Source organism: Macaca thibetana, chromosome 14, assembly GCF_024542745.1.
Source record: "Macaca thibetana thibetana isolate TM-01 chromosome 14, ASM2454274v1, whole genome shotgun sequence".
In the NCBI taxonomy this organism is placed as follows: Eukaryota; Metazoa; Chordata; class Mammalia; order Primates; family Cercopithecidae; genus Macaca; species Macaca thibetana.
In genome coordinates this window covers 43,577,591-43,649,679 of record NC_065591.1, presented here as the reverse complement: position 1 = coordinate 43,649,679, position 72,089 = coordinate 43,577,591, and the positions used below count along the sequence as shown (strand labels likewise).

Here is a 72,089-nt window from a genome sequence, read left to right as displayed (position 1 = left end):
TTTGATTAGGGAATTGGCTGAGGTGCCCAGCTTGGTGGGACATTGGATGACCAGAGGCCACATATGAAATTGGCAATCCACTGGTCCCCTACCAAGGTACAGTGGGTGCTGGCACTGGCAGATACTGGTGCAGATTATAGCCTTGTCTATGGGAACTGGGATAAGTTTCCAGGCAAGGCTACATATATACATGGCTATGAAGGCTGGTCATTGAGTGTAACCTGTATCTTCGCACGCTGGCATCAACTGCTTGGCTCCCCACTTATACACTGTGTTTGTCTCCCCTATACCTGAATTACATTTTGGGAGTGGATATTTTACATGGCTTGGCAGCTATGCCATCTATCATGGATTTGATGGATTACTTGACAATGTAATAGGGACAGTACCACTATGTGGTGGACTTGACTCATGCATTCTTCTCAACTGACATTGCTCTAGAGAGCAAGGAACAGTTTGCATTCACATGAGAAGGGCGACAATGGACTTTTACAATGTTGCTGCAGGGCTATGTGCATAGCCCCACCATGTGTCACGGTCTCGTTGTCACAGATTTAGCCACCTGGTAATGTCCAAAGGGGGTCCACCTGTTCCATTATGTTGATGATATTATGTTAATGTTTGATTCTCTTGCAGAGTTACAAGCAGCGACACCCCTCTTGTGACAAGATTTTAACACATGTGGTTGGACAACCCATAAATCCAGGGTCCAAGGACCAGGATTGCCTGCCAAATTTTTAAGAGTCATATCCCTGGCCCACCACAGTTGTGCAACTGCAGACCTTTGTGGGCCTCCTGGGGTATTGCTGGGTGTTTGTGCCCCATTTGGCTCAAATGATAAAACCATTGTATCGGTTGACAGAAAAGGGGGCTACTTGGGTTTCAGACAATGAAGCTGAGACAACATTTTTGGTATCCAAGTGGGCTATTAAGCAAGCACAGACCCTACAAATCATTGACCAGGAGCACCCATTTGAGCTTGATGTGCATGTGACAACAGATGGGTTTGGATGGGGCCCACAGCAGCACATGGAGCACTTTAGAACAGAACGTAGGCTTTTAATCTCAACTTTGAAAGGGAGCTGAGCTCCAGTACGCATTAACAGAAAAGCAGTTAGCAGCTTCATATGCTGCCCTTCAGGCTCATGAGAGTGTAATGGGACAGACTATGGTCATTATGTAGACAACTTACCCAATAGGGAGGTGGATATGTTCATGGGTAACAACCCCCAGGAATGGGATGGCACAGTCATCCACTTTAGCAAAGTGGGGTGCCTACTTAGAACGGAGGAATACTCTGAGTATGAGCCCCTTAATAGAATTATGAGAAGTCTTGGGACCTGTAGTCCTGATTCAAGATAAGGCCATGGGTCAGCCTGAGGCACCCTTAGACCCTGAGTCATAACTGTTTAAACAGGGCCTCCCCCCCACCCGCATCCATGATGGGGCATGATATATGGATGGGTCCATCCAGGGTGCTACTTCTACCTTGACCACTGTTGTGGTCCAGCTTTATACTGATAGCATATGGTTTGATACTGGGTGTGGACGAAGTAGCCAATGGGCTGAACTCAGAGCAGTGTGGATGGTGATCACCAAGGAGGTGACACCTATGGTAATCTGCACCAATAGTTGGGCAGTTTATTGAGGCTTAACCTGTGGTTAACTACCTGGAAGATACAGAATTGACTAGTTGGTCACTGGCCCGTTTGGGGCCAAGACATGTGGCAAGACCTAAGGGAGGAAGGATGACCTCCTCCAACCAGTTATGGGGATGAATGGAATCTGTTGTGGTCTGCCTCAACACCCCTAAAGGAAGGGGAACAAAAACCTGGCTTTGGCCATGGACCTTCCAAGCCCCCCACTGCAGATGGCTGGCTATTGTAGTCCCCTGATGGGAGAGTCTACAGTATGATTTACAAGTCACTCCTTGGGTATTTAATACATGGCCTCCATGATTGACCATTCCTTGGGGGACTGGCCTGGGGGTTCTGCCCTGTGGGTATGTCTCCCTACTAGAAGAACTCCCTTGGCCTAGTGGGTGGAGTGTAAGGAAAATACCTGTACTTCAGTCAAGAATAGGTTGAGGTAAATATCTGGTGCAAGATGACACAGCAGGATTGGAGTGCAGGCACACACACAATCTCATGCATTATATAATCACAGTTATATAACCATGTTATGGGTGGGCTCATCACCTGGCTCTAAGTCACTATTGTCTGTAAGTAACATAACTGAACTGCACTGCTGATTCTGAGAGACAGAGCTCCTGACCGCCTTGCAAGTGGACAATGGGGAGCCAGGAAGTGGCGAGCACACCAGGGACTGCAGCTGCAGGTGTGGGGGTGGCAGGAGCTGTGGAGCCAGCACTGAGCGGGGATGTGGCTAGAGATGGTGGCTGAGACAAAAGCTGATAGAGAGAGAGAGAGAGTTAAGCCATACTTCATCTACCTATGGGTCCCTCAAGTGTTCTTTCAGCTACCTGCCACCTGTCCACCTCCTCCCCTTGGACCCCGGCTTGGGTTGGAACCTGACAGCAGGGGTTAACAGTTTGGTCCAAAATTGAAAAGCATTAAACATTAACATATATTTTTAGCCTTTAACTTACATAGAGTTTTATGAAAATGTGCACAAAGAAGGGGGAATTATGACTCTGGGCCAAATTTCTAATTGATACAGCAGCTGAATTTCAAGCCTTCCAAGCCCTGGCTTCTCATGCGCATGTATTTGTTTCACCTGCAATTTTCCCTAAGACTCTTCATTCATATTAACATCACAAGGAAAATTAAAGGTTTAAAGCTGGTTCTCTAGAGGACATCTACCCTTTGATCTCCCAGGGAGATCAGAGCTTTAATCTGAAAAGGAATGATTATGATTGGACATTTGACTACTGTGCAGAGGAAGCCCTCCAGGGAAACACACCAGAAATAACTATTGCTTTATGGGTAAGTATGAGGAGTGTCATGGCTAAACTGGAGGTGACAGGCAGGGAATCAAGAGTTAGGAGACAGGCTTTGCTTATTCCTATAGACATTCAACCATGTCACAACTTTATGCTCAAATTCTTTATCTATGAATTTCAGACTTTACAAGGCCATTACCGGTATTATATGAGACAATGTGGGTGAAGTATTTTAAAATTTCTAAAAATACAAATGAATGTAAATTTCAATAGATTTTTATATTGATTTTCTTCAAATACAGAGATGCAAGATGAAAGCAATTAAAATATGAGGCAGCAGCAGCCAAGTTGTTATGTGATCTCAGGTTATTGCAGAGTCCTTCCTACCACAGGAAGTAGGAAACTAACAAAAGATTAGCAATAGTGCATGAAAAATCTTTCAGGAATTTCCAAGTGCTCAATGCATGAGACTGCAGCAATGGACAGCACTAAGCAGGAAAAAATGTCCTCTTGATACCTTTTTCTCATATTCTGCACAATGTTTAAACACAAACTTGAAAATTTATTTTTATTTTTATTTTTTTTTGAGGCGGATTCTTCACTTTGTCGCCCAGGCTGGAGTGCAGTGGCACCATCTCGGCTCACTGCAAGCTCCGCCTCCTGGGTTCGCGCCATTCTCCTGCCTCAGCCTCCCGAGTAGCTGGGACTACAGGCGCCAGCAAACGCGCCCGGCTAATTTTTTGTATTTTAGTAGAGACGGGGTTTCACCGTGTTAGCCAGGATGGTCTCGATCTCCTGACCTCGTGATCCGCCCGCCTCAGCCTCCCAAAGTGCAGGGATTACAGGCGTGAGCCACGGCCGAAAATTTATTCTTAATCCTGCATTCTTTAGAAAGATATTCTACTCTATTATTGAACAAGTCTTCACTGAGCACCTACTGTATGCCAGGATGTTGATTTCCACGTAAGGAGAGCCATTTATGTACCAGGGATCATTTTAAACACTAAATAATTATCTCATTCAATTTTTATAACAATTTATAAGGTTCATATTGATATGCCCTTTTTAATATATCAAGAAATAGACTCAGAAAGATAACGTAACTAACGTAATGTAGATACGAGGTAGGTTTTGGCAGAATTGAGGTTTAAATCCAGTTCTGCACCATTCCAGAGGCTGTGCACTCAAACACAATGCTGTATTGACAGTTGAGTCTTTGGAAGTCTTTACTTTTCTTCAACTGATTTAATTAAATTTCACAAATGTCTTTAAAAGAGACACAAAATGAAATATGTATCAATTTTTAGAATAAACTGGCTTCATCCAGCAATGTATGGGCCAGAATAAGAATGAAAATACTATGAATAAACATTTGAATGTTCTAATGCAAGAGGTTTTTAAGCAATTTTATTTCATATTTAGTCCTAAACAATAGAAATTTAAACTTTGCTTTACATTCCCAACTTTTGGATTCAGATGTCAGATGTTCACAGTGTTTTATTTGTCTTTCAAGACAGGAAAACAGAGATTCTTTATCTTATAGTATAGATGTATTTGTTGTAATCCAGCTTATTCCATTGAAATACTATAAAATATGTCTCTAATTTTTTAATTTTTTCTTTCTAATTTTTATTATAGGTTTAAGGGGTACATGTGCAGATTGGTTACATGGGTAAATTGAGTGTCATGGGAATTTGGTGTCACCCATGTAATCAGCATAATACCTAATAAGTAGTCTTTTCAATTCTCACCCTCACCAAATCCTCCACCTTCAAATAGATCTCAGTGTCTTATTGTTCCCTTCTTTGTGTCCATGTGTATTCAATGTTTTGAGAGAACACAAGGTATTTGGTTCTCTGTTATTGCATTAATTCATTTAGGATTATGGCCTCCAGCTCCATCCATGTTGTTGAAAAAGCCATTGTCTCATTTTTTTTTTTTATAGCACATAGTATTGTATGGTAAACATGTACCAACTTTTCTTTCTCCAGTCTGACATCAATGGGCAGCTATGTTAATTCCATGTCTTTGCTAGTGTGAATGGTACTGTGATGTACATACACATGCATGTGTCTTTATGGCAAAATGATTTATATTCTTTTGGGTATATACCCAATAATAGAATTGTTCAGTTGAATGGTGAGTCTTTTTTAAGTTCTTTGAGGAATAGCCACACTGCCTTTTACAGTTGCTGAACTAACTTACATTCCCACCAGCAGTGTAATGGATAGGGGTATAACTTTTATCCACAATCTCACCAGAATCTGTTATTTTTTGACTTTTTAACAATAGCCATTCTGACTGGTATGGGATGGTATCTTGTTATGATTTTGATTCACATGTCTCTGATGATCAATGATATTGAGCATTTTTTCATACGTTTGTTGGCTACATATATGTCTTCTTTCGAGAAGTGTCTGTTCATGTCCTTTGCCCATTTTTTAAATTATTTTTCTTGTTGATTTGTTTGAATTCCTTATAGATTCTGGATATTAGACCTTTGTTGAATTCATAGTTTACAAACATTGTCTTCAATTCTACAGGTTGTCTGTTTACTCTGTTGATAGTTTCTTTTATTAGACAGAACTCTTTAGTTTAACTAGGTCCCATTTGTCGATTTTTGTTTTTGTTGCAATTGCTTTCAGAGTTTGGTAATGAAGCCTTTGCCTGGGCCAGTGTTCAGAGTGGTATTTGCTACAATTTTTTTTCTAGTCTTTATAGTTTTAGGTTTTACAGTTAAGTCTTTAATTCATTTTGAGTTGATTTTTGTGTAAGTGAAAGGGGTCTATTTTGAATCTTCTGCATATGTCTAGCCAGTTATCCAAGTAGCATTTATTGAATGGGGATATCATTCAGCGTTACCAAAAAAATGCCATTTCTGTTATTCCAAGTCACATAAGATGGAATGCCTGAGAATGCCAGAAAGTAGTTGGAAGTGTGAGAGTAAAAGAGAAAGAGATAAAAAGAAGTAAAATCTATTTTGAAAACTTTCTCAACAATAATACCGATGCACTCAAATGCAGAAATGAAAACCCATAAACTGAAAATATTCAAGTCCAGAAACTGCAATGTGCAGTGTCATCGGAAGGCTTCATTTTGTGTCCAGCTCCACACAGAAAGAAAACCACAAATCACTTCAAATATGAATAACTATAAATCATAAACTTGGTTCCTTACAGTTCTTCAAGATGAGTATTGCATGGGAAAAGATTTTGTATCTTGGACCAAGAAAAAAAAAAAACAGTTTTGGAGGCTTACAAATGTTTCCCATTGATATCAACATATCACACAGGCAGGTAGCCAAATCCCAATCTGGACTTTCGATTTATCTGACAACGTTTCTGTCACAGCAGAGGATCTGAGACGGTATAGAAGTGTTTGTATCCCAGCAGCAGGTAGAAGCCAGGGGATGTCTACCAAAGTTGTAAATGCATGTATTTTGTAGTGTAGCTGAGAGATGACTGCCTCACGAGGTATGTCATGGAAAATTCTAAGGATGATGAAGCCAGACCACTCTGCATGGATCCACAGCAGGTAAGCAATGGAATGAGTGTGGCTGGCTGCCATTATTAAGAGGCTTTTTTTTTTTTTTTTTTTTTTTTTTTTTTGCAACTGGAGCTCGGCTTTTTACTAGTACTAAAGGTGCAGAAGTGCAACTACAGAAGTTTATGCATCATATATCTATCATATATCTGTAGTAAGAGAGAAACATAACTCAATATGTTTAATTATTATGGCCAGTTTTCTTCACTAGTTTATGACCACAGACACCGTAGACCATTTTTAGTCTATAAAATTAGCTAATTTATAGGATTTTCTGGTAACAGAGCTAATACACCCATTCTAGAGGATAATTTAGCAATACATGCCAAAAGCCTTAAAATGTGCATATGCTTTCTGTAGGCAATTTCAATCATAGAAATTAGTTTTAAGAAGGATTCGTTCAAATACCTAGCTAAAAAATGGTTACTCATGACAATATTAGTCATAAGAGTAAAAATTAGAATCAATCTAGCTCCTGTATACAGAAACGGTTAAATAAATTGCCACATATCAATAACTGAAATGCTATTCAGTTATTTTAATGGTCACTGTCACTGTACATTATGATTCTTAGAAATTTGAGAGTCACAGACCATTGTAAAAATAGGATAAACATTATAGGCATTCTCCTCTTCTAAAATGTACATGGACTTACCTAAAATCATATCCAGAGTTCAGAACAAAATGCCAAAATGTTCATGATTTCTCAATTGCATTTAGGAAACTGAAGTTAAAAATTTAACATTAGTGACTATTGAATTATAAAACATTCACAATATATTAGCTGAAAAAAGTCAGAATATGTATCATATATACAGAATTATTCCATCTTATATTTATATGACATCTGCATCAATGGAAAGAAACTATATCTTGAAGTTCACTTTTGTCTTTTTAAAAGTTTGCTGAACCGGGCCAGGCATAGTGGTTCATGCCTATAATCCCAGCACTTTGGGAGGGTGAGGCAGGTGGATCACCTGAGGTTAGGAGTTCAAGACAAGCCTGGTCAACATGGTGAAACCCCGTTTCTACTAAACATACAAAAAAAATTAGCCAGGCATGGCAGTGGGCACCTATAATCCCAGCAACTTGGGAGGCTGAGGCAGGAGAATAGCTTGAACATGGGAGGTAGAGCTTGCAGTGAGCCAAGATCACACCACTGCACTCCAGCCTGGGCAACAGAGCGAGACTCTATCTCAAAAAATAATAAAATAAAATAAAATAAGTTTGCTGAAACAAAAAATACTCAATTGCCTACTATTAAAGATAATTTATAACTTTTAAGCAAAGGTCACATATTTCAACAAAAATACTTTGTACATAAAGTAATGATAGGTCTCAATTTGGCAGTTTTCTGTGTTTCTGTGTAAGTGTTTGGTGCAGGTGGTAGAGGAGCATAACTGAAAGTATTATAGTTAGCTGCAATTATTATAATAGAAACCAGTTCTAGCTAATTTAAGCAAAATGACCATTTATCAAAAGGACACGAGCTAGATGACAACTTCTAGAATGGTGAAGACTCATATGAATTTCTCTGCAGTGAACCAACTATAATGTAAAACATCCAGCTAGTTAATCTTTGGAAATTTTCATAAGGACATAAAGCAAATGGATAAACATTTATTCAAGAAAATCTGTTGAATTTCATCAGACTTCTGTGGCACTTGAATTATGACTCACTCTTCCTATCTCAATTCACCCTGGTGTAAATTTCACTCCATGTAGGTGAGGCCAAAAAACAGGGCTCCTTCTGTCCCCAACACCTGCATTTCATTTAAGGACTACAGCATTTCCCTGGGAGGGGCGATTTGCCATATTTCCTTATCTTTCCAAGCTTCATGTTGGAGAGGCTAAAAGCAAGCTTTCTGAGAGGTCAAGAACATTCTTTTTCCACACAGTCCTGAAAAAATTAGAGCAATAAGCCAGTAATTAGTTAGCCTAATAGCTGAGTGTTATACCAACAGAAGCACACAGATGAAAAGAGAGATAAAAAATAGAGGTAACAGGAGCCCCGTTAACACCACTGTAATCTCAAAAACACTAGACACGTGTCCTACACTCTACTTTTTGAGGAGGGAAGATAGAGTCTATGCACTGTGAGAGAGATAGGCTTTATCCAAATAGCCTCACCAAAGAACTAAACAAAGAGATAAGCAAATAACAATAAGCCCTGGGTGTGCTCAGTAGGAAGTTAGCAAAATACATTATCTAAAATGTATGTATAAAATAAAAATTATGATAAATGAACAGGCAATAGAAACTGCCTGTCAGAGGGGCCAGATGTCAAACTTAGCAGATAGAAACTTCCAAGAAGCCATTATAAACATGCTCAAAGAAATAAAGGTATAAAGGTAAACCATAATGACATATGAAAAGATAAAAATTTCCAAACATAGAATGTAAAGTGATAAATGTCATAGAAGGTCTGAATAAAAAGTCTATATTTGAAAAGTAAAATCATAAAAGAGAAATTCACTGGAGGGTCCCAACAACAGATTTGAATATAGTTTAATAGAGATTATGTTATCCACAGAAAAGAGGGAGAAAAAAATATTTGAGAAAAATGAATATAATCCCAAAGAACTATAGCCAAATATTAAGCAGAAAAAACATATGTATAATTGAAATACTAGAGAGAGGGAGAAAAGATTAAAATAAATATTCAAAGAAATAATACCTTAAAATGTCCCAAATTTGATGAAATTATAAAGCTATCATCAAAGAAGTTCAAGAAACTTCACCTAAAATAAGTCAAAAAGATTGGTTCAGGCGTGGTGACTCATTTCTGTAATCCCACCACTTTGGGTGGCAGGGGCAGGAGGATTGCTTAAGGCCAGGAGTTAGAGACCAGCTTGAGCAACATAACAAAAATCAACCTGTATAAAAATAAAAAATTAAAAAATTTAGCCGGGCACAGGTATGTATCTGTGGTCCTAGCTACTCTGGAGGCTGACGAGGTAGGGTCACTTGAGCCCAGGGGTTCAAGGTTACAGTCACCTATGATTATACCACTGTATGCCAGCCTGAGCAGGGTGAAAGAGCAAGATCCCATCTCAAAAAGAGATTCACATCCAGACACTTTGCAGTAAAAATATTGAGAGGAATACAGAAAAAAAATCTTGAGAGTACCAAGAGAAAAAATAACATATCAGATAAAAAGAAACCCCAATAATATTAATAGTTAATTTCTCATCAGAAATAATAGATACCAGAAGGCACTAGGGTGATATATTCAAAGTACTGAAAAATACACTTTTAAGCAAGAATGTTATATTAAGCAAAGCAAAACAAGGTTTTAAAATTAAGGCAAATAAAGACATCCCCAGATAAACACTGAAAGAAGCTGTTTCTCACAAATCCACCTTACAAAAAACACTAAAGAGGCCAGGCACGGTGGCTCACGCTTGTAATCCCAGCACTTTGGGAGGCTGAGGCAGGTGGATCACAAGGTCAGAAGTTTCAGACCAGCCTGACCAACATGGTGAAACCCTGTCTCTACTGAAAATACAAAAGTTAGCTGGGCGTGGTGGCGCTCACCTGTAATCCCAGCTACTCAGGAGGTTGAGGTAGGAGAATCCCTTGAACCCGGGAGGCGGATGTTGCAGTGAGCTGAGATCATGCCACTGCACTCCAGCCTGGGCAACAGAGTGAGACTCTGTCTCAAAAAAAAAAAAAAAAAAAAAAAAGAAAAGGAAAGAAATTTTAAAGAAAGTTCTTCAGAAAGCAAATGATCCTAAAAAGAAATGTTCAAATCCATGCGTGTGCACACATATGCAATGAAGAGTACTGGTAAAGGTAATTATGTAGACAATTAGACTGTATAATTACATTTCATCTCCTTTCATCTCTTATTTTATTTATCAATTATATAAAATAATGTGTATATAATTGTATTGTTGAGCCTGCGACATATAGAAATGTAAAATATTTGGCAATAAAAGCAAAAAGAGGTGGGTGAGAGCAAAGCTATACTGGAAAAAGGAAATGACACCAGATAGTAACTAGAATTCACAGGAACAAGTAAAGAAAACCAGACATGGTAAATAAGAAAGTTATTATTACAATCTCTACAATTATATGCTTGATGTTATTTCTTCTCTTAGCTTTATAACAAATTAAAAATAAATAAAATAATAATTGTTACAACAGAGTGTTGGAGGTGTAACACATAACTGATGTAGCATGTATACCAATAATATTACATAAAGGAGGAAGAAGAAATAGACCTATATAGTAACAATGTTCTGTATCTCATTGGAATTAAATTAGTAAAAATTTGTAGAGGATTAGGGTAAGATAATATATATGGTAACCCCCAAAGAAAACATCAAATTTTTTTAATAAATAAAAAATTATAAAAGGAATAAAAATATTGTACAAGAAAATATTCACTTATGCTAAAAGAAAGCCATGAAGAAGGAAGAGAAGTACAAAGAAGACATGAACAAAATAGAAAATGAAACCAAAAGAGAAGATCATGTTCTAACTTATGAGAAACTATCCTAAATGCAAATGAATTAAACACTTCAATCAAAAGGCAATGGAATGCAGTGAACATAGCCATGCTTGCAGGGAAATGTATAACTATACTGGATGCATTTAATAAGTAGAAAGATATCACATAGAAAACTTAACCTTTAATGTTAAGACACCGAACACCAAAAAAAAAAAAAAAGAAAAAGAAAAAAGAAAAAAAAGAGCACATTAATGCTAGAGCAAGCAAGTGGGAAGAAATAATAAGGATTAAAGAAGAAATTAGTGAAATATGGAATAGTAAAACAAAAGAGAAAATTGATAAAAACTGAACATCAGTTCTTTGACTATATCAATGAAATTGATGAAATGTAAGCTAAACTAAGAAAACAAAGGTAGAAGACTAAGGCAGAAAGGAAAGAGGGCACTACTGACTTTTCATAAGTAAAAGGGATTGTGAGGGAATGTGACAAACCATTATACCCACAAACTAGATAACTTAGAAGAAATGAACAAGTTCCTAAGAAGACAAAACAACCATAACTTATTTAAGAAGAAATGGAAAATGTGAATAGACCTAACCAATAAATCAAGAGATTAAATTGGTACTTTAAACATCTCCCAGAAAAAAAAAAGCATAGGCTTGTTGTATAAGGCCAGTATTACCATAAACCAGATAAAGATATCATAAGAAAAATCGCAAAACAAATCCAGGGAACACGTAAATTGAATGATGTACCAAGATCAAGTGAGATTTACCAAAAGAACACAAGTTTGTTTTAACATCTGAAAATCAATGTAATACACTGTATCAAAAGATAAAACTACATGAGTATCTCAATAAATACAGAAAAACATTTGACAAAATCCAACACATTTTTAATAAAAAATATTTAGTGATCTAGGAATTGAAGGAAACTTCCTCAACCTCATAAAAGGCATCTACAAAAATCTAGGACTAAGATCATACGTAATGGGGAATGACTGAGTGATCATAAAAAATACGAGGATGTTGACTCTTGCTATTTCTTTTTACTATTGTAATGGAAGTTCTAGGCAAAATAATTAAGCAAGAAAAGGAAATAAAAGGAGTCATCTTACCAAGAAAGAAATAAAACCATCTATTTTCAGATGACATGATCTTATATTTAGAAATTTCAAAGGAAACTAGTAAAAAATAGAATAAATGAGTTTAACAAGGTTGCAGAACAAAATAATGATATATAAAAATCAATTATGTGTGTATATATATTTGCAGTGAACAATCTGCAACAATTCAGTGTATAATAGTATTAAAAATAATACAACACTTAAAAATATATTTAACAAAGCCAGTGAAAAAATTATATGCTGTGAACTATAAAACCTTCTTGAAAGAAATTAAGGAAAAACTAGATCAGTTGAACAAACCTTGTTTCCGCATCGGAAGACAGTTATTATTAAGATAACAACACTCCCCAGGTTAATCTACAGATTTAAAACTAACATTATCAAAATTTCAGCTGAATGTTTTTTGAATAATTTGACAAGCTAATACTAAAATTTATGTGAAAATGGAAGGGATTAAGAACAGCCAAAACAATCTTGAGAAAGGAAAATAAGGTTGAGGGACTTACACATCCTCATTTTAAAACACTGCAGCCTGAATTGCCACCATTTTAATCAGTAGAAAAGAGAAGGACCTGCTGCCTTTTTTTATTATTGCAAGAAAAAATTTCCTCTTATTTCAGTAACTGTAGGATGAACTATGATGATTAGCCAAGCTTAGGAACTCCCTTCTAAACATGTTGGTCAAAAATCTGGAAAAGTGAGGAGAGTGTCTCCAGCCAAATAATCACAGGCAAGATCAACCTTTAATTAGTATTTACAAGGTAAGGAATCCCTCAAATATACAAGAAAATGTGCTGACACTGGGCAGTCAAAACAAGAAAAATGTCTACGAAAAAATAAAAATAAAAAAAAAGAGCACATTAATGCTAGAGCAAGCAGGTGGAAAGAAATAATAAGGATTAAAGGAGAAATTAGTGAAATACGGAATAGTAAAACAAAAGAGAATATTGACAAAACTGAACATCAGTTCTTTGACTATATCAATGAAATTGATGAACTGGAAGCTAAGCTAACTAAGAAAACAAAAGTAGAAGACTAAGGCAGAAAGGAAAGAATATGGATGTGGGTACTCTAATTTAAAACAAACTATGAAGGCCCCTACATATATATTCATTAAAAGGTTCTACAAGTTTTTAATACTAAAATCTTAAACAGCTGAGATGTTTTCCTCTTTTTCTGCCAATAAGTACTTTGTAAATATTTTAAACAATGAAATAATATTGACTTTTAATAGTAAAATTATTTTATTTTAATTATTTTTAAAAATGATAACCCAAATATTTTTCAGTCACTGCTTTATTTTTTATAACTTTTAATTCCTCTAAGTATTCACAGGAACACCCAACTTGAATACTATAGCAATTCCTTCACAAGCATTTTTTTTATTTTAATTAAATTGATAATATCATGCATGACACGTTGAAAATAAAAATAATGCTTTTCACTTACGCATTTTGGAAAGCTGCACATATTATCATCGTATCTGTCATTAATGATTCAATCATATACTCATAAATGTTCCATGGACAGTGTAGTTTATTTCTAATGAAAGCTTTCAGTTTAGAATAAGAAGCATTCGACTGAGGCATTTTCAAAGTCTTCTTTCATTCAAATTGCTGAGGAAGCTTTAACTACCCTGCTGTCCAAATGACTCAGTGAAATTAATGATCCAAATTCAAAGTTAAAACCTCCATATTCTTTCTGGAAACTAAATCAGAACACTAGAAACTGGGAGAAAGCACTAATAAGCCTGTGATACCAATGCTTTCCTAAGGTGCCAATAAATCAACATTATTTCAAATTCCCTTGGTTCCCTAAAAAGAGCAATTATGTTAGTCAATACAGTGGGGTTGCCCCTGGAATCTGAATCGTATTCCAAGTATGGTAGAAATGTATATATTGAAGATCTCGGGCAATGGTTTAAGTAGTTTTTCAAATGTGATATGATTTTGGGATAAAGTTAAAAACACAGAAAGTGCAGTTTAATAAGCTGGACTGTTCATAGCCAGACAGTTACATGGTGTTTGACCTTAGAAACCATTAGAGACAGAAAATGTTACATGAAAACAGGATGCATTAAAACCATTAGACTATCTTCCACCAAACCAGAAAGATAAACACATTGTATTTATCTATAACTTTACTCCACAGGCAATTGGAGGGATGAATTCACATAATTTAACAAATATAATTAACTTTTAACAGGGTCCTTCCTCTGGGTTATTTATGTATTTATTAATTAATATAGCAAATATTTGCTGACCACCTACCATGTGTCTGGTATTCTAGTGATGTTTGTATGCATGTGGCAGCAGAATGAGGAATAATGAGGTGGAGGTTGCACATAAAGCCAAGTAGCTCATATTATTGAGGGGTGTGTGTGTGTGTGTGTGTATGTGCATGTGTGTGTAGAGTAGCTCAAAAGATGCATATGAAAATATCACACACACACACAGACATAGAAACACATACAGACACACACACAGACACACACACACACTCTTACCAAAACATAAGGGGTTCTATCATCCTTATTTAGAATTTTGGGAGTCTAAAAGAGAGTGTGATTCAGTTTCTGCACTTATTTTAATGTAACATATTAAAACTTCTAGTAGATCTTTTAGCTATATGATCACTAAGGTATTTTTTAACTTGAAAATTTTAAAATAATGCTATATATCAGTTATATCAATAAATATGAATAGGCTGAAGTTATCTATTATAAAGAAAATTATTTTCAAATTTATCTAGCAAAGAAATACCCAAATATAATCTGTATACCAGAGACATGTCTAAAGAATAATACAAAAAGGCTAACAAATAAAATCATTCAAAATATCTATACTAGGCAAATAGAAACAATAAAATAGACATTGTTTTGCTGATTTCAAAGTGTAATTTGCATTAAGAAGTATCAAATTCAGGCCGGGCGCGGTGGCTCAAGCCTGTAATCCCAGCACTTTGGGAGGCCGAGACGGGTGGATCACGAGGTCAGGAGATCGAGACTATCCTGGCTAACACGGTGAAACCCCGTCTCTACTAAAAAAAATACAAAAAACTAGCCGGGCGAGGTGGTGGCGCCTGTAGTCCCAGCTACTCGGGAGGCTGAGGCAGGTGAATGGCGTGAACCCGGGAGGCGGAGCTTGCAGTGAGCTGAGATCCGGCCACTGCACTCCAGCCTGGGCGACAGAGCGAGACTCCGTCTCAAAAAAAAAAAAAAAAAAAAAAAAAAAGAAGTATCAAATTCAACAAAGTACACTTTTATGAATGCTAAAGCCAATAATTTAGGATAATTATATAACAGCTATGAATATGTACACAAAATGATAGTAACTATCTTCATAAAGAAAAAAATACAGGAAATCCATGAATACATAGATAAAAATACAGTAATATGAAAACAATTTTAAATTCCACTTTCTGTACAAGACAGATCAGTGGCCAAAAAAGCAGGTAAGAATACAGAGGACCTGATCAACATAATCAATAAGGACAATCTTATGATGACATATTGAAGTGTACATCCTGATAATAGCAAGCATTCATCTTAAGAATATTGGAACTGTCACAAAATATAATCACATGTGGGGAATTTAAGAAAAGTAGTAAGTTCTATAAAGTAGAAATATTATAACAGCACACACTGATCACAATAGAATAAAACTAGCAACTGTTAAAGTAAATTAAAATGAAGACCAAGCCCGAAAAATTCCTGGCAAACAAAACCAAATAGATCTTAAAAATAGCCTGAACCTTGCTTAAACTGCAAGCATAAGTGAAACTTCACTTGGGGCATTTCTGGTAAATGCTTATGTTAGACAGAAACAAAATCCAGCTAATGATGAGCAGCCAGCTAACATGTGGTTATGTGCCTAGAGACTTTTCAATAAGGGAAACCCAAAAAGAGCAATTTTGTAACTACAACCAATGATTCACCCTATAAATACTTGTCTATGACACCTTGTCATTGGAACACTAAACCACTTTCAGTTTGGTGTTTCCTGATTCAAGAATTGCTTCTTAAATAAACCTTTAAAATTGTATTATACCTAAGAGTTTTCTTTTACAGTTTGGTGGCAGAAGTGAGATACCAAGGCAATCCCCAGTGACCCCTGGTAGTATCATGGAGCCAGGTGAAAGGTTCACATGGAGCTAATTGTGCCCACCGCTTTCTTGCTGCAACTGGAGTTCCTGAATAAGTGTCTTTCTTATTCTGTGCTGCACATTTTACAACCTGAGCTTTCTGAGTTTGAGTAAATTTATTCCAATTTGGTGTGGAGATTGAACTGGGTATTCAACAGGAACTAAACTGGTTCCAGTTGGAGGCATTGGGTAGGTAAAAACTTAGAAGGAGTGAGTGTGATGGGTTTATAAGCATAAAGGAGTCAGGGACTTCTCTATCTGGAATACCAGCTAATTTTATTTTCAAATATTATGGACTCAAAACCTGTGCCTTTCTAGAGACATGGTTGTACCTACCTTGCCAGAGACGATTTAGAGTTGCAGTGGACTATCTTGCCAGAGATGATTTAGAGTTGCACTGCAGAAGTTTTATTTGAGATAAAAGTATTCATTTATTGAATCCATTGGCAAGGAAGCGATCTTGAACACCCCAGTATCAATGGGATGCATTTTGTGATGGATATAGTCTTCTAAAAGACTTACTGATTATAAAATTGAATCTCTAAAGGACCCTTTACTAAAGACGAATAAGACATCTAAAGCTTAAACAACAAATTGAGGGTGAAAATAAATAAAATTATATGGTAATTGATGTAACTATGACAATTTTTCTCCCTTTATCCTCCTCTACCTTCTCTAAAGGTGATTTTGAACCTTTAACCCATTTATTCAACTATCTTCTTGCCCTGAACTTACTAACTCTTTTGCTCAACTACCCTTCTACCCTGAGAATAATGAGAAAAGGACAGTTAGCTTAATGTCTTATAAAGCTAGATCTTCAGAACAGCCATATCTGGCTCTTGTAACTACTTTTACTCTTTGGTCAAAAACTAAACTCAGCTATAACAAAAGATTTTTCAAATATTAGAGAAAATCCGTTAAAGAATTACTGAGAAATTTATAATCTTCATAGGGGCCTATGACCTGGTGATCCCTGATTTGAATCAGTTTATGCACATGATATTATAACCTGGGGAAGAAAATAAATAGGTAACTACAGGGAGATGGGATAAGCTTCAGGAAAGTGTTGATGACCTTTCAAGAGACACTTCCAGAAAGAGCTCATAAGATGCCTGAAAAATTTATAGAAGATATTCCCATTGTCTTCCCAGAAAAGACTGACTGGTACATTATTAAATCATATAAATAGCAAAAAGAGATAAATTTCTTTCTGATTTCAGGACTAAACTGGAAATCTTAGTTAAACACTCTGGTCTCAAAATATAGCCGCATGTATTTCCTGCTGGAACCAGAAGAAATGGTTCTTACTGCCCTATTCGTTAATTGGCTTTGACCAGAGCTGCATGACCTGATAAAAATACAACAAAACAAGCCATAAGATTGAATGGGAAGTCACTGATATGGCTGAAGTAGTCCCCATAGCTGAATATTTTGAAAGCACTTTAGAAAAAGAAAAGAATCAAATGCTGAAATCAAAGAATGAAAAGATTGTTTCTGCATTAGATGAAATTCCCGAGAGTTTGACTCTTGAAGTAATAATCAACAATGATGGGGCTACAAGAGATTTTCCAGTAAGTTATTCTCATATTCTCATAATATCCTTAAATAAACATAGGGAAACTAAGATCTCAATGAACAGGGAACTATATATAGTGTTGGCGGATGCCAGAGCCACCTTATCCACTTTAAACCCCACCCTACTAAATCAACAAATCTCAAATAAAATATTTCTGTGGTAGCGCTTTCAAATTAAGTTCAGAGAATCCCTGTGTCTAAATTAGTCCAAATGACTCTTAGACCGTTCTCAGAAAGGCATGCCTTCCTGCTATGTAATACCATTCCAGTAAATTTACTGGGATGAGCTATGCTTTCCCAATTGAGAGGATGCATAACATTCTCTTCAGAAGCATAATTATTCCTAGAGTTTCCTGGCCCTCCTGAACCTGAATTGTTCTGTTCCCTACAAACAGGAGTTTATAATGTTGAAACCAAAACTTACAGAAAACCAGATCTCTCTGAAGTACCAAATATGTGTGGGCTTCTTCTTCAGCCAACACAGAAAAAATTAAAAGTGCTAAACATATGAAAATCCAAATAGACTATTCTAAGATATTGCCTAAATTGCCCCAATACCTACTAAAGTCAGAGGCAATTTAAGGACTTTCACCAATTGTAGAAGATTTAATAAAATAAGGACTTACAATTCCTTTTGTTATTCCCTGTAACACTTCAATTTTACCAGTTAAAAAATTGAATGGATGGGGTTTGAGATCTGTTCAAGACATATATACAATAAATAAAATTAGAGTATTGATATTTTCTGTGGTTACAAATCCTAACACTTTGTTATCTAATGTGCCTACGCATCCTAAGTGGTTCACGGTGATACAACTCTGCTCTTCTTCAGTATTCCAGTTGATGGAGAGAGCCAATACTTGTTAGCCTTTACCTGGAAAAGTCAGCAATGTACCTGTACTGTAGAGGTTCACCAAAACCCCATCTTATTTCTTTCAGGCATTACACTAAGACCTGTCAATTGTAAAATTTTCTAGAAATTCCACTCTAATTCAATATGCTCATGACCTACTGTTATCTTCTTCTATCAAGATTCAGTTTATCTTTTACAGCAGTTAGCTTACAAGGGTCGTATGACCTTTATGGAAAAACTTCAGTTCTCTTCATAAAAGGTCCACTACTGAAGACACAGTCTGACTACAGAGTGAATTTCCCTCTCACCTGAAAAAGTGGAGACAATTGAAGGGTTCCTTAGTCTGAAAACTCAAAGATAATTAAAAGGTTTTGAGCTCTGCAACAACCTCCAACATTAGGGCTCCCAAATAATAAATAAATTTTTCCTTGTTTGTTCACAAATGTGCTCATCAAGCCTTGGAAGTCCTTACTCAGGAACAATGACATTGACCCATTGGTTATTATGTCCTACAGATAGATGCAGTAGTCAAAGCATATCCAATTTGTCTAAAACCAGTGGCCACAGCAACTAGATTGTTAGAAACCTAATGTCACTTACTATTAGAGAATGAGCTTTACTTACAAGTTCCACATGCAGTCAAAAACTTATTAAATTGAAATTACATCTAACATTTTTGCACAAGTAGCACAACAATATATGAAATCTATCTCTTTTCATCCTCTAATCTCCATCTCAAATATTATATTCTGTTTAACCCTACCACTGTGCTGCCTTCGATTGAAATAGAGAAGACTCTAAGTGTGACATCATAACTATTGACTTCTCACATTGACTTACAGGAAACTCTACTAGGTAATCCTGAATTAATACTATATGTTGATGGATCTTATGCAAAAATTATAGAAGGGAAATACAAAGAAGGATATGCTGTAACTAATTAATATGAACTAATAGAAAAGGAAACACTCTCACAATTTTATTTAGCACAACTTGCAGAATTATATGCTCTTACTAGGCTTGTTGTAGATAAATGGATTAATATTTATGCAGCTGTTACATATACCTTTGGAGTTGTCTGTGATTTTGGAATATTACAGAAACAAAGAGAAATTCTCTCTTCCAGTGGAACCCCACCAAAAATGGGGTTCAATAGGATGAACTTCTTTCAGCTATTCTGCTACATTCATAGGTTGCTATTATTGACATTGAAGCTCATACTTGTAAGACAACCTGAGTATGAAAGAAATGCATTAGTAGACTTTCATGTCAGGTCAGAGAGCACTAAAATTGTTAAAATATGCAGTTTTCATGAACTTCATAAAATTTATCCAAATCAAATTACTTATAATTTATTCAATAAAAAATGATGTGCACCTGAATTGGAACAACAAAAATAGCATATAAAATGATGCAAATGTAAATGCTAAATGAGGACTCACTGAAGCCCTAGACAACCATTTCATGTTTCCTGCATTCTTAAAATTGCTACTGTTAAAGGTTCTTTACTCCATAACCCATCATGAAGTAGACAAAATGGTTCAAATGACAAAAAAAGAACTTATGGGGTGATTGTTCTAAAGCAATCAAAATGGTTTATAACCAATGCCTGACTGGTTAAACTCATAATACTAAAAAAAAACCTGAAGGTTTCCAGTGGCATATTTTTACCATGTGTTGTACAATTTGAACATCTGCAGATGGATTTCATTCAATTGCCACCTTCAATTGGATATCAATATATTCTTGTGATTGAGTTCCTTTTTAAAGAGGGATTGAGGCTTTTCCTTGCAGAAAGAATGATGTCACAACGTAGCAAAACTATTAAAATATTTGTTTCCTTTGTGGGGCATCCCTAGAGAAATTTCTGGCAATAGGACATGCCACTTTACTGGACAGATTATCAAAAAATGAAATAAGATTTTACAAACCCAATGACACTAACATTGCCTTCATCAGCCTTAATTTTCTGGAAAGGTTGAAAGAGCAAATAATATCTTAAAACTAAAATTAGCTAAACTAACAGAGTTGACTGAATTACCCGGGCCAAAAGTTTTGCCACTGACCTTGGTGGCAATTAGATCAATTCCTATGGTACAACAAACTGACCCCTTATAAAATAATTAATGAAATACCTATGCCATTTATAGTAGAATACCATGTTCTTCCTGCCCTTGTTAAATCTGACTCAATACTGCAAGACCTTGATGCATTATTCCAAAGTATATTTTCATCAAATGAAGGAAGGTTTCTGTGACCCATTTACAGGTGATCAGGCCTTTCATTATCTAGAATCTGGAGATTGGGTCTTTTTGGATATAACACCATGGAAAAATTGCCCAATTGCCTTTGAGTATCACTGGAAGAGACTATATTTTGTTATTTTTACCACACACACTGCAGCAACACCTCAGGGTCTTGAGCCTTGGGTCAATGTCTCTCAACTAAAGAGAATTCCCTTAGACTTTTGTACTTGTTAAATACAGATGTCTTAAAATTAAGGCTACACAAAGGAAAGCCTTCCCTAGAAGCAAATTACATTATGAAGTAGACAGCTTTACCAATATGGAGAACAAGAGTCCATTTGACTCCACTCCATTGACTAAAACTTTTTTCTGTTTTACATTAACAAAAAATGTTCAAACTCTTATTTTTTAGGAAATTTTACTATTTATACTGCATATCCTCTATAGTCTACTGTTGAAAATACAGCTACTTTCATTACTCAAAGCAATTGCTGGCTATGTAGTCATCTAGTTGAATGGGCACAATCACAATGAATACTAGAACCTGTACCAATACACACTTGCATGAGCAATTTAGGAAGCTGAATTTATAAAAAGTTTGGTATCCTTGCTTGGGCAGGCATATTTATGCTCAAGTGACTTGGGAACTGGGAAAAAGCAATAGAAACAAGGGATACCCTATAGCTCTTGATTTTATTACTGGTAATTTATCTTTATGCATAGAAAACCTTAATGGAACTGGACTATTGTACGCAATATTACACAATCCTTCTGTAAGGAAATACTTTGATTTTAATAGATAATGAAGACTGGATTTACTGTATATAATGACACAGATATAAAATCAGAACATGACCATGATACCTTCAACCATATTATCAGACAACTCCTCAAAACCAGACATGGGTTTAATGGAAACTCTAAAGGCAAATGGAATGCTTCTTTAGTTCCACTATATAAAATAAATGATAGTCTTATTTATTGGATATATCAATATCTAAAGCATATTTGAAGAGGAAGTCAATAATTCTTAGTTGGTTATGGCATACATGGGTTATTTTATCAAATTCATAAAATGTTTTTTGTTTCTACTCCCATCTAAACCGTCAGTGTTCAGCCTGTGAGTAGCTTGATGTAGATATGACAAAGAATAACCATGACATATCACCTCCAACTGGTGGGTAATAGGATCCACTTTGATCCTTTTCTTTTAATAGTACTGGATTATTCACTGTGTATGGCAACAACGTATATAAAGGTTTTCTACATAAATAATCTGAATGCGGTGGTTTGGGCTATGTTCTACTTAAAATGACCAGATACGACTTTTTAAAGGCAAGTCAATTAATTTAGTGTCATTCATATGTAAAGAGACCCCTCACAAATGAGCCTCTTATGATCTTCCAAATCCAATTATACAAAGGGGTTCCATATTTCATTATTTTGTAAGAATTGTTTTTTTCTCAGTTGGTAGTCTCTGAATTGGAAACATGCTTATTAATATTCCAGCAAGTATCATTTGAAAAAAGTTCAAATGATACTTTGAATTATCTTAAAATAGTACAATCTGGCATAAATAATTTGGCCTCAATAGTACTCCAAAATAGTAGTTGTATTGATATTTTAATCGCTTGAGAGGAATTTTTGCCCTAATTGTGAAAAGCGTTATTTCTATTTTAACAAATCAGATACTGTTGTCTAAAGTTTAAAAGATCTTAAATACAAGTACAAATCTTTTTATCGGATAAGCATTGCCTCCCACAATTATTTATTCAGTTGGTTAAATCTTGGCTCCTAGGAATCTTTGCTCAGAGGAATTTTTCAATCCTTGGCTATTATTCTCTTTATAGTTACTGTGTTTACCTCCTACTCCATGTGTTGTATTCTTTCGAGGGGTTTAAATGCTTTCCAGCGCCTTTCATGTCAAATGATTTCCATCATGGTCAGACAACACAAGGAAACCAATACTGACTGTGTAATTGCTGTTGGTGGTTATATGACTCTAAACCCTAGTGAAGCTATTGACGATAACAACATCTACTTGACTCTGTTCCAACAATTACATCAGTAGTCGTAACTGAGATTAATGTTATGCTATTTGGTCACATTCTTAGCTTGCTGAGAGAATGACCAAAAGAGGGGAATTGTTAATGCAAAGTCAAAACAGGTACTAGGACTGTAAATTCCTGAGCCTGGGCTTTAAAAATAGCCTTAACCAGTTGATGCAGTGGCTCTCATCTGTAATTTCAGCACTTTAGGAGGCCAACTCAGGAGGATTGCTTGAGTCCAGGAACTTGACACCAGTCTTGGCAACATAATGAGATTCCATCTCTCCCTCAAAACTGGAAATATTAGCTGGGCATGGTGATGTGCATGATCATAGATCACTGCTGTCTCAAACACCTGGGCTCAAGGGATCCTCCCACCTTGACACCTACCTTGGGCCCAGATTTCTTGGGCCCAGGTGTTTCAGGCTGCAGTGATCTATGATCATACCACTGTACTCCAGCCTGGGTGACAAAACCAGACCCTGTCTCAGAAACAATAAAAACAATGAAAATAGCCCTAACCCTGCTTAAATTGCAAACATATGGAAAACTTAACTAGGGTCATTTCTGGCAAATGCTTATGTTATACAACCTCAGCCATTGATAAGCAGTCACTTAACATATGGTTATTTAACTAGGCACTTTCCAACCATGCTATGGGTTGAATGCTCTCTCTAAAACTCATGTTTAAATTTAATGTTAGAGGTGGAGCCTTTGGGAGGTGATTGGATACTGAGGACTTTGCCCTCAAGAATGTGTTAATGCCATTATTGTGGGAGTGGGTTAGTTATTGAGACAGTGAGTTCCTGATGAAAGAATAAAGCTTGGTCTTCATTTTCTCTCTGTCTTGCACACTCCCAATGTGATGCCTTCCTCCATGGAATGAAATCCTTACCAGATGCCAACATCATGCTCTTGGACTTTCCAGCCTCCAGAACCATGAGCCAGCCAATGTATCTATTTTCTTGATAAATTACTCAGTTTATTATATTCTGCTATAGCAGCAGAAAGTGGACTAAAAAGATAAACCAAAAAAGGGAATTTTGTAACTGCAACCAATCAAATAATTTCTTTATTTTGCTTCTATATTCACCTTCTAATTCATAACTACTTGCTTCTGAAAATTTGCCATTGGAACACTAAACATCTTTCAGTTTGATGTTTCACAATTCATGAATTGCTTCTTACTCAAATATACTCTTTAAAATATTATTGTGCTCAGATTTTTATTTTGTAGAACTAATAACAATATAAAGAAACTCAGGCCCTTTAACCTGAAAATGAAAAAAATTCATATAATAAACAACTTGTGAGTTGTTTATAACTCACAATTAATTATAATTTATATAATTATAATTAAATTTAATTATAATTAAATTTAAAAGTTAATTATAATTAAATTAATTATAATTAAAAATACAGAGTTTCTAAAAATTAATAAGAAAATATCATAAATCAGAATCAATGGTACATATTTAAATAAGAATCAATGGAAAATTAAAATGTACACAAATAAATAAATTCATAACCATAAAAGAAGGTAAACAATGGAATTAAGTTTCTAACTAAAATGCTAAAAAAATGGTGCATTCAAAGCAAGTGTAAGAAATAAAATGATTAAATTAAATGCAAATGTATTGAAGGCCATAGAAATGTATGTAGAGCACAGAAAAAAAATAGATGGACTACTAGTCAACTTAATCAAGGGAAAAAGGAAACATAAATATAGAATAAGATATGACAAAGGGAAAATAACCATTGAAACAGAATACATTCAAAAATTTTTAAGAGACTACTTTATAGATTGCTGTGACCACAGTAGAGATGGAAAGCTTGACTATGTCAATTTCCATTGAAGAAAACAAAGAATGGTATTTTAAAAAAACATATAAATACAAATCCTAGATCACAGAGTTCTACCAAATGTCCAAAGACCAAAGACTGGATAGCCCCAGTGATATATATAACTTTCTCCAGAGCCTAGAAAATGAAGGAAATTTTGAAATTTCTTTTAAACATTAATACCTAAACCTGATAAAGATTGCAGACAGGAAGGAAATTACAGACTGATATCACTTATGCAAAACTATAATAAAACCTTTTTAACAGAAGCCAACATCACAAGAAGAAAATAATACCCAATGATCCAGTGAGATTTATGAGAAGAATGCAGTATTTGTTCACTATTAGGAAATTTAATAATATGATATAACATATTAATAGACCTAAGCAAAAAGCAATACATGATTATCTTCATAGATGCTAAAAAAAAATCCTTTGACAAACACAATATCCACTTGTAATTGAAAAATACCCGAATATTGGAATTGGCTATTTTATGGACATTGGATGTTATTCTGAATACAATGGGAGGTTAACTAAGAATGTTTAAGCAAAAGCAGTAACATGAGCTAATTTGTTTTCAAACATATCACTCTGGTGTCTGTGCAGCAAATAAAAGACAAGAGGGCCAAGAACAGAAACAGGGAGTCCAGGAGTAGCTACTTCAGTAAATTTCTGGTCTTGACCTGAGAGAATCCACATTGCAAGGAAAGAAGAAACAAAAACCCTTCAAGAAACAGCCTTAGAAGAGGCCTAACCTATTTTCAGGCCATGGGTTGCAATGAAAAGCCACCACGAATTCTGGGGAAGTTAGTTACACTTTGTGACCTATTTTATACACAGTTTCTTTCATACAAAAGTAATTATTGTGTGAGTTTTTTAAATCATAGATTTATCAGACATTTCAACTCATCTTTTCTAGGAGAAAATTCTAACAGTTGTGTTTGTTAAATTTAAACAAATCTTTTTATTCAATTGCTATTATTTTTAAGTGTTAATGTATCCAACCATAATAGCATTTTATTGATCTACATTTTTAATTACACATTCCATCACTGAAAGTTAATCTGATAATGATTATCCATTGAGTAAACACTGAGGGGTAATTAGAAGGCTAGAGATGCTCTTGGGTAGTGACAGGGAAAAGTGATCATTCTCTCCATTAGAAATAGTATAATTACCACATAAGACTAAGGAAAATGCATAGAATTCATTAATGAGTGTACATATCACGACTTATTTGTGTTTCTATGAGAAACCCTAAGCTTATGCCTAGAACTTGACATTCAAGTGAATCTGGAAGAAAATGTTTGACCAACTGGGCGTAGGTGCTGGGCTAGGTAAACCTAGAAAAAAATGGCTCCTACTTACTGTTAAGTCAGAAATTTTTTTATTAGACATTATTTTCCTTGCCCCCTTTTTTACTAGTAATTATTATATCATCTGGATTTGTTATTTGCCTCATGTTTTTAAGCTCATTGTGTGTACGTTTCACACACACACACACACGTGCACACACACTAATGCAAATGGCTCTGTGCCCTGCTTCAAGGGAACATTTCCCCCCATGATTGAAATTCTACTTCTTCTTCTTCAGAAGAAACAGCGAAACCCATTATTTTGTTTTCTTCGCTGTTACACAAGTGATATCTATTTTACCAAAAGATCTAACTCATGTTGCTTTTTCAGTTAAAATTCTTCAAAAATCCTCAGCAGTTACAGAATAAAGTCCACATATTTTAGCATTGCTTTCATAATCCTGAAGCTACTTTACCTTCTGAACTTGTTCCCTATGATCTTTCCCAACGCAGTATTTTGGGACACATTTTCCCTTTTACTGGCATATTCTTCTCTTATTTCCTTGTTTGATGTTCTTCTATCCATTCATCAAAATACAGCTCAAATGTGATTGCCTTTGCCTAGAATTCCCTAGCATAGACATGTCTTATTTTGTTTATGTGTAGCACACATCTTCATTAAAGTACTTAAAATATTATTATTGTGTGTAGCTTTGTCTCTAACCAATTAGTGAGCTCTTGGTGTTAGGAATTGAGTCTTCATTTTTTAATTTTTAAATGTTTTTATTTATTAAACAAATATTTATTAAATGTCTACTGTGTGGCAAGTCATGAAGTGATATAAAGTGGAGAAGATGGAAAGAAGCAACTTTAAATGGAGACAGCAGGGAAATTTCCTCTAAGAAGACGATACTTGAAACAAAATGTGAAAAATGGGGAGGTGCCAACTAGTGAGGCTCTGCCAGAGATAAAAGCAAGTGGAGACAGGTTTAATACAGAAATAAGATTGGTATGTCTGGGAACAGAAAGAGACCCTTAAGACTGGAGAGGGAGGGATGGAGAAATGGTAGGATGAACCAAACACCTCTCTGTTTTCACAGATGGCATACTGAGCCTGGAAAACAGAAAGATTTCTCCAAAGTAACTTCCTGAATAAATGTTGTGTTTAAAAGAAATGTTAATTAACCAAGTTGTTTAGAATGATATAATAACTGAGGAGATGCTTAGAATCCATCAAATCTTACCTTTTATCACAGATGGGAAAAATAATAATAGCCAGGCCCTGAGACCAATTTTCTAAGATAAATTTATCACATGAAATCATTTCAGAGAAAATAAGCAAGAAATGAACAAGGTTTTTAATGGCAATTCTACTGAATGTTAAAAAATGAAAATGTTTTTCATAGTTGTTTCTTGTGCTGATTTTTGATTAAAAATCAGGGCATATTGAACTATTATTCAGTGGGTACATTAAGAACCCAGACTTCACCACTGTGCAATATATGCATGCACTTGTACCCCATAAATATATAAAGGTAAATACATTTTTAAAAACAATAAATGAATAAGTTATTAATAAGTGATAGACAGCCAATTTAATAAAGTCTAAATATATAAGTTTCTGATTATGTGACTTGATATAAGGACATGTCTTCAAAGATTTAGAAGAGTAGTTTTCAAACCCTACAGGCTCAAATATTCAGGAAAGCTACTGAGAGGATCCCGAAGGGCTGAGGGCCCAGCTGGCTGACTGGTGAATTAACCTTGGATTCTACCTGCACCTAAATAAGATAAATTCTTTTTTTATCCATGTATATATCAAAATTCTGCACAAGAATTATTTTAAAGGCAGTTATGCTACTAAGAATAATAGAAATCTGTTGATCTAAAGAAATACTTAGTTGTTACCTGAAGCACAATGTTTCTTTAAGTCACTTTTATATCTACTACATGCATTTCCTGAACATAGTATAAAAGGCCAGGGCAAGCACATACTCACCTCACAAGCCTTATATCTGCACTTTTCCCATCAGTCTTCTTCACATGTGATTCCAACCTGTTACTGACTTTCTTGATATGACCTTAATATTCAGTGTCTCATTTCTCTCTTGCCTTGCTCTTTGGACTTTATATTCTTTGCTGTTTTTCCAGCTCTGACTGCAGACCTTGACTCCTCTCCACAGTCCTTCTTCTTTTCTATAAAGCAAATATATTGCTTTGGGTCACCTCTTCTAAACACTTATATTGTTTCAATTTAGTAGTGCAACCCTCCTAACCCTGGCGGACTCCTTGAGATAGTGCTTCCACCAAGCCCAGCTCACATCCTCAGTGAGAAAGGCCATTAAGAGATACTGTGCAGCAAGCAGCATGTTCTAAAATGCCAGTTTCCTGTTTAACCCTACCGACAACCTACTTTTCTCCTTTCTACTTGATTCCCCCCTTTCTCTTTCTTTCCTCATTTCTTATATGACACAACTGACGAGTATCTGTGGTAGTGGAAATGACACAATAAATTAGTGATAGAAATAATGAGTTCTCTAGTTGTAGGATAGTAAAAATATACCAAATATATCACAGAGGCTCTGTACACATCTCTATTTTATGCTTCCAGAAAAATGACATCACATAGGTGAAAACAACTTAGAAAGTACAAATCGCCACACAGATGTTGATTATTAATATGATTGTGTTTTCAGCTATAGACTTTTATTTCAAATGATTTCCCTTTATAGGTGCATTTTATAGCTGTTTACAGCCCTTTCTCCCTGTCAAGACACAGGTTGAATGTCTATATTCCTTTTGAATTATGGAACAATCCCCGTATGTCCGTATCTCATTCTTCAATTACCACCTCGACCTATCCCGCTGCAGAATTAGGTAAAAGGTTCACCAAGGCAATTTCTGTATTTGTCTAACAGTACAAGTGTTTTAACAGTATTAATGAGATAAATGGAATCACATGCCAAAACTCAGCATGTATATAGTACTACCTAATAGGTTAGCCACTTCAGGAAAAAATACTGGATAGGCTCTACTGTAATCTTTGTTTAGAGTCATATCATTGTTATCATTTTCCTTTATCTGCAAGTATGACTCATTCAGAAAATGCTTCTTTAATTTTGCCTTTGTTTGCTAGCCCATGTTTTGAACGAATGTATTTTGCTAAACTACTTCAATTATAGGTAAAAGCCTTTATTTAGAATGCCACTACATGTAAGAATAATAGCGATAATAGCAATAGTGACACAAAACAATGAAAGTTACATTTATTTGGGGACCGCTATGTGAAACATTCAATTGGATGCCAATTTTACAAACAGGGAAACTGAAACTCAAAGAAGTTAAGCCACAGCAAAGTTTAGAGAGCTGGTTAGTGTTAATTGTATATGAAAACTAACTTTCCATGTCAATATAAAATAAATACTGGGCTGGGAGCAGTGGCTCATACCTGTAATCCCAGCAATTTGGGAAGCCGAGGCGGACGGATCACGAGGTCATGAAATCGAGACCCCCCTATCCTGGCCAACATGGTGAAACCCTGTCTCTATTAAAAATTTAAAAAGTTAGCTGGGCATGGTGGCATGCACCTGTAATCCCAGCTACTTGGGAGGCTGAGGGAGGAGAATCGCTTGAACCCAGGAGGAGGAAGTTGCAGTGAGCCAACATCATGCCACTGCACTCCAGCCTGGCAACAGAGTGAGATTCCACCTCAAAATAAGTAAATAAATAAATAAAAATAAATAATAAATAAATACTCAACATAAAATAGCACACAATATTAGAGAGTGGTTATAACCTACCACAAAAGGTAGTCTTTGAGATAATAAAGTGGAAGAGCTTGGGGGTAAATCCAGCTCTAGGCTTATAAGAATCTAGATGGTTCTGTTTAAGAAAAATAATACAAAATTAAAAATAAAAGTATAAATTTATTTAAAATAAGAAAATAAACATTATTAAGAAATCAGACAACACAAAGATCATAGAAACATAAAAAAAGAGTATTTTATGTTATTTAGCTGCTTCACATACCTCTATAATACTTTTTTTCATTTATTATTTGACTCTATACTCATTGAATGAATCTTGATATAACAGATTTATAATATTATTATCTACAGAGAGACTACAAAGATAGTTTAGGCTTTCTTTAAGTATTGTTAACAAAAAAAATTCTCTGATAGTAGTTTACATTTGTTTTTGTTTCATGACTTTTCATAAAGTAAATCTTTGGAAATTTTGCTTTTGAAATGATCAATCAGGTTTTCTTTTTACACATGAGATGACTTATTTTAAAACATGTCAAGTTTTCTCTTACTATGCTGGGTTTTAAATATTCTTGTAGTTGTTGACCTTCATTAACACGATTTTCTTAATATCTTTATGTCATATTCCTAGTGAGTTAGCAGAGGAGGTGGCAAAAATATACCTGGAAACTGTTGCTACACTGGGTGGATTTATAATAACTAAACCTAGTGATAACTATGCCAGGAACTGACTGTGAACCACATAATACATCACCCTGAAACTCAAGTAAATGGATCCCTAAGTCAACTTCTACTTCACTGTATCCCAAAATTGCTCATAGCTGTTCCAATGCCACCTACCTCCAGGGAAAGGATAGTAAAGGGAAAGTTAAAATGGAAAGAGACAGCAGTGTTAACCTGTTACATTAAAATATTTTATTTTGAATAGTCTATGAAAACATATACTCTGCCTTATATCATAAAAGCCACTAGGGCCTTGGAATGGGCAAGTGAGAGGCCTAATGTTTCAGTTTCTTTCATGTCATAGGAAATCCACTTCTGAGGAGAAGAGTGAAAGCCAAGGCAGATATGAAAGAGCCATGGACTGCTGACCTTTGAACTCTGAGAGGAGTGCAGAGCTCACTCATATTCTAATTAAGTATTTTTCTACGCTTATTATGATTCTGACTCACTGTACTTCTTATCAAAATTACATGATGAGGAATTGTATGTTTGAATAGCAGTCAAATGAGGGGAGACTTTATCATTTAGCAAATCCATCTGCCCAATTTCATAGCTTGAGACAATGCAAAAATGTCAACCCATGATCTCTATCCCATTTTCTTATGATTATCTCTACAGCTTGTAAATATCTCTGTACTTTTTTTTCCAGTTTAATTCTATCTAGATTATATTACACACTGATTTAGTCAAATAAAATCTATTACATAATAATGCTCAATGATTATTACTTTTATAAACCCAATTTTAGTCAGTTCAGTGTCATCCCAAAGGCACTGTTACATGAAATGGATTAAATTTTCTCCCCTTTCTTTCATCTTGTCCCAGTTAAAGCAGAAATAAGATGATATTGAAAAAATAATTGACTCTGTGTAGTAGGAAGAATTCTAACATGACTCCCATGATTCCTGCACCCTTGTATACATGCAATGAATAATCCCCTAACCCTTGATTATAGGCAGAACCTGTGAATATGAAGGGATATTACTCCCAAGATTAGGCTACATTATGTGGCAAATTGGAAGGGATTTGATGGATACCTTTTAAGATTCCCATTCTGTTAACTTAAAACTAATGAAAATAGGGATTAGCTGAGTGGGCACGACCTAATCAGGTGAGTTCTTTAAAGGATGATTTAGAGGTCAGAGAAAGAAGCAGTCAGCGTGATTGAAACCATCAAAGACTGTCTCTCTTGCTGGCCTTGAAAGAAGCAATCTGCTTTGTGGTGGAGAAAGTCACATTGTCATTGAATGGTGAGCAATCCTAGAAGCCAAAGACTTCAGTTCTACAAACACAAGAAATTAAGTTCCACCACAAACAAATGAATATATGAAACAATCCTGCAATCCAGGTGATATCACAGCCTCTGTTGACACCTTGATTTCAGCCTGATGAGACTCTGAACAGAGGATCTCTGCCCTGACACCTGATCCATAGAAACTGTGAGGTATATAAACTTTGTCATAATTTGCTGCACAGCAATAGGAAACTGATACGGTCTCATTTAACCTAAAGGACAACGAGGTAAGCCTTTTACTAGAAAATTTAACTCAACAAAACTAATGAATACATATTCCTCAAAATTTATTAATAAAGTTTATGTCTGGGCCTCAGTATCTTTCTATCTGTGAAATGGGAATTTAGGAGAAGAATATTATGCTTCAGCAGTCTTCTAGACTTTTGGCTTTCATAGAGAAGAAAAATTTCAGAAAATTATTTTGAGTTGAAAATTTTCAACTTTTATTTCACTAAGTATGTAACTATTCATTATTAGTAAAGTAGTGTGGAAAATAAATAATGTTGTAACATAAATTGTGATAGTTAATTGTGTGTGTCAATTTGGCTAGGCAACTCTACCCAGTTATTTAGTCAAATACTAGTTGATATGGTTTGGCTGTGTCACCACCCAGTTCTCATCTTGAATTCTCATGTGTTATGGGAGCGACCTGGTGGGAGGTTGGGAGCGACCTGGTGGGAGGTAACTGGATCATGGGAACAGGTCTTTCCCACGGTGTTCTCATGGTGGGTGGATCTCATGAGATCTGATGGCATTATACAGGGGAGTTTCCCTGCACAATCTCTTTTTGTTTGCCTGCTGCCATCCATGTAACATGTGACTTGCTCCTCCTTGCCTTCCACCATGATTGTGAGGCTTCCCCAGCCATGTGGAACTGTAAGTCCATACTAAACTTATTTTTTTCTTTTTGTAAATTGCCCAGTCTTGAGTCTGTCTTTATAAGCAGTGTATGAACAGACTAATACATTAGCCTAGGTGTTGCTGTCGAGGTTTTATTGTAAATGCAATTAATGTTCATAACCAGTTGCCTCTAAGAAAAGATTATCCTAGATAATCTGAATGGGCCTGAATTAATCAGAAGAAAGGCCTTGAGACCAAGTTGAGGTTTGCCTGAGCAAGAATAAATTCCACCTGTGGATAGCAACTTCAGTCCATCCCAGAGCATTCCAGCCTGCCCTACAGATTTCAGACTTGCCTTGACAGTCTCCACAAACTTGTAAATCAATACTTTATCTTTTAATATATACCCCCTCCCACTGGTTCCATGTGTTTGTTTGAACCCTGACTGATACACAAATATAAAACAGTAAACCAGTAATAAATTTAATAGGATGAATCACTACCCCACAATTATTTTTATTCAATACTTCATGAGTTAACATTGGGATGAGACTAGACTCAGCATTAAATTTCATAATGTTACTTTGTACTTTATTCTTTTTTATTCAAAAATCCATAAGCATCAGAAAAAATAAACAAGCAACTAATATCCTCTGCTTTCTTTAGCAAGCAAATAGGTTAACCGTTTATAAAAACTTTTATGATTACTTCAGGGTTCTATATTACAAAGAATAGAAAGTAACGCATACAGGTGGGAAGAAAGGAAGGAAGTAAGGCAAAATCCAGATGCCTGATTCCTCTACCTTCTGAATTGACCTTAACAACACTTAAGAAGGCTGCATCAAGTATGTATTTTATCTTGTCAGTCATAGTTACATCAAACACTATTCTTGGTTTAAACATAAAAGAGCAAGATTCAGGATGATTGGAATAAGTTTTCCTTGGCAAAGTTCTACAGAATTGCTATTAGAATTGCAATAAGCAATACTATTCTCCACTTTTGGGAAGTATCTGTTCTGCTGATTGCCCAAATTGCACACATTACATACACAAGCTGGGGTTGAATTTTGCCAAATCTGCATTACAAAAATAGCCTTATTCAAAGGAAATTCAGTATTTTCTTAATGATTACATTAGTTCTTAATAAGTACTTTATGGAGTAATCAAGAAGGGACTATTTTGTTTAAAAGCATAACATTTTATAGACACATTTGGATTGCCAGAACACTTTTGTTGAAGACTTGGTAAGCTAGATTTCCTGGTCAGTACCTTGGCAATGGTTTTAGAGCTACATGAGAGTTCTTAAACTGCACTAAAATCCTTCAGGTCATGCAAGCTCATTTCTGTTCAAATAACATTTATGGGACATCTTACAAGTTCAGAGAGGCAACTTGTAACAAATAATTGCACTGAAAGTGCAATTATATAGGACCTGGAATTTACGAACTCTTGAGAATCCTGGGGTAACAATAACAAGTCAATGTTCATTCACTGAAATTTGAAAATTGTTTTTATACATCTGAAGTCAAGAGAAATTATAGTTTATTAGTTTGTTCTCATGCTGCTGATAAATACATACCCAAAACTAGGAACAAAAAGATATAATTGGACTTCCAGTTTTACATGACTGGAGATGCCTCAGAATCACCACAGGAGGTGAAAGGCACTTCTTAAATGGCAGCAGCAAGAGAAAATAAGAAGAAAGCTAAAGCAGAAACCCCTGATAAACTCATCATATCTTGTGAGACTTATTCAGTATCACGAGAATAGCAGGGGAATGACAGGCCCCTATGATTCAATTACCTCCCACTGAGTCCCTCCCAGAACACATGGGAATTCTGGGAGATAAAATTCAAGTTGAGATTTGGGTGGGGACACAGCCAAACCATATTATATAGGAAACTTTATCAAGATTTTTTCAAAATTGTTTTTGATCAAGTTTAACATAGATCACAGATAGCGTACCTTACCAATGTTCAATGAGAGGGAGGAATTTTAATGTATATTCCATACAGAATTTTGTTTACATGCATATACATGTATTTTATATATAGTGTATATATATTAACATATAGTATATCTAATATATATACTACATATCAATATAGAGTATATAGATATATTTATATATATATGATATATGTGCCATTAAAAGTAATGTCAAAAACCACAATTACTATTGCACCAAATATAGGCTTAAAACAACAGAGATTTTTTTCTCTCACAGTTCTGGAGGTAAAAATTCCAAAATCAAGGTGGTGGTAATGTCATACTCTATCTGAAGGCTCTAGAGGAAAATTTGTTCTATGCCTTTCTCTTAGTTTCTGGTATTGAGGCAAACATTAGCACTCGTTTGTTTGTAGATACATCACTCCAGCTCCTGCCTCTTTCATCACATGGTGTCCTTTCTCTCTGTGTCTGTCTCTGTATCTCCTCTGTTTTTCTTATGAGGAAAGTAGTCACACAGAATTAAAAACCTACTCTATTGTGACCCGAGCTTAACCTATATTTTAATTACAACTAATAAGCTCACATTCATGAATACTGGAGACTAGAACTTTAATATATGTTGGGAGTATATGATTCAACCAATAACAAGGAGCATAGGTGATGTTGCATAGAATCACATTATTTATTATATTTACAGACAATAGCACCCTCAGACATCTTGTCACCATCTTGATTTTCCGGAATCCAAACTAGCATATAACTTTAGATCTGAATTTGTGAAATTACTGACATTTAAAATGTAAAATAGGTATGTAAAATTTTTCAATGGGTATAAAGCCCTATCCAGGGCCATAATAAACTCTAGTTAAGAAGGATACAGAAAATTAGCTGAGTTTCCTAAAACATTGTCCTAAACTAATGGGAGAAACAAAAGGAAAAAAAGAGAAAAAGAAAAGAAAACTACAGGAATTAACAGTTTTAAGATATTGGAAAAGAGCTCAGGATGATTGAGATAAAGAAACATTAGATCTACCTTCCAAATTACTGAAGAGGAGAGTGGAGTCCAAACAGAGAACATGTTAATCTCACTTGACTATGAAACAGGATTCTATGTAGTCATGAAGCCAGAATTTGAAAGATTGGGTAGTATGGAAAAGAATAGTGAGAATAAAAAGGTAAAGAGGGTGAAGAAAAAGAAAAATCAGTTGGGTAGACAATTAAGATAGTCCTTGGAGAAGCAGCCTGTCTGAAAAATCACAGCTACAGGCAAAAATAGAGCAGCCTGGGGAATACTCTGACTAACCTGCACAGATAAGCAGGCAAAGCAGGCAAGGTCCATCATATAAGCCTTTTAATTATTTCTTATGATTATTATTATACTTTAAGTTTTGGGGTACATGTGCAGAACGTGCAGTTTTGTTACATAGGTATACACCTGCCATGGTGGTTTGCTGCCCCCATCAACCTGTTACCTACATTAGGTATTTCTCCTAATGCTATCCTTCCCTAGCCTCCCACCCCTTGACAGGCCCCATTGTATGATGTTGCCCTCCCTGTGTCCATGCGTTCCCATTGTTCAGCTCCCTCTTATGAGTGAGACCATGCAGTGTTTGGTTTCCTCTTCTTGTGTTAGTTTGCTGAGAATGATGGTTTCCAGCTTCATCCATGTCCCTGCAAAGGACATGAACTCATCCTTTTTATGGCTGCATAGTACTCCATTGTGTATATGTGCCACATTTTCTTTATCCAGTCTATCATTGATAGACATTTGGGTTGGTTCCAAGTCTTTGCTATTGTGAATAGTGCTGAAATAAACACACGTGTGCATGTGTCTTTATAGTAGAATGATTTATAATCACTTGGGTATACATCCAGTAATGGGATTGTTGGGTCAAATAGTATTTCTCGTTCTAGATCCTTGAGGAATCGCCACACTGTCTTCCACAATGGTTGAACTAATTTACACTGCTACCAACAGTGCAAAAGGATTCCTATTTCTCCATATCCTCTCCAGTATCTGTTGTTTCCTGACTTTTTAATGATTGCCATTATAACTGGCATGAGATGGTATCTCATTGTGGTTTTGATTTGCATTTCTCTAATGACCAGTGATGATGAGCATTTTTTCATATGTCTGTTGGCTACATAAATGTCTTCTTTTGAGAAGTGTCTGTTCACAAATGTCTTCTTTTGAGAAGTGTCTGTTCATATCCTTTGCCCGCTTTTTTATGGGGTTGTTTTTTTCTTGTAAATTTGTTTAAATTTTTTGTAGATTATGAATATTAGCACTTTGTCAGATAGATAGATTGCAAAAATTTACTCCTACTCTGTAGGTTGCCTGTTCACTCTGATGGTAGTTTCTTTTGCTTTGCAGAAGCTCCTTAATTTAATTAGATCCCATTTGTCAATTTTGGCTTTTGTTGCCATTTTTTTTGTTGTTTTAGATGTGAAGTCTTTGCTCATGACTATGATAAAACAGACTTTAAATAGACAAGATCAAAGAGACAAAGAAGGACATTACATAATGGTAAAGGGATCAATGCAACAAGAAGAGCTAACTATCCTAAATGTATATGCACCCAACACAGAAGCACCCAGATTCATGAAGCAAGTTCTTAGAGACCTACAAAGAGACTTAGACTTCCATACAATAATATTGGGAGACTTTAAGACCCCATTGTCAATATTAGACCGATCAACCGAACACAAAATTAATAAGGATGTTCAGGACTTGAATAAGGCTCAGCTCTGGACCAAGCAAGCCTAATAGACATCTACAGAACTCTCCACCCCAAATCAACAGAATACACATTCTTCTCAGCACCTCTTTGCACTTATTCTAAAATTGACCACATAATTGGAAGTAAAAACACTCCTCAGCAAATGCAAAAGAATGGAAATCATAACAGTCTTTCAGGCCGGAGTGAAATCAAATTAGAACTCAGGATTAAGAAACTCACTCAAAACCGCCCAACTACATGGAAACTGAACAACCTGCTCATGAATGACTATTGGATAAATAACGAAATTAATGCAGAAATTAGGATGTTCTTTGAAACCAATGAAAATGAAGACACGACATACAAGAATCTCTGGGACACATTTAAAGCAGTGTGTAGAGGGAAATTTATAGCACTAAATGCCCACAAGAGAAAGCAGGAAAGATCTAAAATCGACACCCTAACATCAAAATTAAAAGAACTAGAGAAGTAACAGCAAACACATTCAAAAGCTAGCCGAGGACAAGAAATAACTAAGATCAGAGCAGAACTGAAGGATATAGAGACACGAAAAACCCTTGAAAAAAAAATCAATGAATCCAGGAGCTGGTTTTTTGAAAAGATCAACGAAATAGATTGCTCACCAGACTAATAAGGAAGAAAAGAGAGAGGAATCAAACAGATGCAATAAAAAATAGTATAGGGGATACCACCACTAATCCCACAGAAGTACAAACTACCATCAGAGAATACTATTAACACTTCTATGCGAATAAACTAAAAATCTAGAAGAAAGTGATAAATTGCTGGACACATACACCCTCCCAAGTGGAAACCAGAAAGAAGTCAAATCCCTGAATAGACCAATAACAAGTTCTGAAATTGTGGCAGTAATTAATAGCCTACCAACCAAAAAAAGTCCAGGACCAGACAGATTCACAGCTGAATTCTACCAGAGGTACAAAGAGGAACTGGTACCATTCCTTCTGAAACTATTCCAATCAATAGAAAAAGAGGGAATCCTCCCTAACTCATTTTATGAGGCCAACATCATCCTGATACCAAAGCCTGGCAGAGACACAACAAAAAAAGAAAAATTTCAGGCCAACATCCCTAATGAACATTGATGATAAACTCCTCAGTAAAATACGGGCAAACCGAATTCAGCAGCACATCAAAAAGCTTATCCACCACGATCAAGTCGGCTTTATCCCTGGGATGTAAGGCTGTTTCAGCATACACAAATCAATAAACATAACCCATCACATAAACAGAACCAGTGACAAAAGCCACATGATTATCTCAAAAGATGCAGAAAAGGCCTTCGACAAAATTCAACAGCCTTCCTCTTAAAAACTCTCAATAAACTAGGTATCAATGGAATGTATCTCAAAATAATAAGAGCTATTTGTGACAAACCCATAGCCAATATCATACTGAATGTGCAAAAACTGGAAGCATTCCCTTTGAAAACTGGCACAAGACAAGGATGCCCTCTCTCACTACTCCTATTCAACATAGTATTGGAAGTTCTGGCCAGGGCAATCAGGCAAGAGAAAGAAATAAAGGTATTCAAATAGGAAGAGAGGAAGTCAAATTGTCTCTGTTTGCAGATGACATAATTGTGTATTTAGAAAACCCCATCTTCTCAACCCAAAATCTCCTTAAGCTAATAAGCAACTTCAGCAAAGTCTCAGGATACAAAAACAATGTGCAAAAATCACAAGCATTCCTATATACCAATAACAGACAAACAGAGAGCCAAATCATGAGTGAACTCCACCTGCAAGGACCTAGGGGAACTGAACAAAGTGGGGCAAACATGGAAATAAAAGACAAAGACACTTAAGAAAGTATATTTGGAAGAAGGGGTCAGGGGACATCTTGCCTCTAGTGGACAAGGGCCCTGCGCTTTATATAACCCTCCGTATTTATTAGGCAAAAGAGGTAGTGAGAAAGTGGGGGTGATTGCTGGGTAATTGTCCATTCGCCCTTTGTTTCACAGCAGACTTGTGAGACTGTATCCTTGGAACAATAGGCGCTAATTTTCTCAGTAGATAACCTCAAGGAACCAGGGACTGATGTCCCTCAGCAAACCGTTTGGTGGCAAGGCAGTGTGAGTTTGCTCACATCCCGCATTCGTGGTAAACAGTTTGCTGTTTGACCATACAGCCTCCAGTGGAATGCTGAGTTGATCACATCCCACAGGCCTTTGGCTCCCTGCAAACTCCCGTTCACAAAAGGGAATAAAATACCTAGCAATACAACTTACAAAGAATTTGAAGGACCTTTTCAAGAACTACAAACCACTTCTCAAGGAAGTAAGAGAGGACACAAACAAATGGAAAAACATTCCATGCTTATGGATAGGAAGAATCAATATTGTGATAATGGCCATACTGCCCAAAGTAATTTATAGATTCAATGATAACCCTATCAAGCTACCATTGACTTTCTTCACAGAATTAGAAAAATCTACTTTAAACTTCATATGGAATCAAAAAAGAGCCCACATAGGCAAAACAATCCTAAGCAAAAAGAAATAAAGCTGGAGGCATCACACTACCAGACATCAAACTCTACTACAAGGCTACAGTAAGCAAAACAGCATGGTACTGCTACCAAAGCAGATATATAGACCAATGGAATAGAATAGAGGCCTCAGAAATAACACCACACATCTACAACCATCTGATCTTTGACAAACCTGACACAAACAAGCAACGGGGAAAAGATTCCCTATTTAATAAATGGTATTGGGAAAACTGGCTAGCCATATGCAGAAAACTGAAACTGGTTCCCTTCCTTACACCTTATACAAAAATCAACTCAAGATGGATTAAAGACTTAAACATAAGACCTAAAACCATAACATCCTAGAAGAAAACCTAGGCAATACCTTTTTATCCTTTGTGTCATTAGTGAGTTCCCAGGAAAAAACTTGCTCCCCTTTTCAGGCATATACACAATGGGCTCAGAGGAAACTTGCACAGGGAGGAGGGGGGCTTACCTAAAACAATCCTACAGTTATATGAACAAGAGAAGTGGCACTTTGTGCTTGCCTAGAGATATACACATAACTACATAGATAAGGGGGAGTTGTTCAGCTTTTCAGAGAAGAGAAATTACTCAAAGAGCTACAGAGATGAGAGGAGTTTCTTACAAAAGCTTTTGAATTCAACTGTAAAAATGGCAACCCACTAGGACTTCCCCTCTGTTGTGGAGAGCTTTCTGCTTTTGCTTATTATAATTCATTCCAACCTCTCCCTTTGTGTCCATGCTCCTCAATTCTCTTGGTCATGAGACAATGAGTTTGGATAACACCTTACACAATGAGACCAGTGACCACTGACCTGTTTCATTAGTTCCAGAAATCTGCAGAGCAATGACTTTGAGGCATTGGCCGAATAATAAGCTGTGCATTCACAGAGTAAAACTATTCATGGCTTATCAGAGAATACACACAGGAAAGGTATGAACTGAACAGAAATTGTGGGAGTGGCACAGTGCTAGGCTCAACCAGAGTGGAGAGACTTAATTTAACACAGCAGGCGTAATTTATTTCATACTGTAGAAAGGTCTAATCTTAGTGGTAATACTATACTAGAACCAAAACAAGGGCTATTCTAGACAGATTCGAACAAAGACTAAAATCAGGCCTCAAAAGTATAAAGCCAATCTTCCAGTAAATTAAGACTGTCAGAGCAAAATTCGACATATTCTAAAGGAGTAAAATAAAATATCCTCTTTATAGGATATTTGTAGTGCTCATTATATCCAGTATAAATCTTTTAAAAAACTCACTATGCTAAGAAACAGGAAAATGTGACTCTTACCTGGTGATAAACAGTCAACAAAAATAGATACTGAGATAACACCAATGTTGGAATTAGCAGACAAGGGTGTTATTTATTATATAAATTCAAATATCTATATATAAATACACTCATAATGAAAGGAAAGATGAGATATCTCAGCTGAGATGTGAAAACTATTAAACAATGGAATTCCAGAACTGAAAAACTGAATAAAGTGAAAACTTTTTTGACTGAGCTTTTTAGCAAATTGGACGTTTCAAAAGGAAAGATCAGTGAGTGTGAATCTGTATCATATAAACTATTCAGATTATAGCACAGAAAGTAAAAAAGACTGGAAAATTTTTTAGAGACCGTAGAGTACAATATAAATGGACATTGAAAGTTTTGAAGTTCACAGCAATTATTTTGTAGAATATTTCTCAATGTAGGTTTATCTGATATTATCTAATGATTAGATTTAGGTTACAAATTTTTGGCAAGAATCCCACAAAGTGGAACTATGTTCATCTTAGAGCCTCATATCCAGAAGTGCATAGTATTGGTTTGTTATGTGATTTTTTTGTTTTTACCTTGAGACAGAGACTTGCTTTGTTGCCTAGGCTGGAGTGCAGTGGCATGATCACAGCTCACTGCAACCTTAACTTCTTGATCTCAATTGATCCTCCTACCTGAACCTCTCAAGTAGAGCTGGGACTACAGTGCACACCACCAAGCCCAGGAAATTTTTTTTTTTTTTGTATTTTTTGTAGAGTCAGGGTTTTTCCATGTTGCCCAGGCTTATCTCTAACTCCTGGGTTCAAGTAATCTGCCTAGCTCAGCGTCCCAAATTATGGGATTATAGGCATGAGTCACTGTGCTGGCCAGTTTGGTTTTATTAACTTTGGTTACTTAAGAAGATAGTATCTTCCCAGTTTTTTCATTATAAGATTATTTTTCCTTTGTAATTACTATATAACTATTGGGTGAAATACTTTGAGACTCTCTAAGCATCATGTTCCAGATCAAACTTTCACCCATTAATTACAATATCTATTAATAATTCTATTCTTTCTATTCTATTCTTTCTGCATATAGTACTACTATAAAGAATCTTTCCTTTTTCTCCATCTATTTTTCAAATCAATGGACTTACACACTTTTACTGTTTTAATGGATTATAATCTATTACTGTTTTCACTTTTTGATGTTTTGATTACCCTTGCTTTGGACACTGGTAGAATTGCCCATTGAGTTCTTCCTACCCAGTGCATAGACAAAATCAATCCACTAAGACCATGGGATGGCAGTAAAACAAGATTTTAATTGACTCAAGTCTGGTCACACCTTGTGTGGGAAGAGATATTACTCAAATTAATTATTCTGAAGACTCAAAGGTTAGGGGTTTTCAAGGACAGTTTGGTGGGCATGAGGGAATGGGGACTATCTATTGGTTGGGGATGAAATCTCTGGGGTGTGGAAAATTGTCCACATGTGCTGAGTCCTCCTATTGGTGGGGCCAGAGGGTCAGATGAGTCATGAATCAGGAATTCTGGTGGGGTTGATATGAAAGACATCTCAAAAAACCAGTTTTATATTCTATAACAGTGATGTTATCTATCGGAGTAATTGAGGAAGTCACAAATCTTGCTACCTCCGGCCATATGACTCCTGAGACTATATCCCCAGTTTAGCAGTAATCAGGCCCATCTCTTAATCCTAACCTTGTAGCCTTTCATTAATTTTACAATGATGGTTTAGTTTGGAGAAGGGCTATTTTCATCCTTGATTTAAGGTTAAGCTATAAACTAAATTTCTCCCAAAGTCAGCTTTGTCTACACCCTGGAATGACCAAGGATAGCTTGGAAGTTAGAAGCAAGTTGGAGTTAACTATGTCCGATTTCTCTTATGATCATAATTTTGCAAAAGACATTTGACTGGGGCCTGGGACTTCAAGCTAGCTTCTCTGTTTTTGTGACATGTACCCACCACGTTTTAGCACTCCTTAATTTCTGGCATGACAAGATATACTTGTCTCGTTTTGTACTCTCCTCCTCTAATGCTGGAATTAGCTATTTCTCCAGAGAGCATTGGCTCTTTTTAGTTGGAAATGCTATTTAGAACCTCAGATCTAAGAGCTTGGTATGCTTACTGCTACTGAGATATTCTTTTCTCAGTGTCTTTTTCTAGGACTTTCCAGTGGACAGAACTAGATACATTTATTTACTATTTATCTTTCTTTATCTCATATCTAAGAGTGTGTGTGTGTTCACACATATAATATTGAAAACCACTAGTTTATAAATATTGAGATCTTGAATTCTAGTCCAATACTGCAGGGTTCTTTCTAGCCTCCTGCCTCTCCATATTCCTATCTCATTTTTCCAAGAGTGAAAACTCTGGCTCCTAACATTAGTATGTTATTAATGAATTTGCTCCATTCTATAATAAACAGAAAATGTTATATCTTTCTTTAAAAAAATTAAATCTACTATGTGAAATTCAAGATTTGTTTGATATTCCTTTTGTCTTTAGGCAGAGGGAATGTGGTCAAAATGCTGTGTGAAAAAGTGCTTTGAAGTAGTTTCTTTTTTTCCTTCACTGTGGCTAGATTTTTAATTTAAAATGCAGTTTAATCCTGTTTACATTAAATTTGGGGGTTTTTCCTATCCTTATAGTTTTAATTATGTTTCTGAACATGCCTATTCACATTGTTATAAAAGACAAATCTATACAAAAAGGCAGACACATTCAGAGAAGCAACTATCTCCCCTGTGCCTTCCACTTCATTCCCATAGTTTACCTAATTCAAGTTTTTTCTAATTTTTTTTTATCACTATACACATTATATGTAATTTTCCCTCTTTTCTCACATGAAAGATAGCTACTACATAAGTATTCTTCTGTATTTTTTTTGTTTTTACTCAATGTATTCACCATATCAGCTTACAGAGATTTTCCTCATTCTTCTTTACAGTTGCAGAGTAGTCTTATATGAATAAATCATAGGTTATTCCATCAATCCCATATGTTTGGGAAATTAGGTAGTTTATAATTTTTATAGTTACAAATATATATTTTGTATCATAGGGAGTATATCTTCAGACAAAATTTACAGAAGTGATTTTTTCTTTAATTGTATATGCATAATAATATGTATGTATGTATAATGCATATGTATCTTCACTGAATACCACCCAATTCCCAAGCATAAGTGTTGGATCATTTTATGTTTCTAGTAGCAATGTGTGAAACAGCCTCTTTCCCTACTGCCTCACCAAGTTTAAAACTTCAAATTTTTTCAACTTGATAGGTAAGAAATTACATTTCAATTATATTTTTTATTTCTCTTCTCGTGGGTGAAGGTGAACATCTCTTAAAATGTCTAAGGGCCATATATTTCCACTTACATGCATTGTCTGTTCCTGTCTTTCGCCCATTTTTCTATTAGATTCTTTTCCTCAATTTTTATAAATTTATTATGTAGGGATGTAGGGATATTGACCCTTTATCTGTGACACATGTTGCAAACGTTTTCTTTCAGTTGTCATTTGTGAGTTTTTTGTATTACTTTGTGAAACTTTTGCTATGCAATTTTTAGATGTAGTTGAATTTATTTTCTATTGCACTTGGAGGTTTAATAAAGTTAGAAATTGTTTCACTACACACCAGTTATAGAACAATGCACTTATGTTTTATTCTAGTACTTTTTTTACATTTACATCTCTAATGGATTTGGAATTTATTCTTATATGTGGCATAAGATATTATCATAATTGTATAGGTTTCCAGAAGCCTATCCAGTTCTCTCAACACTATTTATGAAAAAGTTTGTGTTTAGCCCAGTAATTTCAAATAGCATCTTTATCATATACAAAATATCTACATTTATTTGTATTCATTATGAATTATCTATTTGATTCCATTGGCTTGTATGTCTTTTTATGTGCTATGAACACACAGTTTTAATCACATGCTTTATAGTATGTTTTAAATCTTGTAGTGTTGGTCCCCTTTATAGTGCTTCTCTTTCCATAGTTTGCAATATACTCTTAGATGTTTTTATGTTTTCATATGAACTTTAGTATCAACTTCTCTAGCTCTAGGTGAAAGCTTGTTAAAATTGTATTGGAATTGCATTACATTTATAAGTAAAGCATGCAAAATCATCTCCTTAAATTGTTAAGCTACTATGTCCAAGAACAGGTGATTTTTCCATTTGTTCATGACTTGTTTTGAGTCTTTCAAAAGTTTTAGATATTTTTCTTCTTGTAGGTTTTATATATTTCTTGGTAGCCAATTTCTAAGTGCTTTAAATTATGTGTTGTTACTAACTCTATTATTTGTGTCTCTGAATAATATTGATTTTTGCATGTTAATTTTAAATCCTGGCACCTTACTGAATTTTGTTAATAGTTAAGGCAGCATGCACACTAGTGAATTGAATGCAGTGTTACCTGGATTGGGAGACACTCACAAACACACCAACAGAGTAACTTCTATTTGTGCCAGGAGGGCATGAATATGAGGAGTTTGGAAATGTAAAATATCATGGATGGTTTGGGTACATCCTAAAAAAGAGAGAATGGAATAGACATGAGTGCAAAGAACTGTTGTAGAAAGTCAAGAAAAACACTGTCTAGAAAATTAAGTACGAATTTTACAAGCCAGCAGCCAAGGATTTACTACTTGAGTTTTGAAAAAGCTTCCCACACAGTGTCGGAGAAAGAGTGGTAGGATTAACTTTTGAGGTAGGCATTCATCAAGCTCAGTCCCAAAGGCAAGGGTCCAAAGGAAAGACAGGTCAATTTCTGGCAGTCAGTAGGAATGATGGAAACATTTCAGTAGAGCAGTCACTGGAGTCTAAGGTGCTAAACTGAGGCCTAGCAGAAGCAAATAATTGATACCAAGAAATAAATCTGGAGGACAAATAAATCTGGTGACTTATTTTCAGCAGGCGGTGTCTTAGCCTAAAGGGACTACTTTTAAATTATTGGGCATATTGCCCCCTGGATCTGACTTGAAATCATAAGATGTGTACTGATCTTTGATAGCAGTAAGTCAAGAAAAGCTAAATGCTGAGCCAAGGTCTTAGCCAATGTGTAAAATAGCTAAAGATCAAGCCAAAGACTATGGAAATTGAGAAAAATATACCTTAAGTCACATAATGTCCTGGGGTGGGGAGAAGGAGAGTCAGAGTATTTTGTTAGAATCCACACAAGATGGTGGCAAACTCAGACACTAGGTAGAAAAGTCAAGGTGAGTTTTCAGAACCCAAGGTCAAGTTAAAATTCTATCACAAGGAGCCGGGCGCGGTGGCCCACACCTGTAATCCCAGCACTTTGGGAGGCAGATCACGAGGTCAGGAGACGGAGAGCATCCTGGCTAACACAGTGAAACCCCGTCTCTACTAAAAATACAAAAAATTAGCTGGGAGTGATGGTGGGTGCCTGTAGTCCCAGCTAGGGAGGCTGAGGCAGGAGAATGGCATGAACCCAGGAGGTGGAGGTTGCAGTGAGCTGAGATGGCGCCACTGCACTCTAGCCTGGGCAACAGAGCGAGACTCCATCTCAAAAAAAAAAAAAAAAAAAAAAAAAATTCTATCCCAAAAGTCCACTAACTTTGACCAGAAACCCAGGCCATAGGGAGTTGACAAGCCTGAATGTATGACCAAGGATCTAGATTGAAGTGGTATTTGGATACAAGCAGAGATAAGGAATACAGTTTGAAATAGAACAATGACTTTTAAGCATTCACTTTTTAAAGCCATGAAACTTTTTGATTTAAATGAAATCTAATATAAAATCTTAGTACAGGAAAGAGATGAAGTTTCTGACTAATGTCAGGGCCGTGCTTCCACTGTACCTTTTGTAGCAAAACTTTAATTATTCCCACAGAAACCCAGTGCTTCAAATAACACAGTTTTGAAATTATCTGGAGCCGGAGACTGAAGGTATCACATCAGAATCTGCAACTTACAAACAGATTAAGTTAACAATCATAGTGTATCAGAAAAAGCAAGGGTTTTGGAGTCTGACAGACCTTGTTTTCAAATCCAATTCTCAAGCTGTGTGATCTTGGTGGATTTGCTTTACCTATTGGAACCTCAGTTTCCTTATATGGAAAATTGCTGAATAATCCCCATATTGATGAATTATTCTGAAAATTCAAAGGTAAAAAAATGAATAAAGTACATAATAGGGGATTAACTTATGTTAGTGTGTTTCATGCATTTTAGACATGACTTTTGCTGTCAGATAGGAGCTGCCCTTCGTGTCCCTGGTTTTAAGTAAAATTCATGGTTTAGACTGATGGGAAACTGTGTGTGGAGGCTGGTTTCTGATGTGCAGGTTTCTGCACTTTGACTTGTGATGAAGGGTGCAGAGAGGTACTCTGAAGTGCTCTCCTGGACATAATGAACGCTTCATCAAATCTCTCCCAACTGCCTTTTCCAGTTGTATTTCCTTCTCCTTTCTTGTACTAGGGATTGATATTCAGCCTGTGCAAGCAACCAGAGAGCCCCAGATGTTTCAGGTCAGCACTCATACTGCTTGAGATATGCCTGTGTCATATTGATTTTAAATATTTTGAATGTCATTCCTACAAAGAGTGAGTTAATCACTCTTTGTAGTTAATCACTACTTTGAGTTAATCACTCTTTGTACAAAGAGTTAATTTTTATTACAAAGAGTTAATCACTATTACATGCTTAGTACATACATTATGTCAGGCATTGTGCTAATATTATATGCACATGAACTAGATTCAATATTCAATATTATATGCAGAAGAACAAAATTCATGTGCATATAATATCAGCACAATACATGACAAGTATATGTACTAAGCATATGATAGTCATCCTCTGAGAGAAGTATTGACATTATCCACATAATCATCATTTTATAGAGGAGGAAACTCTAGTTAGTTCTTTCCCCGAAATCTCACAGCTAAGAAGTGCCAGTGTCAGTACTTAAACTTAAATTTCTTCTATACCAAATTCTGTGCTCTTTTTATTGTAACACATTCTCTCTCTTAGCACAGATATTCCATAATTGAAAAGCTGAAATCCATTATGGTAAAATCAGGTGGCCTATTATATAGTATGCAGGAATAGGTGACTTCTAAATCCACTGATGCTGAGTTTCCAGGTTTTTTTAGGCTAGTATAGAAGTGACTTGGAAAAAAGATAAGTAAAAACTGTTGTAGAAGTATGGTGAGATTTGTTTTTTGCATGAATGCAAATAGAATTAAAATACAAACAATCAAACCCTTAACTAGAGCAGTAAAAAAGAGAGTCTTAGTAATTTATTGATTTAACTAGCTTTTACAACATTAAGTTGGATGATGACACAGACCTTATCTAAAATGGCAAGGAAGGCTAAAGAGATCAATTAATAGTTTTAAATATTGGCTTAGTGATAGGAAAATAATTATTTTTTGTGTCTGTGGGTTCATAGAGCATTGGTTTTATGGTTAGTTGTTTATTTGCCTTTGGGCTAAAAAGACTTTACATTTTTAATTGTGTGTCCAAATACATTTTATGGTGAAATTATCTCCCATCAATATGTCTCCAAGTTATGTTTTTGCTACTGATGGCTAAGGATAAGAATGAGCATAATTTAGAGCAAAGAGAAGCATTAACTATTCAGATTGCCAGCACAGCTGAAGGAGGAGATGATCTTTATTTTTTTTTAAATTTTAATTGAAAGAAATGTAGCTGTCCTCTAACTAGAGATTTTAGAAGAGACTTACTCCCTGACTACCTCCTCTAATTCCTTCACACTTAAATGGGCATCTTAAAGAACTAAATGCATTTGGCTTGGAGACATGAAGTAATCTGTTTTCATTTAATTGAGTCCTTGATTTATTTTGGTACAGAGAAGCCTAGCATCATTTTATAGGGGATCAGTGTATTTGGTCAAATGCACTGAGCTTGAGTTGGTAAACTGAATTAAGGTTCTTTATAACGCACAAAAGTCTTGTTAAGTTCACACAACTTCAAAAATTATTAGTTTCACTTCCTGAATCTAAATCTGCCCACCCTCAGACTTGCAAAAATTAATGACAGTTTTCCTTTTAGCTGAAATCTTCCAAAGCCGCAAAGATGGTAGCAGATGTAATCCTCTTAGATCTCACATGATCTTAATTTCCCAAATTCCTCATGCTTATCCAGTTTATTTTGTGCTCCATCTCCAGATTATTTTTTGTGTTCTTGTAGCATTCAGAAAAAAAAAAAAGAAGAAAAGAAAAGAAAAAGAAAATCCTCTTCAGAAAAATATGAGTTTCTATACTATGGCAGGGAAAGACACATGTTATCGCACAGAGTAACAAGACATCCTAGGAAACTAGAGTTCAAAGAACTCTCTCACCCCACCCATTGAGCTATTCAAAGGAATCCTGCTATGTTATTTGCAATGGAAAGAACATCCTCATGACTTAAAATGTTTCAACATAGACTCAGGCAAAATCTGCAGGCAACAATGTCCTTGTTTATCCAAGATGACAAAGATAGTTTTTGTATTTATTTCTGACTGTCTCTGGTTCTTAAAGCCTTTGTTCAGCTCTTTTAGTTCAGGCAAATAACCAATACAGGAAAATACTAATCAGTTAACTTTTCAAACTAGAGTTATTCTAGGAGCAACCTTAATTTTTTATGCTGATTGATTTTTTTCATGTGTCTAGTTTAAAAAATCTGGAACGCCCTTGATGAATCCATATTCTTAAACAAATTAAAATTGGCATTCTTATAATAAGAAGTCTCTGTTAGTAAAATTTTGCTTGTCACTCATACAGAAATAATTGATGTTTATAATGATGACTTAGAGGCTTTCAGGTATTCCCAAGTGCCATTTGAATTATCAAAAAAATTAGGTTGTGCTCAGCAGAGATTTATTTAACTGTCAGTTATTAAACTTTTAGTGTGTTGTCTCTTTATATTGCATGATTATACTTTATTAAATTTTCTATTTAATTTATTAGAAAATCCCCTTCCACATCATCCTATACAACAGCAAGTGTGCTGAATTGAATTTAGGCTATGTATGACGTAGTCAATATTATAAAGGAGAATTTCCTAAAAACTTAGTACAAGCCAGGTCGTTTTTAAATAAACATTGTAATCTGGAAATGTTTTAGATTTACAAAAAAGTTGTAAGGATAACACAGAGAGGTCTCATGTATGCCACACCCAGTTTCCCCTATTATTAACATGTCAGTGTATTTGTCACAATTAACAAATAAATATTAATACATTATTATTAACTAAAATCCATAGTTTACATTAAGATTCACTCTGTCATATAGTTCTATGGGTTTTGGTAAATATATAATGTCATGTATCTATCATTACTTTATCATATAGAATAGTTTTACTGTCCTAAAAATCTCCTGTGTTCCACCTCTTCATCCCTCTTTCCCTTTTACTGTGCCCTTGGGAACCATTGGTCTTTTTATTGTCTATATAGTTTTGCCTTTTCTAGAACATCATATGGATGGAATTACACAGTGTGTAGTCTTTTCAGACTAGCTTGTTTCACTTATCAATATGCATTTAGGATTCTTCCATTTTTTGTGAGTTGATCCTTCATTTCTTTCTATTGCTGAACAATATTTTATTATAAGGCTATGCCACAGTTTGTTTATTCATTCACCTATTGAAGAACATCTTGGTTGCTACCAAGATTTGGCAATTAAAAATAAAGCTGTTTTAGAAATTTTGTCAATATCCACAAAATCTTTCTGGAAGTTTGACTGACATTGTGTTGAATCTATAAATCAAGTTGGGAAACAGTGATACTTTAACAGTATTTAGGCTTCCTATTCATGTACATGAAATATGTCACCATTTATTTATATCTTGATTTGTCTTAGTCAGAGTGTTATAGTTTTCCTCATATTGTTAGATTTATACCTAAGTTTAATGGTTTTGGTGCTAATGTAAATGATATTTTATTTTTAATGTCAAATTCCAATTGTTGGCCGGGCATGGTAGCTCATACGTGTAATCCCAGTGCTTTATTAGGTCGAGGTGAGAGGATGGCTTAAGCTCAGGGGCTTGAGACCAGCCTAGGCAACGCAGCAAGATCTCATCTCTACTAAAAACAAACGTAAATAAAAATGATTCCAATTGTCCATTGCTGGCATAGAGGAAAGCAACGGACTTTTATATGTTAAATTTGTAAACTTGTGATAATTATTTATTAATTCCAGGAGCTTTATGTTGATTATGTAGGATTTGTAACATAAACAATCATGTTTTCTGCAAGAAAAGACAGTTTTATTTTTTTTCCCCAACCTAAATATTTTTTCTTCATTTATGGCATTAAGTAGGACTTCCAGTATGACGTTAAATAGGAATGGTGAGAGATGGGATATTTTTACCTTTGTCCTGATCTCAGGAAGGAAACTTGAAGTTCCTCACTATAAAGCATATGAGCTTTGGATTTTTTAAAATAAATGTTTTTTATAAGTTTAGGAAATTTCCTTCATTTCTAGTTTGCCGAGAGTTTCTCTCAAGGATGAGTGTTGAAATTTGTCTAGTTTTTATGCATCTGCTGATATTATATATGATAGTTCTTCTTTTAGCCTGTTGAATTGATGAATTGTATGATTTGATTTGCCAATATTGAACCAGGCTTGCACACTTGGAATAAATCTAACTATTTGTAGTATATACAGCAGTCTCCCCTTATTAGCAGGAGACATGCTTCAAGTTCCTCAGTGGATGCCTGAAATGAAGGATAGTACCAAACCCTTTATGTATTGTTTTTTTATATATAATATACATTATAAAGTTTAATTAGGTACAGTAAGAAATTAACAATAATAATAGAACAAGATAGCATTATACTGTAATAAAAGTTATATGAATGTGGTCTCTCTCTCAAAATATCCTATCATACTATATCACAGGTAAATGGAACTATGTAAAGTGAAACCATGCATAAAGGAGGACTATTGTAATTAATTCTATACATTTTTGGATTTGATTTGTTAGTTTTTTTGAGGGTTTTTGCATTTATGTTCATAAAAGATATTAGTCAATAATTCTTTTAATATTGCATGCTGGTTATATCTGTTGGTGATGAATTCCATCAGGTTTTCTCTGAGAAAGTCTTCAACTTTTGAAGGATTTTACTGGATATGGAATTCTAGTTTGAATGGGGATGTTTTTTCAATACTTTACTATTTCATTCCACTCTGTTTATTTGCATGGTTTCTATTAAGTCCACTGTAATTCTCATCTATGTTCATTTATAGGTAATGTCCTCACTACCACTACCACATTCTAAATTTTCCCTTTTTGGTTAATATTCTGTCATTTCAATAAGATATGCCTAGGGATGTGCGTGTGTGAGTGTGTGTACATGTGTGCTGCTATTTATCTTGCTTGGTTTGCTCTGAACTTTCTGGATCTATAGTTTGATGTCTGTCTTTTTACGTTTTTATCCATTATTATAGTTATTTCAAGTATTTTTTATGCTCATTCTTCCTCTCTTCTTCTGCTTTTCCAATTATGTATATGCTACATCTGTTGCTATTGTCCCACAGTTTTTGCGTGTTGTGTTTTCATTTTTGTTCTCTTTGTATTTCAATTTAGAAGATTTCCATTGACCTATCTTTAAGTCCAGTAATCCTTTCTAGGTTGAGTCCTGACTACAGATGAGCCCATCAAAGGCACCCTTCATTTTAGTAACAGTGTTTTTGCTTTCCAGGCCTCCTCTCCCCTTCCCCTCCCCTCCCGTCCCCTCCCCTTCCCTTCCCCTCCCCTCTTTTTGAGACAGAGTCTCACTCTGTTGCCCAGACTCAAGTGCGATGGTGCAAACACTGGAGCCTTGACTTCCTAGGCTCAAGCCATCATCCTGCCTCAGCCTCCCATGTAGCTGGGATCACAGATGCACACCACCATGCCTGGCTATTTTTTATAAATATTTTGTAAAGATAGGGTATTGCCATGTTGCCCATGCTGGTCCCTAACTCCTAGGCTTAAGCAGTCCCCCTGCTTAACCTCCCAAATTAGGTACAGTAAGAAATTAACAATAATAAATAATTATTTATTATTCAACCTCCCAAAGTGCTGAGATTACATATGACAGCCACCACTCCTGACCTCTAGCATTTTCTACTGATACTTACTTAAACTTTATATATCAATGCTTACATTACTGATATACTCTTACATGTTGCCTACTTTTCCCACTTGAGCCTTTACTATATTACTCATAGTTATTTAAAATTTCCTGTCCGACAATTCCAACGTCTGTAGTATATCTGAGTTTGAATCTAATGATTACTTTGTTTCTTCAGACTGTGTGTTTGCTCTTTGGCATGCCTTGCAATCTTTTGCAAAAAGCCAGGCATGTTTTATTAGGTAATAGGAACTGAGGTAAATCGGTTTTCTGTGTCAGGATTTCTGTTTATCTTGCTAGGTGGTCGGCTGTGTTTAATGCTTCCCATAGCTATACAGGCCAGAAGCTTCCAAGTCCTCTAGTGCCCTTTCTTCCTGACTTTGTGCTTCCCTAAATACTCCTCCTCAGAGACGTCCTCTGCCATGCAGTTTGTTAAGCTGTCACTCACTGTAATTCTATTGGAGACTTCTTGATATAGTGCTAAGGTATGGGGGAGAGAGAACTTTCTATAATCTTCCAATTATATCTCAGTCTTTGAGTGGGTCTGTCTCATGGCACTGTGACCTTTGCAAATGTTCCTCCAGCGATACAGCTTTTTTCCTCCTTGTTCCCTACTCCCTTCCCTGGCTGCAGTATTACCAACCTGTTTTCATCAATCCCTGACCAGTGTTGAAAATGTATTTCTCCCCTCTCAGCTGAAACAGGAACCCTGAAGGAAATGGAGTGGGAGCAATTTCTTTTCCTTAGCTAGGATAAGGTTCTGGCAAAGTTTGTACTGCTGGAAAATAAGTATTTGCTACAGAAAAGACTCTGGGTATATTGTGCAATGATTACTCTTCTCCCTGACAAAACCACCTGGGGGTCTGTCTTGCTTTCTTAGATCTCCCTCATGAGAGCCTAATGCATTTCATAGTGTTACAGCCTATGAAAGTGTGAGGCAACTAAACTGCAGTGACTGCAACATTCTCACTCTCAGGCTAATGCAAACTCAATCTCCAGCAATTCATCAAGATAACCATTTCAGTGTCCCTACCTGTTATGGCCCCAGCAAGTTCTGCTCCAGGTAAGCACATCTCAGCAGTGTCTCTTTAGATGTGCCAACCTTTCCAGATTTGGGACTGGTGGTCTGTCCAGCAAACTCAGTTTTCTGATGGGTCCACAAAATACATTTATTTTTAAGTTTATTCAACTTTTTCTTGTTGCAAAGTCCTTCAGTGATGACATTAAAGTTCTTTACATCCTGGAGCTGAAGCTGAGCACAGTATTTTTAAAACATATTTTGTTTAAACTTCAAATCAGTACTAAGATAGAGGAAAGTAATTTGACAAAGACCATACAATTAATAAGATAGAAAAGGAACCAGAGTTTATTTTTATTATTTTATTTTGGTTTTATTTTATTTGAGATAGGGACTTGCTCTGTCACTCAGGTTGGAGTGCAATGATGCCATTATAGCTCACTGCAGCCTTGACCTCCTAGGCTTAAGCAATTCTCCTGCCTCAGCCTCCTGAGTAGCTGGGAATGCAGACACACACTACCATGCTAGCTAATTAATTTTATTTTTTGTTGAGATGCTGGCCTTGCTTTGTTTGCCCAGGCTGTTCTCAAACTCCCAGCTTCAAGTGATCCTCTCATCTCAGCCTCCCAAAGTGCTGAGATAATGCCTGGCCAAGAGCCAGAGTTTAAATTTAGGTTGTCTAAAATCCAAAGCCTTCTGTCATCTCATTACCACATGCTATTTTGGTACATTATCGATAGCAGCAACAGGAGCATGAAAGATTGGCGTAAATTTAGGAGACAGCAGGTTAAATGGGCATCTGAGATCTGTAATTATTTTCAAGCTGAAAAGTAATTTGTTCAGTAACTACTATTCAAGGAAAGGTCGAATCATTTCCTACTATACTTAGTGACGGATAATACAGTTCAATAGCTTTCACATGGGGAGTTTGTAATGTTGCCATTGACCTTGTACATTGGCACCTGCATTATGAAGGAGTAAATTTACTCTGTAACTGAAAACTCACAAACATTGCCGTAGGCCAACACCATATACCACACATTTATTCAAGGCCAATAACAGCCAAATGCTATAGCATTTGAGGGCTTGGAAAGGAGAACAAAATAACAACGAAAATGAAATACTGGCTCTCCAAGTAATTTTGTAACCTTCCATTAGCTCTCATATGAACAAAAAACATATACTGCTATTGCTTTGTTTACTTAATTTTTTTTTTTTTTTCAGATGGAGTCTTGCTCTGTCACCCAGGCAGGAGTGCGATGGTATGATCTTGGCTCACTGCAACCTCTGCCTCCCAGGTTCAAGCAATTCTCCTGCCTCAGCCTCCTGAGTAGCTGGGACTACAGGCGCATGCCACCACACACAGTTAATTTTTGTATTTTTAGTAGAGATGGAATTTCACCATGTTGGCCAGGATGATCTCAATCTCCTGACCTCGTGATCCACCCGCCTGAGCCTCCTAAAGTGCTGGAATTACAGGCGTGAGCCACCGTGCCCGGCTCTTGCTTAATAGTTTTAAGGATTTTGTTCTGTATTGTTTATAAGTCTCATAATACATGCAAAACAGATATTATCATCCAAATTTTGAAAATAAGGATATTAAAACACTGAGCCCCAAGAATTGACCCCAGATTTATTATTAACAAAGCTCTTCTTCCTTCTATCAAACTAAGCTGTGGAGAAATTAATTTTCATTTGTTTTATGTGCAAGAGCAGCACAAGTAGAGTTTAGGAGAGAGAGAAGAAGGTGACCAACCTTGATAAAGTGATGATCTATATACTTTATAATTCTTTTTACTGGAACTCTTCAGCTCAATTTTTTTTTTTTTTTTTTTTCTGAGGGTGTGGTATGGGCAATGACAAAAGTCAGCTCCTGGCTTTGGTAAAAATAAATGCACAGATATCCTGCAGCAAAGACTAGTTCGCCGCTTGCTGATATTCACAATACCCTGGGTGTACACTTTCTTTATTCGTCTGAATGTGTATTCTATTTCCTCATGCATATGTAATATTGTAGAACAAAAGTGGCCTTTAGTTAGTTTTGAATTTTTTTTTTATTCACCCCATAAACTGGTGTCTGTTTTGTGTACTTCTTTGCATCTTAAAGGTTCCTAATTTATATATTTCAGTTATATTTAAAAATTCTCTCATGCAGATCAATAGATTGACAACATAGGCCAATGACATCAGCAGTTTTGCTAGTCATGTATAGTATGTATGATTCCCTTACTTAAACTTTAAATAAGTATTGTTATTGCTATTTTATTAGTAGTAGTAGTAGTAGTAAGTAGTATCCATTAAATCATGAGAAGTCTAGACCCATAGTAGCACATATTTGCAATGAGGGTACAAAGTAGGAAGATTGATGAGGAGGAGAAACAGATGGCTGCCTGCAAAACCTCATTTTTAGTGTCATTGGGAAGCCACCTGCTAAAAATATGCCTTTCACTAGCCTGCTTCAGTGTGGGTTTTCTAACATTAGAAGTTCAATTTTTTGGTTCATAAGGAATTTATATTCCAAATATTTAAAAATACGTTTGAATTCAGTGAGTTTCTATTATATTAAAGCAATTTAATTAGTGTAAAGGAAGGGAGATTGTTCTTTACAATGGATACCTTATAAGGTAGTGTGTGATCAGTACCCTTTAATCTCTGGGATTTTGTTATTATTGTGGTTTGCTTATTTTTTAAACCACATAGACATCTCTATAAGGAATAACACTTTGTTTAAGAGTTAAAGATTGTTTAGTGTGTATGCACACTTCCCACCTAAAAGGATTGCCTTGTAGTAAATGAAATAAACACTAAGATATGGGTCGTGATATAGATATGATCTAAGGAGACAATGTATCCACAAGAAAAGGATAAAACAATTCTATCTGGGAAGACTGGGCTTGAATTATTTCTGAAGAAAAATGAGATTTCAGCAAGACTTTGAGGAGAAGTTAGTGGGCCACATACTAAAAACTGCACTTAAATTAAAGAAGAATGCACACAAGTTGGTTTACTTCTACCATACTTAGGTGTATCACTTCACCTTTCTGAGACTTAATTTTCTTATTTATATGAAGTGGGGATTAGCATAAATTAGGAATAAAAAGAGCTATGTGTTTGCTCCCCCTGCTTCCTTATGTGTCACTGACAGATATCATTGATGACACAAACCACTCTACAAATAAGCCTAGATAAAGCCTAGAAATACTTTCCAAAACAGCAGGTAGATGTAGATAACCTTATGGAATCCACAACAGCAACAAAAATAAGTGAGATATTAAGAAAAGTTAACAAAGTTATAGAATACTAGATCTCATCACAAAAATCGATTGTATTTCCATCTTCTAGTGAGGAATATTAGAACATGAAATCAAAGTTATAACAGGTCACCTTGACATAACCCTACATGCTCTACATACTAACTTCTGCTTGGTGTGGCTGGTTTTCAATTTTGCCCATTCTATCAAAAGTAGAGTATTATCTCATTGTAGGTTAAACTTGTATTTCCCTAATGACTAATGAAGTTTAGTATCTTTTAATATTTTAACCCATGCATCTTTTATGATGAAGTGTCCATTGACACCTTTTGTCCATTTTTAAATGGATTTTTGTATTCTTGAGTTTTAAAAACTTTTGTAAATTCTGGATTCAAATATTTTATCAGATATATAGTTAAAAATATTTTATTCCGATACATGGCTTACTTTTTCATTTTCTTAAAGATGCTTATTGAAGAACAGTTATTATTTGAAGTCCGATTTATCAATTTATCCTTTTATATATAATGTTTTTGGGGTCATATCTAAGCAAATTTTGCCTAATTTCATACTACAAAAATTTTTCGGCCGGGCGCGGTGACTCAAGCCTGTAATCCCAGCACTTTGGGAGGCCGAGATGGGCGGATCACGAGGTCAGGAGATCGAGACCATCCTGGCTAACCCGGTGAAACCCCGTCTCTACTAAAAAATACAGAAAACTACCCGCCGAGGTGGTTGGTGCCTGCAGTCCCAGCTACTCGGTAGGCTGAGGCAGGAGAATGGCGTGAACCCGGGAGGCGGAGCTTGCAGTGAGCTGAGATCCGGCCACTGCACTCCAGCCCCCGGGCGACAGAGCGAGACTCCGTCTCAAAAAAAAAAAAAATTTCTCCCGTGTTTTCTTCTAGAAGTACTAGTTTTAGGTTGTACATTTAGGTTTATAATATATATTTTGCTAATTTTTGTATATGATATGAAGCACAGAATTATGCATATGGGTATTCACATTTTTCATTACAATTTGTTGAAAACATTACTTTTTTCGATAGAATTATCTCTGTAACCTTACCAAAACCCAATTAATCATATATGTATAAATCTGTTTCTCAACTCCATTCTCTTCCCTTAATCCAAGTATCTTAATGTTAATATATTACCTTGATTACAGTAATTTTATGGTAAGTTTTAAAGTCTTGTAGTGTAAGTTCTTTAATTTTGTTCTTTTTAAAAGTTGTGCAATCTATTCTATATTCTTTGCATTTCTATATGAATTCTAGAATTAGCTTGTCAGTTTCTACAAAAGAATCCACTCTGATTTTGATTGGGATTACATTGGCTCTATAGTTCAATTAGGAGAAAATTAGCATTGCAATTGTATCAAGTCTTGGTATCCATGAACAATGTATATTATCCTTTTATTTAAGTAATTTAATTTCTCTCAGCAAATTTTTACAGTTTTCCACTTATAGATCAACCACATCTTTTGCTAGATTTATCCTAGGTATTTCATATTTGTGGTGCTATTGTAAATAACAGTATATAATTACAATTTTCAATTGTTCTTTACTAGTTTATGGAAGTAGAAATGTTTTTTACATAATAATCTTACGTTTTACAACATTGTTAAACTCACTGATTTGTTCTAGTAGCCTTTTTGTAGATTAAGTCACATTTTTTCTATGGATGGTCTTGTTATCTGCAAATAAATACAGTTTTACTTCTTGTTTTACCTGGACATGTGTTACTTCTTTTTCTCAACTGACTGTGCCAACTAAAACCTTCAGTGTATGTTAAATAGAGCTATTGACAGCAGACTTCTTTCCCTCATTTTTGACTTAAACAAGTTGATTAACTGTCTCCTTACTTGCAATGTTTTCAATGAAAAATTTGCCAGCTTTCTCTTTTTCTTTATACAAACTGTTTATTTTTTCATTTGATTACCTAAAAATTATATCACTAGTTTTAAAAAATATGATATAATTATGATGTTCCTTGCTATAGTTATCTTCATTTTTCTTACGCTTAGGGTTCACTGAGCTTCTTGGATTTATAACTTTATAACTTTTATCAAATTTGTAAAATTTTCTGCCACTGTGTCACACACACACACATACACATACACACACACACACACACACACACACACACACATAATTTTATGTTTATGTTTTCCCCTCCCTTTATTCTCCTTCAGGGATTCTAACTAAATGCGTTGTTAGACTGCTTTAAGTTGTCCAACTGCTTATTGTTTCTCTGGTTATTTTTCCTTATTCTTGTTTCTCTGTATGTTTTATTTTGGGAAGTTTCCATTGTTAAGCCTTCATATTCAAAGGTTGTATTTTTTCTGCAATGTCTAATCTGCCATTAATTCCATGTAGTATATTGTATCTCCAACATTGTAATTTCTATTCCTGGAAGTTTGATTTGTTTCTTCAATGTATTTTTTATGTCTCTTTTTTTTTTTTTTTTTTTTTGGAGACAGAGTCTCGCTCTGTTGCCCAGGCTGGAGTGCAGTGGCACGATCTCGGCTCACTGCAACCTCTGCCTCCTGGGTTCAAGCAATTCTCCTGTCTTAGCCTCCCCGGTAGATGGGACTACAGGTGCACGCCACCACATCTGGCTAATCTTTGTATTTTCAGTAGAGATGGGATTTCACCATACGGGTCAGTCTGGTCTCAAACTTCTGACCTCAAATGATCTACCAGCCTCAGCCTCCGAAAGTGCTGTGATTACAGGCATGAGCCACCGCACCCGGCCTATTTTGTATGTCTCTACTTATATCATGTTCAGTCTTTTTTCTAGCTTAAGAACATTTGGAATACAGTTGTCTGTTTTAATTTCATTGTCTACAAATTCTATCATCTCTGTCATTTCCGGTTACCTTTCCACTAACATTTCTTCTTATTGTGAGCCATAATTTACTGCTTCTTTGCACTTCTAGTAATTTTTTTTAGATGCAAGTCCTTGTGAGTTTTGCCTCTTTGGAATGCTGAATATATTTTGTATTGCTAAAAATATTAACTCTTTTCTGCTATATGGTTACTTGGAAACAGTTTGATACTTCTGGGTTTTGCTTTTATGATTTGTTAGGAGAGGGCAGAGTCGCTTTTATTCCAGGTTTAAGTTTTTCTACTACTAAGGCAAGACCTTTTTAGTAGTCCAGCTAATTTATTGTGAATTGTCAGCTCTCTACTCTGATTGTTGAAAACAGGTTCTATTCCTGTCTTTTGTGAGAGCTGGTCATTGTTCTTTCTAATTTTTTCAGATGGTTCTTTCTCTGACCTTGGGTAGTTTTATGGTGCTGATCAGTACTTAACTAAATACTTGAAGAGAATCCTGTAGAGATCTCTGTCCTTATCCCTGTGTAGTTTTCTTCTCTCTGGCACTTTATCCTATTAACTCTCACCACCCTTGCTTCCACAGAATGCTGGCTCCATCTTTTTGGCTCACTGAGTGTAATGGACTCTGCCTAAGTTCTCCACCCTTTAATGTAAATTATATGCTATTAGAGGAATTAAGCAATGGAAATTATAAGGTTTCTCTCATTTTTTCTGTATCTTATAAATTACTGTCCTTTGTTGCCTAATGTCCAATAATTTGAAAGCCATTTTTATACATTTTGTCCGTTTTATAAATTGTTTTTGTTTAGAGATAATAGTTCCTGATAATCTATCTTGACCAGAAATTTAAGTTTCACATTATTGATTATTGCTGTTTTAACTGACCACCTTAACATAAAGGCTTTTGTTAAGAGGAAGTAGAGATGTGAATAAATCTAAGGAAGAGGAGAACCTTACAGAGGAAGTAAAAAAGGCAAAGACCTGGGCTAAGAATAAGCTTTTACATTTAAAGAATAGCAAGAGGGCTGATGTTGAAGAGGGCCAAACCAGAGTGAATGAGGGGAGAGAATGACGAGAGAGATTTTCATAGAGTTAAGAAAGAGGCAGGTGATATACAACTGTCTCAGAACTTACTTTTCTTCTTCTTATTCCATATTATGGTTCTGATCAGGAGAGTGTGCTGTTTGTATATACATTTTTAAAAGATGACCTTAAATTTTATTTGGAAAATTGACTTGAGGAAGAAATCATAGAAATAGAGAAGTTAATTCAGGAATTATAGGGAAGATGGTAGATTAATGTGTTAACAAGTAGAAAGGGTGAGTGGTGGTCAAATTCACAATGTGATTTAAAGATAGAGATCACAAGAGTTTCCATGAATTGGAAGTCAACCATGAGAAAAATAGATAAAGCAACTCCTGCGTTTTGGGCTGATGCTATGCTGTTTCATTTGTTCAAATGCAGATTAGAAGAGAAGTCATTTTGAAAGTGAAGTAAGGCAAGAGTTTAATTTTGGGCATGTTCAGTTTTAAATTACAATTACACATCGAAGTAGAAATTTAAGTGGCCACTTGGAAAGGCTAGTCTTCTACAAATTAATCTTGTGTTGTAGCAGTGAAAACTCACCTCATCCAGCAAGTTGTTCATGACTTCTTCCTCCCTCTAGTATTTGCCATGTCTCCTCACAAGTTTCCACTGGGATTTAGTCTCCGGATGCAAGGTACACTATAATTCTCCACCATACTCCTCTCTGCAATTCATTATGTAGTTCCCAGTTCTTTTATCCTATAACAAAAAATCCTCATATTAACTATTTAAAAAATAAGTTATTTTAAGGGATTATATAGTCAGCACCATTATTTTTCAGATAATAAAATTACACAACCACTTCCACCAAAACCCCAAGTACTGAAATGAGGCTTTACGGTAAGAAGGAAAATTTGATTTCTTTATGGAAATACTTAGAATCCCAGAAACAAAGAGGGAAACAAGCAGTGTCCCCTCAGGGTCATGTTCACAGTTTTCTTCATATTATTTGCCTCTTATTTCTTCATAACTTTGAAGTTAAGTAAAACTTTATTTGAGAAACTGAGTAATTCAAGTGTAGGGTTCTACTCTACCCCCTTTATATCACTGTACTAGATATTTTACAAGCTAAAAACAAAGAGCTTAATACTTAAGAAATATTAAAAAATACTCTGGAAAACAATGAGAATGAAGAATTTGTTGCTGCCCAGTCCTGGTGAGAGACTTGAATATTAATCAAATATTAATAATAGCAATAATAATTATATTCCACCTGGTGCTATTTTGTGTCTTTCTATCATATTCACACCAATGAGCACATTCAATCATTCTAAAACCAATGGTCTAATCTTTTGGATATTCTCATCTTATATTCTCCATTAAAATGTACTAAAATAATTAATATTGCCTGTCATTTGCTAGTCTTAAACTGAGAAAAAAGGAAATGTTTACCCCAAAGTAGTATAACTCTAACAACCGGCAGCTGAATTCAGATTAAAAAATCATAATTCCAGGCTAAGTCTAAATAAGTTGTTAAAGAGTTAAAATATACACGTCATAAGGTGAATTAGTTTGACATGATTTGGTAACATGATGTGGGCATCCAGATGGCTCATAAAAATGTTTCTTTATTTATGTGCCAGTGTTACTCAGCAGAAAGTTAGTTTGCTATCTGAAGTGTCAGTTCCCTCAATTCAGGCAATATTTTCCCTGATTATATTTTGCCCACTTCTGTACCCACTAACCTTCTCACTTTCATTCCCAGTCCCAATTCAATCCATGCTTCAGTAGAGAATGTGAGCAGCTTCAGTTCTTTTTTTGCTTCATTGTGTATCTGAAGTGGGTTGAGTTGGGAGACTAATTATTAAACTGCTCTGCCTGTTGGCATCAAAAGGAGCTTATGTTTGTATTGGTCTGATTAGAGACCTGTTTTCTTATTCTCGGGTGAACTAAGGATATTTATTTCCTCCAAGTGAGTGGTACTTAACACAAAAACATAGAGCTGATAAGAATTAAAGAAAAGAAACTTTTAACACTGTTTCTCATCCTCTATAAATCCAGTGGTTTGAAAGAGGTAGATTTTTCATCCAAAGGAAAGTAAAGGATTTTAGTTTCTCGTGCTCTAGAATATCAATATGGCCTTATATGCTGCTGCTAACAAAGGGGCATGCTTCAGGAAGCCCGTGCCCATGACGAGCTAGACTTCTAAGTTTCTTCCACATCTTTAGAAAACACCGTAGCGTCATTGTGGGTCTAACCATGACTTTTAATGGCCATATGCTTCGATACTCTACATTAAACCTGCACTACCTTCAACTTGGCCGGCTCCTCCTTTAATCTGCTCATCTTGCTTTGAGTATAGAGCTGTGTTACTCTGATTCAAAGAAACACTCTAAAATATAGCATGTGATGGACATTGAGATTACTTCCCAGCACCCATTTCACCCATGCCAATGATTCACCTATCCAGAAAAATGTTCATGTGACACAATTCTGATCATGGAGGAAAGTCACTTGGGTGGGGATTAGTCTGGTGAAAGTCTCCCCACTCCCAAGAAAGATGAAAAAAGACCACCCTACCCCTTCCTATGGATGTTGACCTCTCTGAATATAATTCTATAAGGGCTGTAGCCATCTTGCCACACAGGTTGAAGATGCAACCTCTCATATGGTAACTAAAAATACAGAAACAATCGTCTTTAATGATCTTCCCTGTTGGGCCCCAGATTACACTGTTTTGGAGTTCAATATCTGTGGTATTCCAGTTATGTTAGATGAAACTTTTTTTTTTTTCTTCTTATGATGGAGTCTCACCCTGTCACCCAGGCTGGAATGCAATGGCACGATCTCAGCTCACTGCAACCTCCACCTCCTAGGTTCAAACAATTCTCCTGCCTCAGCCTCCAAAGTATCTGGGATTACAGGCACCTGCCACCATGCCCAGCTAATTTTTGTATTTTTAATAGAGGCAGGATTTCACCCTGTTGGCCAGGCTGGTTTCGAACTGCTGACCTTGTGATCTGCCTGCCTCGGCCTCCTAAAGTGCTGAGATTACAGGTGTGAGCCACTGTGCCCAGCCTAGATGATACTTTTAAAATTATTTTCTATCATTTTAAAGTGAGATTTTAATGGATATGGACAAATTAATCCTGACACATGATATGAAGGGTTTTAATTAATGCCACTGTCCATGACAAATCCTCTCATAATAAAGTCAAGGGTTTTTAATAGATGACTTAGTAGAAAACATCAGTATGAAGAAAAGCTGTTCTTCCTCTTAATATACGAAGGGTTATCAATTTCTAAAATTAATTCTTTATTTGCCTGATCTCCATGTAACTTTTCCCTGTAATACCAATAGCTATATTCTTCTGAAAGTGAGAGTCTGTATCTTTAGATTGGAATGAACGAAGAGTTATCAAATTGAATATTCATCATGCACTCTAAAGAATTATACCTAATCTCACTTTTTTTCTGATTTTGAAAATAACAGTCAGAATAAATAAAATGATATCATGACATTTTGTTAATGGATTTGGTCTCCAAAAGTTGTTGAATAAACTGAAGCAATGGCTGTAAAAAAGGAATTCAGATCAATTCCTTGGTGTCTAACACTTTTCTGAATGCAGCTGCTCTTGTATCTGCCTGAGCTTGCTGGGGCTCTGGGGAACCCTGCTGAAAACCTACTTACCAAAATAGAAATTAGGACATTGTAATCACCCTCAGGATCAAAATGCGGAAAAGGAAATAGTTGGAAATGGGAAAGTTTTTAAGCCTTTCTTATTTTACTTTCTAACAGATAATTTTGGCATTTTTGTTTTAATGGATATAGTTATTAATAGAAATATAAGTATGCCTTCTTATGAAATAGTGCATTATATTTCTTAATAAAGATTTAACATCCTATGTAAAACATTTGCTATATGCCCTCTCTATTAATCTGAGACATTATATCATACACTATGAAATTTATATCTTGAGATGGCATATGTTATATCACATGATGTTATATGGTATATCATTTATGGCACCTCATTAGGGTGAGAAAACTGAGTTCCCATTATTTTTCTCTGTTATATGAGGAAAGACCTCTTGTGAATCTCATTTCTCTATCTCTAAAAGAAGGGTAATATTTGACTTACCTTATAGAGCTGTTGAAAGAATCACATAAGGTACTATAAGAATAAAACCACTTTGTAAGTTTTAAAAATAAAATGCAGTTATGTTTCTAGCACAATGCCAAGTTTGACTGAAACATAAACATTCTATTTAATGCATAAAATAAATATGATGTCTATTTTATAAATGGAGCATTGCATGTGAAATAGACATCATATAGTAACCAGAAGTGATACAGAAGAGTGACTAGCTACAGTGGCCAAGGGAGCACTTATGTCACCCATCCCCCAGCCCCAGGTAGTGCAGATCAAAGCTCTGAGAGAGACTTCTTCCTTGGGCTTGAAAAGAGGAGAGGGGAGAGTAAAGAAAACTCTTGCAACTTTGAGACCAGCTTAGACACAGTAGGATAGGACAACAGGCAGAGTCCCGAGCCTCCCATTCTAGGCCCTAGTTCCCAGATGGATGACATTTCCAGACATACCCTGGGCCAGAAGGGAACCCACTTCCCTGAAGGGAAGGACACAGTTTTGGCAGGATGCATCATTTGCCGATTAAAGAACCCTTGGGTCTTGAACAAACATCAACAGTAGCCAGACAGTGCTTGCCACAGGGCTTGGGTGAGACTGAGTGCCATGTTCATTTCATGTCTGACCAAGCACAGTTCCAGTGATTGTGGCACAGGAGCGCTTGTGTTACTCTTTACTCCAGTTCAAGGCAGCTCAGCATGGAGAGAAACACTCCACTTGTCTGGGGGAAATTAAGAGAAGAGAACAAGAGTCTCTTCTTGGTAATCCAAATAATTCTCTCAGATCATACCCAAGACCACCAAGGCAGAATACTGCAAGTGTCACAGCATTACTGGTCTTGGGATACCCCTGATGCAGATATGACTTACCCAGATGCAGATATGACTTATACAGATAACAACACCCAGGTAACTTCAAATACCTGGAAAGCCATCTCATGCAGGAAGGGTAAAAACAAGCCTAGACCGTGAAGACTACAATAAATACCTGACGTTTTGGTGCCCAGATATCAACAAACATCCACAAACGTAAAGACTATCCAGGAAAACAGGACCTCATCAAACAAACTATACAAGGTGCCAGTGACCAATCACAAAGGGACAGAGATATGTGACTTTCCAGACAGAGAATTCAAAATATCTAGGTTGAGGAAGCTCAACAAAATTCAAGATAATGCAAAAAAGGAATTCAGAATCCTATCAGAGAAATTTACCAAAGACATAGAAATAATTATTTTTAAATCAAGCAGAAATTCTGGAATTGAACAACTAAATTGACATACTGAAGAATGCACCAGGGTCTTTCAATAACAGAATTGATAAGGGAGAAGAAAGAAGTAGTGAGCTTGAATATAGGCTAACTGAAAATACAGTCAGAGGAAATAAAAAAAAATTAAGCAGGCTTATAAGATCTAGAAAATAGCTCCAAAAGGCAAATCTAAAGAGTCCTGAAGAGGAGATATCTGTATCTCTCTCTCTCTCTATATATATATACACACATACATATATATACACACACATACATATATATATAAATATATATATATACACACACACACATATATATATCACATTTATAAAGCTACAAAGAAAATACCTAGGCATTGCTATTTATTTATGTAAAAGAAAGGAACTCAGTATATTGAAGAGATATCCTCACTCCCATGTGTATTGTGGCACTGTTCACAGTAGCCAAGATTTGGAAGCAATCTAAGTGTCTACCAACAGATGAATGGATGAAGAAAATATGGTACTTACACACGATGAAATACTCTTCAGCTATTAAAAAAAAAAAAATGAGAGTCTGTGATTTGCAGTAGCATGGATGGAACTGTAGGACATTATGTTAAGTAAAATAAGCCAGGCACAGAAAGGCTAATTTTATATGTTTTCACTAATTTGTGGTAGCTAAATTTAAAACAATTGAACTCATGTAGACAGAATGATAGTTGCCATAGGCTGGGAAGAGTGGTTGCAGGGGGAAGTAGGGTCGGTTAATGGGTACAAAAACAGTTAGAATGAGTAAGACCTAAGTTTTGATAGCACAACAGAATGATTACAGTCAACAGTAATTTATTGTGCATTTAAAAATAACTAAAAGAGTATAATTGGATTATTTGTAACACAAAAAAAGGATAAATATTTGAAGTGATGAATACTTATTCTGATGTGATTATTATACACTGTATACCTGTCTCACAATATCTCTACATACTCCATAAATATATGCACCTACTATGTATGCATAAAATAGGAAAAAAATGATGCAAAAGAGAGAGTAATTTACTCAGTCTATGAGTATAGTAGAGAAGTCATCAAGGACTGAATTGCCTGAGCAGAATTTAGAAGGCAACTAAAAAAAAAATAAAAAAAAAAACCACACACACACAGTTAACCTTTTCTTCTTTGAGAGCACAGAATGCTAGGTAAAAAAAAAATAGAGGTAACAAAGAAAATTCAATGTGCTGAAAACCATGATCAAGTTGGAGTGACCAAAATTTAGCAGTGTTGGGGGTTGGTTGGTACAGTGAGGGTGGGGGTCAAGTTTAATGTAGATTGCGATGAAATATAAATCTAGATGGCACCAAACCAGAAGGTCTATATGCGTGCTGATAAAGGACTGAGCCTCTCCTGTAGGCCTGGTTGTTCATTGGAATGACCCATGACACACTGGAAATTATTATTTACCTCACCTCAGGCCTTTTGAATAAAAATTTTGGCTCTGGTATGGACTGAATGGTGACACTTGGAACTACAACTATACAAGTAACATATCAGTCAGGCTTCAGAACCACTTATCTGGATGAGAGAAAGCCACTGAGGATTTTGAACAGGAAAATAACAGGGTCAGATTTACATTTTAAAAAAATCACACAAGCAGCTGTGTGGACATCAAGGGAAGGGAAATGCAACCTAAGGAATATAATTTAAGGCATGGCAAAAACCCAGGAGCCAGACAAAAAGATGGATAGCAACAAAGAAGCAGACAGCCAGAGTCAAGGAGCCCAAGGTGGTAAGGGAGGGAGCCAAAGGAGAAAGGAAGGAATGAGGTTAGTGGTATGACAGCATTCAAGACAAGGAGGACTCTGTGACCAATAAAAAGAAGGTGGCTTTTCCCTAGAAAAACATGGGAAGTGATTGAAAATCTTAAGCAGGACAGTGAGGTGATCCATAGCTGGGAAATCATATTTGCCCTAATTGCAGAAAGTTTTATTAACAAGTGGCACTTTAGGAAAAAAAATTTTGGCTTAGGGGGAACGTTTCCTTAGCATGGGTACCAATAGGTGAGAGCTAGAGTAACTGGTCTCTGACATCTTGATCAGAACCACAGTTTGTAAAGCATGTTAATTCAGATGACAGGGACAGAGGAGGCAGGAAGGTCTGATTTATAGGAATAAATATATATATTTTTTATTTATTTATTTATTCCTATAAATACAGGGATATTATAGGCATAAATTATAATAAATTATAAATTCCTATTATAGGAATATAATAAATATATATAATCCTATAATAAATAAATATATATATATATACACACACACACACACATATATATATATATATTTTAAAGGCCAAGGCCCTGGTGTAGAGAAAAGAGGGGGACATCTCAAAACCAAAAAAATCAGCCAGTTTTTCACTTAGGGAAAATAAATAATGTCCTATGATCATTGAGTTCAGTCAAACAAATACAAAACCCTATGCTCTGTGAAGCAGTGCATTTTAGTTGCAACAACTATGTACCTTGGATTTCTTATAAAAGTTCCAGTTTAAGTATTCAGCAATGTGGCCATGTGCCCACCTATGTGTCCTGTGTTTTTTGGGGAAGGGTAGTTACTAATGCCAGCTCTGTTTCTGGTTTCATGTGGCCTGTGTAAGTAATTTAAACTCCTAGTTTATTATACTGAACAGAAATGGATTTGCAATTAGGTAAGTCTATATCTTTATCTCACGGTTTTCCACTGGACACTTGAACATGTTCCTTAAACTCTGAGAAACCTAGTCTCTACTTCTGACATCTATTTATAAGCTCATTATGAGAATTAAAGGAGTTAAACGGTTATATACCAAAACAGTGCCAGATACATAGTAGACCTTTTGTAAAAGCCAGCTTCCTTTTTCTAACTGTCTTTCTTCATTTTCAAAATGAGAGACATAGGTAAGAAGGGTAAAACTGTCCAGCATGTGGTCCCCGAGCTGCTATCCTCTGTTTATGCCTTCACGGCAAACATTGTAATTGATCACCACCCTCTTTGTTTTGAAACCAGAAGGAGCTTCAAAATTCTTTCCAATACACAACCTTGAACTGCTTCTACCAGGTGCATGGACGCGACATTTGAGATGAAACTCATTTGTCATCCCTGGAGTGGATACTCTCTAAGGTTTCAGCTGTAACAATCCAAGCCCATAACAAATGGAGCCTAATTTCCAAATGTACAAAATGAATGGAAGGCAAATTTTTAAAAACTAAGAAGATGTAAGGAACAACATATAGGATATATCTTGTATAGGATATATCAAGATATAGGATATATCTTGTATAGGATATATCAAGATATAGGATATATCTTATACAGGATATATCAAGATATATGATATAGGATAAAATAGCCTGGCAATTAGCCTTTTGGGAAGTCCTGAGAGGGGAGATGACATTGGAAGTGGTCTTTGTGATGAGAATAATTATGCCCCCCACAAAATGCCCATGTTTTAATTCCTGGAACATGTGAACATACTACTTTACCTGGAAAACTAATTTTTCAGTTGTTATTAAGGCTTTTAAGATGGGAAGGTTAGCCTCAGTTATCCAGGTTGGCCCAATACATTAACAAAGATCCTTCTAAAGAGAGAGAGGGGCAGGAGAGTGAGAGTCAGAGGAGATGGGAGCATGGAAGCCAAGGTCAGAGTGAGGCCCCACAGCAAGGAATGCAGGAAACCAGTTGCTGGGAAGGGTGAGGAGCTGACTCTCCCCTAGAGCCCCTACAAGAAATGCAGCCCTGAGGGTACCTTGGTTTTATCCTCATGAAACACATTTTGGGACTTCTGACTTTCAGAACTATAAACTAAAACATTTATGTTGTTTTAAGCCACTAAGTTTGTGGTATTTTGCTACAGCAGCAATGGGGACCTAATATAGGCCTTGAAAGAAGGATTTGGAATGGCAATAAAGAGGGACAATTTGGGTGAGTGGTAAATGATGAGCAGAGGCCTAAATGTGAAAAGAAGCCAAGTATGTGGTGGGGAGGTGTGCATTTTGGCCACATGGAAGAGGCAAGATAGGCTGAAGACAAGAAGGACCGCAGCTGAGGAGTTAGACGAGTCTGATAAGCTTACTGAATAACCTTGGGCCAGTTATTTAACTTCTCTAGCACTACAGTGTTTCGTATCTATAAAAATAAGTATGGCAATACTGCCTGTTTCACAGGTTTAAATGATATAGTAGATACACAGTTTCTGTTACTGAATAAGTGCTCCATAATGGAAGCTGCTATTTTCATGAATAAAAAATAAAGTTGAATTGCCAGCTTACTGGATAATAGAAAACTCTCAAGAACCTCTGAGGACTAGGATAAAATTAGTAAACATTTTTCTCTAGCTATTGGGTGGCCACTGGAAGATCTTGACCAAGAAAGTATTAATAACTAACAAACAAAAACATGCTCTTGTGGTAAATTAATATGGCAAAGAAAAAAGACAGAAAAAACATCTACCTAAGGGAAAGGTTGAGGGAAGGAGGTTGATCTTCACAATGACACGGGAAAAGCTGGACTTTTATTGCTCAAGCATGCCAGCTGACTCTAATGGCTTACTAAAGGGGAAGAATGTGGTAATGAACACATCACTAGCCTGGGAGTTGGGAATTAAAGTTCTTACTCTGGATGGGTTAGTCACTCATTGCAACATTGAGCAAACCCCTTGAGGTGTATGATCTTGAGTCCCCGAGTGGTGAACTCAAATAGTCCTTGTGACTCATCGTTTGCTGAGGCTGTGCTATTTCAGAATCATACTTTTCTTGGACTAATCTTTGTGTGCCTGAGGTCAGACGACTTCTCTTGAGAAAACTGCAAGGATGAAAGAGCACTCCTGAAAAGAAAATTAGTTCTAATTGCTATGAATTTCAGTGACAATTTAAGACTGACACTAACCAAATAATTAGATCTTTTATGAGGATGTGAAGACTACCTTCCAGACATTAAAAAGGTATAAATCAACATGTAAATATTGTGTTTTGTATGCAATTAGATATTTGCTATCTATGCTAAGCATCTCCTGTGTGGCATCTATTGGTCAGGGCCTTTTGCTTAAGCAAGCCAGGAAAAAAGAATATTTTTTCCCCATGCTTTGATGTTCAAACAGGATTTTACAGAAATATATCCAAATTATAAATATGTCTCCTACTCATGAAACTGGCACACTTGTTGTTAAAAATATGGAATTATTCTCATCAGGGAAAAAAGCTCCAATAAAAATTGTCCAAATACTATGTGAAAATCATCGAAAGATAAAAGACATTAAGTAGTTTTTGGTCAGAAAAATTTCCAATAGTAAGTGGAAACAGGA

The 72,089-nt window shown here is 35.8% G+C and overlaps 1 long non-coding RNA gene across 2 annotated transcripts; it reads right to left on the bottom strand.

Annotated features, from left to right (window-relative positions):
• Positions 1-27,970: 27,970 nt before the first annotated feature.
• LOC126934726 (uncharacterized) lies at positions 27,971-62,414 on the bottom strand. 2 transcript variants are annotated; one of them, XR_007719096.1, is made up of 4 exons: positions 61,982-62,414; positions 59,149-59,211; positions 54,283-54,501; positions 27,971-28,229 (listed from the first exon to the last, which is right to left on the bottom strand). It is a non-coding gene; the product is annotated as an uncharacterized LOC126934726 (long non-coding RNA). The 2 variants fall into 2 exon arrangements; XR_007719097.1 differs by lacking the exon at positions 27,971-28,229 and adding an exon at positions 48,846-49,332.
• Between the last annotated feature and the right edge of the window lie 9,675 nt (positions 62,415-72,089).